The 61,977-nt window shown below is 36.5% G+C and overlaps 1 protein-coding gene across 6 annotated transcripts; it reads right to left on the reverse strand.

Annotated features, from left to right (window-relative positions):
- Window positions 1-32,480: 32,480 nt before the first annotated feature.
- On the reverse strand, window positions 32,481-55,418 carry Tmem19 (transmembrane protein 19). 6 transcript variants are annotated; one of them, XR_003580771.2, is made up of 8 exons: window positions 54,733-54,883; window positions 51,875-51,988; window positions 40,700-40,837; window positions 40,037-40,291; window positions 38,298-38,507; window positions 36,042-36,235; window positions 34,387-34,455; window positions 32,481-33,071 (listed from the first exon to the last, which is right to left on the reverse strand). XR_003580771.2 is itself a non-coding variant. In XM_071609679.1 (8 exons), the coding sequence occupies exons 2-7, from the start codon at window positions 54,824-54,826 to the stop codon at window positions 36,072-36,074; spliced, it is 975 nt and encodes a 324-aa protein (XP_071465780.1). In that variant the 5' UTR covers window positions 54,827-54,855; window positions 55,271-55,418; the 3' UTR covers window positions 32,481-33,283; window positions 36,042-36,071. The 6 variants fall into 6 exon arrangements, 4 of the variants coding, with proteins under 4 accessions (XP_071465780.1, XP_027778456.1, XP_027778514.1 ...); XR_011707056.1 differs by having other exon boundaries at window positions 32,481-33,283; XM_071609679.1 differs by lacking the exon at window positions 34,387-34,455 and adding an exon at window positions 55,271-55,418 and having other exon boundaries at window positions 32,481-33,283; window positions 54,733-54,855.
- Window positions 55,419-61,977: the final 6,559 nt, after the last annotated feature.

Here is a 61,977-nt window from a genome sequence, read left to right on the forward strand (position 1 = left end):
ATAAAAGGTCCATTGACAACTAAAAAATATATTTAAAAAATTTAAGATCAAACCTTGAAAAAATGAAGTTTATATAAAAGTAGTTTTATCTGCCAGGGGAAAAAAAAAGTTCATCAGTCTTTAAAGGAATACTGCAAAACACTTTTAAAAGAATATAACAAAAAAGTTATGACCAGGTGGAAATGGCATGTACCTGTAGTCCCAGCTAGTCAGGAGGCTGAGGCAAGAGGATATCTTGAGCCCAGGAGTTTGAGACCAGTCTGGGCAAGATCCCATCTCAAAAAAAAAAGTTATGGAGTCAAAAATCAGAACTCAGACTGAGGCTGCTAGAAATTATGACAGAGAACTAGTGAATAGGACATTGCACAGAGGGGGACTTCTGTAGAACTAACTCTAGAGGCATCCCTTAAAATTTGACTTAACATTGATTTGCTCATAAATGAGAGGAACCCTGGAAAGAGACACTGGAGAGGAGTAGGCAGAACATTTACTGATATTCATACAGGGAATAGATCGCGTCCCCACCAGTTAAAAGCGGCGAGATTTCACCATATGCAGGGTATTGGGTACATCCCTTACAAGAGTCACAGGTAAATACACCAGAGTAAAGTCACTTCAGAACCTGCCATAACAAGCCTCAAATAGATCAAGCTAATCTTCAAGAATATTTAACTGATCAGCATAACAAAACCCAATACTCTTTATTTTTATTTATTTATTTTTTGGGGGTTACCGGGGATTCAACTCAGGAGCACTCAACCACTGAGCCACATCCCCAGCCATATTTTGTATTTTATTTAGAGACAGGATCTCACTGAATTGTTTAGCGCCTCAACCTTTGCTAAGACTGACTGGCTTTGAACTCAGGATTCTCCTACCTCAGTCTCCTGAGCCACTCAGATTACAGGTGTGCACCGCCGTGCCCAGCCAACTCTATAAAAGATACGACAAAATTTTAACATTCCACCAGCATTTAATAGAAAATTATTAGGGTATGTAATGAAGCTGAAAATATGATTCATAATTAACAGAAAAATTAGCCAATAAACCAGAAATTACAGAGAGAATGGAATTGGCAAAGATATTAACAGTTATTATAAATTTTAAATATATGCTCACAGAATGAAGGAAAATATAAACACAAGGAGAAAAAAATTATATAAAGAGGATAATCTGGACCCCGGGGCGGTGCCTGATTGGGGCCGGCGATTCGGCCCAGCCTGGCTCAGCCGCCCTCAGAGCCAGTGTGAGCGCCCTGCAGCGCCTGGTGGAGCAGCTCAAGCTGGAGGCCAGCGTGGAGAGGATCAAGGTCTCTAAGGCTGCAGCCGAGCTTCAGCAGTACTGCATGCAGAATGCCTGTAAGGATGCTCTGCTGGTTGGAGTTCCAGCCGGAAGCAACCCCTTCCGAGAGCCCAGATCCTGCATTTTACTCTGAAGACTTGGAAGAAGTTTGTTGAGAAATGCCTTAGAGCACAAAGTAATGAATGACTGACTCCAAGTCTCAAGAAAACACTTTTCTTTAGCCAAATGACTGAGATATTTCAGACCTTTCCACTGTCCTGATCTTACAGCCAAAATTCTACAGAAATTAATGATTTTCTACTCAAATAAGGAAACTGAGTGAAGAAATAGAATTGTTTTAAGTAATAATGGCTTGGTTCTCTTGAAGAAGTGCTTTGTATTAAGATAAAAACCTTACCACCAATATACCAAAATACACCTCTTTAATAAGTGAATTACTGATGTTGCTATACCTAGAATATCATGTATGTTTTATTAACTGGATGTTTACATTTTAGGAAGGAAAACACTTTTGTTTATTAAAAAAAAATGGAGTATTTGTAATTTGTTGTTCCTAAGATTTTTATACTATAATAAAATTTGTTCTATCATAAATTTACAATTACTAAATGAAGATAAGAAAGTATAAAATTGTGGGGGAAGAATAGACTTTACTAACCAAATGATGCCTTGATTTTTTTTTCTAAATAAGAAGATTGTTTATTTAACACAAGAGGTGTTGTTTAGTAAACTTGTTTAGAAAGATTCATGTTATGATATATATTAGGTTGTCTCATTTTATGTAAGAAGCAGATTTGAACTCTTTTTAAGTTCCTTTACTTTATAGTTGTGGTTGCACTTTTAAAAAGATACTACATTATTTCATGCCTTTAAAAAAATGTCTAAAGTAGGACCTACATACAGAACATTGCAAATGATTAAAAACAAAGTAATGTGAAAATATTATGACCTAAAAGAATTCTTCATGTCACAAGTGTTTGACTTTGATGATGTGCCTTTGATTTAATTTGGGATACTTTTAGAAGGATACTTCGTGTTTGTAATAATCTTTGAAGATCTTGGAAATAAATTCTGTTTAATTAAAAAAAAAAAGAGGATAATCTGTTTTTAAGAGAAAAATATTAAATAAAAGTACACTGGATGGAATGAACAATCCATTAGACATTGAAGAAGAAACAATCAGTAAGCTTGAAGACTCAACAGTAAAAACAATCCAAAATGGAGCATAAGGAAGACAGAGAGAAAGAAAAGACAAAATATAAATGAATTAAGCCATAGGACAATGCCAAGTAGTCTAATATATATTTAGGCAGGGTCCCAGAAAGAGAGAGAAAGCTAAAATGTTTTTTAAATGGTAAAATATTTTCTAAATTTGATCAAAATTATCAATCCAGAGACCTAAGAAAGTCAAACCCAAAGCAGAAACAGCATATAGAAAACTGTATGAGGACAATAGATTCACATTGTTAAAAAAAAAAAAAAAAAGCAGAAAATCAATAGATGCAATGGATTAAGAAATTGTGAGGGGGCTGGGGATGTGGCTCAAGCGGTAGCGCGCTCGCCTGGCATGCGTATGGCCCGGGTTCGACCCTCAGCACCACATACAAACAAAGATGTTGTGTCCACCAAAAACTAAAATAAATAAATATTAAAATTTAAAAAAAAAAGAAATTGTGAGGGCTGGGGTTGTAGCTGTGGTAGAGCACTTGCCTAGCAGGCGAGAGGCACTTGGTTCAATCCTCAGCACCACATAAAAATATAAATAAATACAAAAAGTTATAAAAATATATAAAATAATTAAATAAAAAAATATATAAAACTTAAAACTCTCAGCAAACTATGAACAGCTGGGAACTTCTTCAGTCTGTTAAAGAACATCTATGAGAGGTGCATGTCTATAATTCCAGTGACTTGGGAGGCTGGGGCAGAAGGATCACAATTTATATATATTATTTCTTTATATATTATTTATAGATCTCAAAATTTTTTATATATATTTCTTCATAAGTTATATATATAGAAATTATATAGAGAGAAATTTATATATGTATATGTATATACACATATATACATATACAACTCCATTGTGAGATATAAAGATATATATTTCTCTATATACATATATGTATATAAAGAAATTATATAGAGAGAAATTTATTTATATATATGTATATGTATATATGTATATATATATATGAGGCGGCAGTCTACCAACTAAGCTATTTCCCCAGCCCTGCAACTAATTCTATTACTTTAACACCAAAACTAGGTAGATATTACAAGAGAAAAAAACAAAACAAAAAACCTATAAATCAATATCCCTCATAACCCTAGACACAAAAATAATTTTAAAATTGGCAAATAAAATCAAATAAGTAGATTAAGTACAGTTCATCCTAATAATGCAAAGTGAATTTAAAATTTAAAAAATCAGAGAATGAGGGCTGGGGCTGTAGTTCAGTGGTAGAGTGCCTGCCTTGAATGTATGAGGCACTGGGTTCAATCATCATCACCACATAAAAATAAGTAAATAAAGATATTGTGTCCATCTACAACTAAAAAAAAAAAAAATTAAAAATCAGAGAATGAAATTCACTATACCAACAAAGGAGAAAAACAATTTTATCAACTCAAAAGATTTGGAAAAGAAGCAAAGTTGAACACACATTCATGGGAGGCTGGGGCAGAAGGATCACAAATTTGAGGCCAGCCATGGTAACTTAGGGTGGCCCTGTTTCAAAAAAAGGTAGGTGGGCTGGGGCAGTGGTAGAGTACTTGCCTAGTGTGAGTGAGGCCTGGTTTAAATCCTTGGTTAGTGGGGGAAAAAAAAAAAAAAAATCAATGAACAGCTAATATGGTAATGGTGAATGGTGAAGAGTGAACATTTTCCTTCTAAGATCAGAAACAGGGTCGGGGCTGTGGCTCAGTGGTTGAGCACTTGCCTCGCATGCGTGAGGCACTGGGTTTGAGCCTCGGCACCACATACAATAAATAAATAAAATAAAGATGCTGTATCCATCTACAACTTAAAAAAAAATCAGAAACAAAGCAAGGATGTTTGCTCTCATCACTTCTACTCAACATTGTAGTGGAGGTAGTGGACATTATAGTGAAACAATAAGAAGAAATAAAAGGCAAGAAGTTTGGAAAGGAAGAAATAGAACTAGACACGATAGAAAATTCTAAGAAATCTCCTAGCTACTAGAAACTACTAGAACTACTAAGTGATTAGAACTACGAAGTGAATTTAGCAAGTCACAAACAAAAATTTTAAGGGCAAAAATGAATTACATTTCTTTATACTAACAAAATTTGGAAATTGAAATTAGAAAATAATGTAATTTATTACAGTATCAAAAATGAAATAAGGGCTGGGGATGTGGCTCAAGCTGTAGCGCACTCGCCTGGCATGCGTATGGCCCGGGTTCGACCCTCAGCACCACATACAAACAAAGATGTTGTTTCCGCCGAAAACTAAAAAATAAATAATAAAAAAATTATCTCTCTCTCTCTCTCTCTCTCTTTAAAAAAAAATGAAATAAAATATGTAGAACACTTAACAAAATATGATCAAGAACTGTTTGTTGAAAACTACAAAGTAGTTCTAAGAGGTCAAAAAACATGTAAACAGTGAAATACACAATGTCTATGGGTCAAAAAACTGAATATCATTAAGCTGTCAATGCTTTGCAAATTTCTTCAATGATTAAGTGCAACCTCAGTCAAAATTACAACAGACTTTTTGTAAATTGACAAGCTGACTCTGAAATTTCACTATACAAAAAGGTTTTGTTTTTGTTATTTAAAAATTCAAATGTTTACCATTTCTCTTATGTTTCAGTTTCCATTTGTAGTTAAGTCTTTCCCATCTCTACATTGTACATATAATCTCTTATTTTCTTGCAAAATTTAGAAAACAAAAATATTCCAAAGCTGGGAATGCTGCAGTCTGGCTGGGCACAAAATAACCAAGCCACCACACCGCCTTGTAGATTCAAACAGCAAGTCTTTATTCCCGACCTCTTACCGGCATTCTACATGCATGTTCTGGGGAAATTCCAACCCTCCACCGGGCTCTGCATACCAAATACTCTCTGAATCCCGCGAGAACTCAACTGGGAACTCAAGGAGCGGGCGCCCGAGGCAGCAGGATACGCCCTATTCCCAGCAGGATCCACCTTAAACCTGGAACCGCCCTAAACCTGGATCCGCCCTGGTCCTTGAGCAGGGTCACCTTTCTCAAACATTCATGCAATGTCACTGCAAATGACCTGGGTCCAAGGCAAGCCCATTTCCACAATGGAGAGTCCTCCCTCTAAGCAACATTGGGTAGGCTGACAAGGAGATTGCCATGCGTCATTCCTACTTGGCTATGAAAGGAAAGTGACCACAACACTCAGAGCAACCAAAAGATCTTTATTGCAGCAGTGCAACAAAGAGAAAAGAAAGAAGGAAAGAAAGAGAGAGAAAAGAGAAGAGATGAACAGGGAGAGAGCAAGAGCAAGAGAGAGACAGAGAGCGCGCGTAAGAAAGATAAAGAGCAAGAGAGAGAGAGCAAGAGAGAAAGAGCAAGAGAGAAAGAGCAAGAGAGAGGGGGGCCTGGCAGGAGGGAGTTTTTATAGCCCAAATCTAATGGGGCCTCTGGGTCTGCAAGCTGCCTTGTTGGCCAAAGGGGGGGTTAAGTGTTCAGCCTTAAGCAGGGTTGAATGTTCAGACTTGAGGCAAACAGGTGATAAAGGACCAGATAGAGGGGGGTTTGAGTGCGTGGGCTATCTTGCAGCCAACATCTGTTCAGCCTGCCCTGCAGACAACACAGTTCAGCCTGCTCTGCACCCAACAGGCTATGGCTCTCAGCATGGGAATAGAACCACCATTTGACCAGGCTATCCCACTCCTTGGTCTATACCCAAAGGACTTAAAAACAGCATACCTCAGGGACACAGCCACATCAACATTTATAGCAGCAAAATTCACAATAGCTAAACTGTGGAACCTACCTACATGTCCTTCAGTAGATGAATGGATAAAGAAAATGTGGTATATATACACAGTGGGATATTACTCAGCAATAAAAGAGAATAAAATCATGGCATTTGCAGGTAAATGGATGGAGTTGGAGAATATTATGCTAAGTGAAGTTAGCCAATCCCCAAAAAACAAATGTCGAATGTTTTCTCTGATATAAGGAGGCTGATTCATAGTGGGGTTTGGAGGAGGAGCATGAGAGGATTAGACAAACTCTAGATAGGGCAAAGGGATAGGAGGGGAAGGGAGGGGACATGGGGGTAAAAAAGATGGTGGAATGAGATGGATATCATTACCCTAAGTACATATATGAAGACTCGAATGGTGTGAAATACTTTGTATACAACCAGAGATATGAAAAATTGTGCTCTATATTTGTAATATGAATTGTAGTCCATTCCACTGTCATATATAACAAATTAGAATAAAAAATAAAAAAATTTCAATATTTATTCTATTGTGAATATTGTAAACAATTGGTTAAGATTTATTTTCTTTCGGATTGGTAACTATTTTGTCACACCATTTTAAAAGTAACTCTTCTTCTTCCTCTCCTCCATTAAACTATCATCCTTTTGAATTCCTATATATAGAGAAAAGGGTTTCCTCTATACTAGATCATTGCCCTTTTTATCTTTCTCTATTATAGTATCATATAAATTGATGGACTATTTGTATTCCAATTCTAATAGCACAAATTCCACATATTCACTCTTATTTTTCAACATTTTCTTGGCTATTCTTTAGCATTTAACCTTCCATACAAATGTTAGGGTTCTTATAACCAATTCTAAAAAAAAAACATAATTGGAATGATAATATATTATTTTTGGAAGAATTGCCATTTTTTAATATTTATTTTTTAGTTGCTGTTGGACACATACCTTTACTTTATTTATTTTTATGTGGTGCTGAGGATCGAACCCAGGTCCTCAAACATGCTAGGCGAGTGCTCTACTGCTGAGCCACAACCCCAACCCCAGAACTGCCATTTTTTAATGCTGTTTCTTCCCACTTCTCAGGTCTAATTCCTCCCCCCCCCCCCCCCCGCCCAGTACTGGGGATTGAACCCAGGGCACTGTACCACTGAGCTACTCCCCAGCCCTTTTCATTTTTTAAAAAATATTTTTTTAGTTGTAGATGGACACAATATATTTATTTATTTATTTTTATGGGGTGCCGAGGATCAAACCTAGTCCCTCACAAGTTAGAGGCAAGCGCTCTACCACTGAACTACTATAGTCCCAGCCCCACTTTTTCATTTTGAGATAGGGTCTCACTAAATTGCAGAGGCTGGTCTCGAACTTGCAAGCCTCCTGCCTCAGCCTCCCTAATAGCCAGGATTACAGGTGCATTACTGCATCTGGGTGCCTATTGCTTTCTGTTAAGACCTCTCTCACAAGCCTCTATGAAGGGCTCCATTCTGCATTTATATGCCAGCAGACATCTTTCATTTTATCACCTCTTCATCCCCTTCAGTTGGCAATGAACTGGTAGTGTTTCTGCTTTTTTTTTTTTTTTTTTTTTTGTGGTGCTAGAGATTGAACCCAGGGCCTTATGCATGCAAGGCAAGAACTCTACCAACTGAGCTATGTCCCAGCCCCAGTGTTTCCTGCTTATATTCTCCTACTAACTCATTATTGAGTGATAATATAGCCACATCATTGATGTTCTCTTTAAAGCACAGTTTCTCATTTTTTTTTCAATACAGACATGCTAAATTTTTTTTTCAACTCTAAGTTTTCCCCACTCTTTTTGCTTAAAAATTCCTTCCCTAATTCTTTCTTTTCCTATGTTTTACTATACAAGGAAATCAAGCCATTCCTTCAAGAATTTGCTTAGAAATCTCTCCAGCTAAATACTCCAATTTTCTCATTGGCAACTTGTATCTTCTACAAAACAATTGAACACAGCTCAGATAAGTCCTCTTTGCATTGCTGAAGATTAAATACAGGGCCTTGTGCATGCTAGGCAAGCATTGTACCACTAATCTACACCCCCAGCCCCTTGACCAAGTTCTTTGCCACTTTATGACAAGGATCGCCTTTCCTTCAGTTCCTAATAATATATTGTTATGGTTTGGGTCTAGGAAAGTCTCCTGCAAATGCAGTAATATTCAGAAGAAAAAAGATTGGATTATGAGAGTTGGAACATTGTCTATCAGTGGATTAATATATTTGATGGATTAATAACTTGAATGGACTCCCAGGTAGTAAGTGCAGGCAGTTGGGGCATAGCTGGAGGAAGATGATCACTGGAGTTGTGGCCTTAGACTATATTTAAGACAGATATAGATTTAGACCAAGATAAAGGCCTTAGACTATATCTTAGATAAAGTCATAGACTATATCTGTCCCTGTCATCTCACACTCTCGCACTCTGGCGCTCTCGCGCGTGAGGCACAAGTATTATGTATTCTCTAAAAGGATGAACACTTTTGCCAGGTATGGTGGTACATTCCTATAATCCCAGTGACTTGGGAGGTTGAGGTAGGATGATCACAAATTCAAAGTCAGATTCAGCAACTGAGCGAGGTCCTAAGCATTATAGTGAGATCCTGTCTCAAAAATACAAAATAAAAAAGGGCTGGGGATGTAGCTCAGTGGGTAAACACCCCTGGGTTCAATCTCTGGTATCAAAAAAAAAAAGGCACTTTCTCTCCAGCCCTCCCCCTCTTTTTCTTCTAGATCTGTCACCAGAATTTCCTTTACTGTCTTTAATCTACTCTGAAGCATGTTCACAAATAGCCAGTCCCAAGGGAGGCTTCCCACTGCACAGAGGATAGCAAAGACCATCACTATTCCAAGCACCAGAATAGGAATCTAAATACATCCAGTCACTGCACCCTGGCTGCAGTGTTACCAACTACTAATCTGGTGAGACAGAACACACTAACATGCAACAAGTTATAGTAAGTAGGTTTATTACTTAAAGACGGCATAGAGGGATAAAAGCAGCTTAGGATCCATTGTGTTCAGTATGCTGGCATAGTTGACCACTAGCAGGACAAGGAGGTTACTCTGGTCAGTAACAGAATGAGGTCCTGAATAAGAAATTCAAGGGCTGGGGATGTGGCTCAAGCGGTAGCGCGCTCGCCTGGCATGCGTGTGGCCCGGGTTCGATCCTCAGCACCACATACAAACAAAGATGTTGTGTCAGCCAAAAACTGAAAAATAAATATTAAAAAATTCTCTCTCTTTCTCTCCCTCTCCCCTCTCTCTCTCAAAAAAATATAAAAAAAAAAAAGAAATTCAACACAATGTCAAATTGTCAAATTTTCCAAGGTGGCCACAGCTTGAGAAAGTCTAACAAAGGTGTTATGCTTCCAGGCCTCTTCGACTGTCATTCTGAAAAAAGAACACATTGACAGATTAGTGCCCCCATAGCACTTATGGGTCTCAGATGTTCTCGGTTTGTTAGATAAGGATTGGAATGAGTTGATGTAGCTACCCAATCTGTTTCTGTCTTGAGGCTGCTACCTCTTCAGGCATGTTATCCTTGCTGCTTGATCCAGACCTCTGGCTTCAGTCATCCAATCCAGAAAGACAGGTCACAATCTATAGAAACCTCACATGTATAACAGCACCCATCCTTAGGGAATCCCACAGAAGGGTGATACCTTGGAAGCAGGTATCTGTCACCAGATTAGAGTTAGTATGTCAGAGCACCATGAACCAGTCCAACTCTCACTCTAAAGAGAAAATATTAGGAACATTGGAAGTGGGATTTCACAGGTGCCGCCTAATTAGGTGGCTGTCTGGTCCACCTCCATCCTCTCCCTGCAATCTCAGTGTTTCCCAGCATGCACTGTGGTGCTGTTCCCTTGTGTTGGAGTACAGTGTTCAGTGTCCATACCAGTGATACCATCTTTCTACCAAGACATCAAGACATCATTTCTTCAGTTGTTTTTTTTTTAATATTTATTTTTTTTAAGTTTTCGGCAGACACAACCTCTTTGTTTGTATGTGGTGCTGAGGATCGAACCCAGGCCGCACGCATAACAGGCGAGCGCGCTACCGCTTGAGCCATATCCCCAGCCCTCTTCAGTTGTTTTGTGAGTCAGTTTTTCCATTGTGCAATGGAAATGTCTGAGGATGATAGGGTGCCTGCAAAATCCATCATAATCCACAACAATGTGCTCATTGCTGCATTAGTGGGACAGTGAAGGATGTTCTTTGGTCAGACTAAAGTCCTACAGAGTATCTGAAATATGACCTGTGCTCTTCTCAAGGGCAGTCCTAGCATCCACATGAGTGACATATATTTGTCCTTTCCAGGTAACAAGCTATTACTATAGCCCCTGTCATCATACAGGGGGTCCTTTAAACAGTCCAGTTTATTCAGTTGCCATTCTTCTGACCAGATGGCTTAGACTGGTGTTAATTGTCCACATGTCAGTGAAAATGTATCAAGATATGGTGGAAGAGATGGACTGTATAGCCATTTTCACTGCACCTAGCTTTGCCCATTGGACAGAATATCCATGTTTAGTCTCAGTCAAAAGATGGTCAGACATTGGCCAGTTGGCATCTGCAGCCCAGAGGTTCCCCATCTGTTTGTTGTTTTTACAGTCGTAAGTAAAACCATATCACACTGTCAGTAGGCATTTCTGAGTCTTTGGTTCCAAGTGGCCACAGGAGGAGCCAAATCATCCCTGGAGGGTTGCTTGGTTCCTTCTGGGAAGCAAACCAGTTGTTCATGGAGCCTACAGGTCCCTGGTCCCCTTCACTCTTTTTTTTCCCCCTGTGCTTTGATTAATAATTATAGTTATACATAATAGTTGGTTCATTCTGACAAAATCATACATGATAATTTAATTTATTTCATTTCTCTATCTTGAATGTATCATTTCCACTTGATAACTGAGCTCTGTTGAGTCTGTACCATTTTATTGGTGGGGTTTGTGAACATCCAAATGAGAAGAGGCAGTTCAGGTTATAGTGTTATATTTGGCAGCCTGGTCATAAGGTGCTCGGTTTCAATAATAAGCAAGGAGTTGCCATTCAGAAGAAGTATATTTGATGGCTACCTCAAGCATCTTAGGTTTCTAAGATCTACTTGTTCAGTAACACTACTGACAGTATTCTGTTGCCACAGATCCCCGTCAGCATACACAAAGCTGGGGCCATGGGTAATTTCATCAGGCTGGCAGGCTCTCAAGGTTTTAAAGGCAATGGTGCCTGGATGGTGGCTTATTGAAAATCTCCAGTGCCTGCTATTGCAGAAGGTCCCATTCAAAATTGGCAGCTCTGCTGGTCACATTGACTAAGCGGGCCAAAGAAATGCCTGGGAAGGGTACATGCTGTCTCTAGTATTAGCACTGGGCCTCCTTTTTATTCCTATGTGCTTGCTGCCAAGGTCAAAAACTCTTGCTTGACTATATCTAAGACACTAATTTTTTTGGGAGGGGATGGTGGGACAAGGGGCAGTTCTGGTCCAAGTGGCCTTGGTATTCAGATTTTAACAGTCCACTTCAGTTTCTAAACCTCAAAACCTTGAAGGGTTTTATTTTGTGTGTGTGTGCTGGGGACTGAACCTAGGGCCTCCCACGTGCTAAGCATATGCTCTGCCTCTGAGCTTCTCTTACAACCCATTCAGAGTTCTTTCTGGCCAGCCAAACTGGCCTTTTACTTTGTGAGAGGGTAGATTGTAACATTTTTGTCTCTAATGTTTTGAATTAACTGAATAATTTCTAATTCTCCATTTAGCATGTAGCATTGCTTTTGTTGAAAAACAAATTGGAGTTTAAGTGGCTTAAGTGCTCAGGAGTGTATTTACACCACTGCTATGGCTTGAGTTCTTAGCTGTGAGAAGGCTATCCCTTTAGGTGGTGGTGATGTTCTGTGTCACAGGTAGCTAAAATGTCAATGCCTACAATGTGCTCAGTGATGGCAACCAGTCATCTGCAACACCTGATATAGTTCAAAGGGCCCTACCCACAGGCAGATAAACCTCACAGGAACGTAAGTATCATGAGTTACCACGTTTTCCCTGAAATTCCTAATATCATAGGTTTAATTTAATTTTCCTTATTTATTTATTTATTTTACTGGGAATTGAACCCAGGGGACTTAATCACTGAGCCACATCCTAGCCCTTTTCATTTTTTATTTTGAGACAGGGACTCACTAAGTTACTGAGGCTGGTCTTGAACTTGCCATACTCCTGCTTCAGCCTCTCAAGTCCCTAGGATAACAGAAAAGCACCACCACATCTGGCTTCCCCTATTATCTACAGAAGCGAAGGGCCACTGACCTCCTGTGGTGACCCGGAGACTTTGATCCCACTCCTAATAGTGCCATTACTTTCAGAACAGCCAAATGTTCTATCCTTACTCAAAAACTATCTGAAATAACCATAAAGCAAGTCCCTTCCCAGTTTTTTTTTTCCCATACCTGTCTCTAAAACTGTTAAGTCTCCCTTTCTATGAAGACCTGCATTGCACATGTTAGTTCCTTCTTAGGTGCCCAGGGACCATCTGAGGACATCTTTTTTGTTCCCTGTGCCGCAGGGCCCATCTGAGTAACCATCAGTCCAGAAAAGGTTTGATCACATAACTACCCAAACTACCCAACAAGACATGAATTCCCAACTGAACTGTGTACATACTCCTTTCTTCCTCTCTCATTGTCTTGTTCAGTGCAGCCAGAAAACACACCCAGTTCCTGGGCTTCCAGGCTGACTTCTCCACAAACATCCAGATACTGGGAGGTATTCTATGAGGTCAGACCTTGATTTCTGTGAGAATTCTGTGAAGCAGAAGGGAGGCTCCTATTGGGTGGAGGACAGCAAAGATCATTACTATACTAACCACCCAAAACAGGAGTCCAAATACTTCCTTCCAGTGCATTGAGCTGTAGTTTTACCAATTGCCTGAGTCTGGTGAGAGAAAAACACTAAAATGCAACAAGTTATGAAAAGCTGATGAATTACTTATAGATAGGCAGCAATGGACAAAAGAAGCCTAGGCTCTATTGTGAACTGGTTTTCCATGGCTCAGGAAGCTGCCTGAGGCAGATAGAGTCTCAACTTGTGTACCTCACTAGCACTGGAGCTTAGGGACCCTGAAGGGAAGCCACTGTATGTTATATACCTCAGGGGCAATATGACTTACTGTGTAAAGCCTTGAAGGACATCTTGCTTTCAGAGGAGAGAAAGAAGCCCAGGCTGTCTTAGGCAGTTCCTTCTAAGTCACTGTGGTGATCATATCTTTTCTAAATTTTCTGTAAACATATTTAGTTGGGGGATTAATGTATTTTATATTTCTAGTGATTTTTCTTTACGGTGCTTAAATTTCATTTATTTTTAAAGATATGTAATTCTCTTTTGGGAAGGATTATTTTATGACTTTTCTTTCTGCTCTTACTATATAAACAGTTTTTTTCCCTCCCTCCCTTCTTTTTTCCCTTATTAGGACATAAACTTAGTTTTTGGAGACCCTGAAATAACAAGAAATTCTTTACCTGTGTGCTGACAATGTTGAAAGCAGGCAGATTGTTACCTCCCTTGTGACTCAACAAACAAACAAGAGGTTTTGTAACAAAATAGAGGACTTTGGAGCCAAACCTCCTGAGTTTAAATGTCAGCTCTTCTGTTTACTAGCAATGTGGCCTTGGGCAAGTTATTCAAACCCTATGTCTTAATTTCCTTATCTTTCCAATGGTTAAAATAATAAGAAAATTCTTGTGGGGTTGTGAGAACTAGAAAAGTCTACTTTTGTGAAGCATGAACAGCAGTTCCTGGAAAGCATATTGGCTGTTTTTAAAAACTCCTTCTAAAAATGAATGCAACTGTGGTAGAATAAAAACTATTGAAACTTCAAGTTTTTTTAGCTGTTCTTTCTAATGATTTCAACCTTGGTTGCACATCTGAATCACTGAGGAGCATTCAGAAATCCTCCTTCTTTATGTTAGACCAGTTAGATGACTACTCAAAAAGGAGGAACCAAGATAATAGGAGTTTTCACAACTCTCCTAATGATTCTACTCTGCAGCCAACATCAAGAACCATTACTTTCATCCCCATCCCAAAGAAAATTGTTTTCCTGTTGATCTATTTTTACATTAGTCACTGCAATTAAATTTCCTCAGACAACTTCTTTTGCTTTGCTTTGCAGACCTTAAAGAGAGGACATCAGAGTGAAGCTAAATCTTAGAGTCAAGGTAATCTGGAAAAGCTTTCAGCTGCTGCCATAAAATAGAACTGGAAATTCAAACAAGACAAGGCTCTTTGGGAGTCCAGTCCCTGTCTGCCCTGGCTCCTGACTGTCTCTCCTGTCCCCTTCTCACTAAGCTCCATCCAAGACAGCCACCTTTGTCTTCCTTTAACTTGCCAAGCCCTTTCCTGTGTCATGGCTTTTTGAATGGATGTTTCTTTCAGGAATACTACCTTTGCTACCACCCTTCATCTGGCCATTGCCTACTATTACTTCCTTAGGAAAATACCCCTTAACCTTCTAGTAAAATCTGGTTCCTGTAGGGCCCTCTATTACATTCATTCACCAGCACTTTAGTTTCATTCACAATGGCTATCACAATGTGTAGTTATTTATTCACTTGTGTGATTATTGGCTAAATGCCTAACTCCTAGCTAGAATATAAGCTTTGTTTATTTTGTTCTACTTCCTTATCTTCATGCCTTATGTCCAATATTATGCAATATATCCAATAGCTCATGAATAAATATTTAATGAATAAGTGGAAAGTTGTTAGTTTGTCACTTCGATAACTTATTAATAGGTTTAAATTTTGTCTTGAAAAGGGTTTTTTGATTATCTGGCTCAGACTGTGGTATTGATGAAGAAACTGCCACCTGAGTATTTAAGTGCTCAAAATCATTCACCTAATTAATTATGGAATTAGATCTCAAGCTCATTTCTTCTATTTCTCAGTCTAGTGAACTTTCTAACACTAAATAATTTGCTACTACAGGTAATAAAACAAGAAGATTAAGAAATAACACAGATATATGAAATGAATGAAGGCTTAATACAGTCATCATTCAGAATTTTTTTTTTACTGTACAGTAATGTAAAGTGAATGTTAGATATAGTTGACTGTGTCCCCCAAAGCTTCACATATTGAAATTTAATCCCAATTTAAGATATTAAGAGGGTAGAAACTTAAATCTGATTATGGTGTATGGGGTGGGGTTGGACTTTGGGAGGTTATTAGGAGTAGATAAAGTCATCAGGGTAGAGCCTTCATGAATGAATCCTAATAGCTTAGAAGGAAAGACCTGAAGAGACCCACATATACACGTGTATGTCCTGCCTCTCTCCATGTGATACTCTGCACTGTCTTGGTACTCTGGAAGCTAGAAGGCCATCCCTAGATGTAGCTCCTGGGGAATACAATTCAGTGGTAGAGTACTTTTCTACCATGCACAAGGCCCTGGGCTCAAGGCCCAGCACTGCAAAAACAAACAAACAAATAAATAAACAAATAACAACAAAACCATACCTAGATGCATTCTCTTAACCTGGGACCTCCAGAACTGTGAGTCAAAATAAACCTCTTTTCTTTATAATTTACCCAGTTTGTGGCATTGTGTTGCTAGCAATATAAAATGGATGTATATAGAAAGAATTAAAAACTGAACTCAGTTTTGGTTTTCAAGTAAAACTATAAGTGAATAAAGGTCTTGATTAACTATCAGGAAAGACTGCTAATTCTCAGTCCAGATTAGATTATTGTTTGGAGCATGCCCAGTTCCTCAATAAAGTATGCCATCAATCAATAATAAAGCTACCTGTACTCATGGAATTATCATGTCATACCAAGAGATTTACATACACAAAACCTACATCTACTTGCAAGTTTGCAAAGTATGTATTACTATTCACAGATGAGAATATGAGGCCCACAGTTCATGAATAGTGGTATCAGGAATAAAAATCACCCTGGTGATATCCAGTATCCCATCTGACATGGAAAGAGCTTGGAGGTTGTCATTTCCAACCTCATAACATGGAAAAAGAACTGAAAATTAAGAGCTCTACTTATATCTGTTAGAGAACAAAGGTCAAAGGACAAACTGCTGTCCATAAAAACTATAGAGAAAGATGAGACAGAGACTCACAGCTCACATGGAGGAAAAGCACAGGACCAGAAGCTAGCAGATAGAATATCAGTTGGAACACTTGAAACTGTAACTGATAAATTACTGAAGGCTCAGTGTAGATTGGCTTGAGAATTAAAAAACTTTGAGAGGACCCAAAGTTAGGGGAGTAACAATAATTTCCCAAACTTGATGTCCACAATCCATATCATGTTCTCACTGTGAAGATCAGAGAAAAGTTTCTACATGGAGAAGGGAAATATAACCATTTGGAAATAGACCTAGAGCCTTCTGGTCTCCTTAACAAGGTTTTCCCTCCAGGAAAATGATTTTATCAGAGCCTACCCAACTGCGCTTTATCAAAGCCTAACTGAACAATGAGGGGAAATACCCAACTCCAGCCACAGCGCTAGCCTGTGGCATGTAGAAAGAGAAATATCCAACTTAGGTTCACAAAAACACTGAGACCTAATTGTAGGATTATAGAATACTTCTCTTCTTCCCATACCTTACCACCACATCAACAGAGATCCGCCTAAGAGGAGCACAGCTGAAAGAATTGCAAGCCTCAGCATTTACTCTTAAATTCTTACTGTAGGAAAACCCAAAGACAATAGGGGAGAAAAAAAAAAAAAACAAAAAACAAGACACTGGAGGAAATTTTAGCCTCCTTTGATCCACAGCAAAGCAGAGGAAACACACAGTTTGTCTTAACCAGATAAAACAGCACTAAAAGCTTATCTCTTCAGTTTTTATTACCTGAAACAGGGACTTTGGTTTTCAACAAAAAGTTATAAGGCAAAAACCAGTCTAAAGAGATAAAATAAGCATCAGAACCAGACTTAGATATGGCTGGGCTTGGTGATGCATACCTGTAGTCCCAGCTATTCAAGAGTCTGTGGAAGGATTATTTGAACTCAGGAATTTGGGGTCAGCTGGGGCAATGAAGCAAGACCCTGCCCTGAAAGAGAGAGAGGAGAGGAGAGGGGAGGACAGGGGAGGGAGGGAAAAGAGAGATATTTAGGTTCAGATATGGTAGAAATTTTGGAATTATGAAACCAAGAATTTAAAATAATAATGATTGATGAGCTAAGAGCTTTAATGGAAAAAGTGAACAACATGGAAGAACAGATGGGTAATATAAGCAGAAAGATGGAAAGGTAAAGAAAGAATCAAAAGAAAATGCTAGAAATGAAAAAAAAATGCAAAGTAAAACAAATGAAAAATACATTTGGTGGACTCATCAGTAGACAAAACATGGCTAAGAAAACAATCAATGAACTTGAAAGACTTGTGGGGTCAAAAGTGATAGGACTGCAAGGAAAAATAGATATATCCAATAATATAGTTGAATTTATTCTCTCTACCAGTAATTGACAGATCCAGCAGAGAGGACATCAATAAGGAGAAGGTTGAACTGAATAGTACCATCAATCAATGAACTTAATTGATGTTGATGTAACACTTCATCAAACAACAACAGAATGTAGATTCTTCTCAAGCTCACATGGAACATTCCCTAAGACCACAATCTGGGGAATAAAACACAGCTTAAATTTATAAGACTAGATTACATACAAAGCATGCTCTTAGACACAATGGAATTAAGCTAGAAATCAATAAGATATAGAGCTAGAAAATTTTCAAATACTTATAGATTAAATATACTTCTAAATAGCATATGGGTCAAAGGAGAAGTTGCAAAAGAACTTTAAAACATTTTAAGTGTAACAAAAACATAACCTGTCAAAACTTTGGGGGTTCAAGAGAAATCAGTACTTAGAGGGAAATTTATAGCATTGAATGCATACATTACCAAAAAAATGTATGATCTAAGAAAACTAGGGAAAAAAAGAACAATTATATTTAAAGTAAGAAATAGAAAATCAATAATAAAAATCAGCAGAAATCAGTGAAATTGAAAAGAGGAAAGAATAGAAGATCAGCAAAACCAAAACTTGATCCCAAGTTTTGGAATTAGCTAGGGAGCAAGTGCCAGACTAACTGAAAAATAAATAAAGCAAACACACAAATACTACTAATATCAGAAAGGAAAGAGGGGCTATCATTACCGATCCTACAGACATTAAAAGGACAATAAGGAAATATCAACAACTCTACCCCATCAATTTGATAACTTATATCAAATGGACCAATTCCTTGAAGATACAGTCTCCCCCAAATCACACAAAGTGATAATCTGAATAAAATCATCAAGTAAAAATTGAATCAATAATTAAAAACCTCCCAAAACAGAAACCAACAGAGTCAGATAGGTTCATTGGTGCATTCTACCAAGCATTTAAGAAACAGAAGATATAAATTCTCCATAATCTGTTACAAAATAGAAGCAGAGAGAACACTTCCTGAATCACTGTTTGAGCCAGCATTACCCTAATGCCAAATCAGACAAAGACATTAAGGAAAATCACAGACCTTACCTAGTTTCTGTTGGTCAGGAATTCAGGAGCAGCCTAGCTGGGTGATTCTGGCTTGGAATCAATCTCTCATGAATTTGTAGTAAAGATTTTTGCTAGGTTGAAGGCTTGACAGAGGCTTGAGGATCAAGACCCATGTTGCTGTTGGCATAAAGAAGTCTCCGTTTCTCCCCATGTGGGCCTTTTTGCTGTTAAATGCCCTGATGACATGATGTGTGTCATGTCCCAGAATGAATGATCCATGAGAAAGGAACATGAAAGCTGTAATTTTATTTATTTATTTATTTATTTATTTATTTTTATGGTATAGGATCAGAAGTCACTGTAATCTCCTCAATATCATACTGGTAACACAGGCCAGCCTTATTCAGTGCAGGAGGGGACTAAATCAAGATCCATCCTGGAGGTTGTTTATAGCATCATGCAATAGTATATTTTTTGGAGATAATAAGAAATGAATTATTTGTACATGCCATCATATGCACAAAGCTCAGATATAACAACAACAATAACAAAAAAGGAAGCCAGATACCCCTCCCCCCAAAAAAGAGTAGAGTATTTCCATTTATATGATATTCTAGAATAAGCAAAATTATAGTATTAACTCTGGAAAGGGAAGGAATTGATAGGAAATGACAAAAGGGAATTTCTATAGCTTGATAGGCCTATTTTCTGTCAAAGTTATTCAGTTAAAAATATTTGTGATTTAAATGTAGAAATATTTACCTCACAAAATATAAGATAAAATTAAGTGGGGATTGGGAACAAGTGGCAGTAAAGGTACAATATAATGGCAGAATGTCCATAATTGATGAAAATGGGTCATTATATTATTCTAATTATTTCGTATTTTTAAAATTCCAAATACAAAATAAAAATACAACATCACCAAAAGTCAACTAAAATTAAAAGCAGACTTTGTTTTCTGGAATTAGCTTCCATTCTTTTGTGTAAAAGTTTATTTCCTCTTTAATTTTACTATGCTAATTTTAAGAGCATTTATGTTTTGTGAAGTCTGCCATATAAATTGCACATAAGGGTAAGGCCACCTCAACAAACCTGGTTTTAACTGGAAAGACAAAAATCAGTTGTTGGTGGGTGGATGGTAAAAAAAAATCCAAGAGCCCATTCTAATCTGTCATATCAGTTATGTAAAAACTGGTGAAACCCATCCAGCTCAGGGTAAGTAGGACAGAAAGCCTGACACAAAGATGGCTCAATGACCATGTATTCTAGAAAACCAGTTGACTTTTTCCTTCTTCTACCAGAGGGAAGCCGAATAAGGACCAAAGTGATCTGCATATTCAGAGGGGATTTCCAACTTTTTGTATTACTTCCTGTTTCTTTCTTCAGGAGCTCTAAGGGTATTTGCAAGTGGGTTGGAAGTGAGAATTAAGTGAGGGAAAGGAAATTTGGAAATGGGGCATAGGAGTTATTTCACCATTTGCAAGTGGGCTGGGAGTGTGAATTAAGTGAAAGTAAGGAAATTTGAAAATTAGGCATAGGGGTTATTTTACCATACCACTATCACTCTAGGATCTAATTCTACATGTGGAATTTCTCTCTTTCTCTCTTCTCACTGACATCAGTGAGTTTTCTTCCAGAACAGAAGCAAGAACCATTTAATAGGAATGTGCAGAATAACATTGGAAAGTGCATAGTCTGGGACTGTTAATATTCCAAATAACCTGGATACATGAGGCATGTGTAGGGTAATAACTGTTCATAAGGCTAAAGAGGGATAAGAAGCCTTGTACCTAGTAGTAGGTACTCACTGTTTCATTAGGAAGAAAAGATCCCAAAAGTTTAAGAATGAGGTTTTCAGTAATACAGCTTGGTATAAAAAAATTATCTTTCTTACTTTTTGCAAAATGAAGTATGTGAACACAGTTGATTTCCATTTAATAGTGATCTTTTCACCCCCTATAGACTAGTGACAATAATAAATGTAAAAGGAGCAGAGGTACCCTGCAGCTTCAGGGCACTTTAACTCATGTCAAATAGTAACACTAACATTTACTGGCTTAAAACATACCAGAGACTATGTGAGGTACATTAGATGACTTAAGACATTTGATCCTGCATTAGGTAGGTGTTATTTAAAGGCCCCAATTTATGGATAAAGAATCGGAGATACAGAGAGGCTAGGTAAACAGAGTCATCATGAAGCTAGAGAATAGCAGTTCTAGAGGTCAGAAGTTCTAAAATCAAGGTAGCAGCAAGGCTGTGTTCCTTCCTTTCTGGAGGCCACACAGAAGAATGTCTGTTTGCTTGTCCCTGCTTCTTGAGGCCACTCATACTCCTTGGTTCATGGCCTCTTTCCTCCTCTTTAAAACCAGCATCTTGGAGCTGGGGTGTGGCTCCGTGGTAGAGTACTAGCCTAGCACGTGTGAGGCCCTGGATTCAATATTCAGCACCACATAAAAATAAATAAAAAATAAATAAAGGTATAATACCTTTGTGTCCAACTACAACTAAAAAATAAATATTAAAAAAAAAACAGTATCTTTTTGATTCCTCTTCTGTTGTTACACCCCCCCCCCTTTTTTTTTGACTATAGCAAGAGAAAGTTTTCTACTTCATTTGCTTATTTATGTGAATTGTGGTTAAAAACAAAAACCATAAAATTTACCACCTTTTCCTTTTATTTCTTTTTGGCAGTGCAGGAGATTTAACCTAGGAGTGTTTGTCACTGAGCTATATCTGAAGCTCTTATTTTGAGATAGGATCTTGTTAAATTGCTGAGGCTGGCCTCAAATGTGTGAACCTGCTTCAGTCTTCCAAGTTGCTGGAATTATAGGCATGTGCCACCATATCTAGTTAATGCAATTGATTTTTGTACTTGACAACTTTGATGAATTCGTTAATTTTAATAGTTTTTTTTGTGGGGGGGTAAACTCTCTATGGTTTTCTACATGTAAGACCTTGTTAATTGCAAACAGAGATAATTGCACATTTTCTTCTCTAATTTGGATACTTTTTTTTTTTTCCTTGCCCAATTGCTCTGGCTAGGACTTCTATATTATATTGAATAGAAATGACCTGAGTGGCCACCTTGGTCTCATTCCTTATTTGAGACGAAAAGTTTTCAGTTTTTCACTGCTGAATATAATGTAAGCTGTAGCCTTTTTAGCAATGGTCTTTGTTATGTTCAGGTGATTTTCTTCTATTCCCCATTTGTTGAGTGTCTCATTATGAAAGAGTGTTACATCTTTTTTTATATATATATTTATTTATTTTTTAGTTTTAGGTGGACACAATATCTTTATTTTACATTTACGTGGTGCTGAGGAACGAACCCAGTGCCTCATGGATGTTAGGTGAGCACTCTACCATTCAGCTACAAATCCCAGCCCCAGAGTGTTAAAATCTTGTCAAATGCTTTTCTGCAGATAATTATGTAGTTTTGTTCTTTGCTATGTTAAAGTGGTGCATGATATTGACTGGTTTTCATATATGAAATATCCTTGCATTTCAGGAATTAATGTGCTATTGAATTGTTTTATAGCATTTTGTTCAAGGTTTTTGCATATTTATTGGTCATTGTTGTGTAGTTTTCTTGTAGTGTCTTTGCCTTAATGGTATCAGGATAATAATGGCCTCACAGTTTGAGCTTGGAAGTATTGCCTCCTCTTATTTATTAATTTTTTGGTGTGGAACTGGGAATTTAACCCAGAGGCACTCTACCACTGAGGTTCACCCCCAAACCTTTTTAATTTTTATTTTGAGCTAGGGTCTCACTAAGTTGTCAAGGCTGACCTCGAACTTGCAAGCCTCCTTCCTTAGCTGCCTGAGTTGCTGGGATTGTAGGTATGTACTACCACACCTGGCCCTCTTCAATTTTTTGAGAGTTTGAGAATAATTAATATTAATCCTTCTTTAAATATTTGGTAGACACCACTAATGAGGCCATCTGGTCCTAGACTTTTTTTTTTTTTTTCTTTGCTGTGAGGTTTTTGATTCAATCTTCTTATTCATTGTTTGTCTATTCAGATTTTCTATTTCTTCATGATTTAACCTTGGTGAAGTGTTGGTTTCCAGAAGTTGATCCACTTCTTCTGTATTATCCAATTGGTAGGTGTATAATTGCTCATACTGTTTTTTTATAATTCTGTATATTTCTTTGACATTGGTTCTTTCATTTATGATTTTAGGAATCCTCTTTTTTTTTTTTCCTTAAGCTAGATAAGTAGTTTTTCAATTTTGTTGTTCTTAAAAAAAAAAAAAAAAAAAAAACAACTCTTGTTTTTGTTGACATTCTGTATTGTTTTTCTGGTCCCTATCTCTCTTCTAATCTTTATCATTCTCTTTTTTTCTGCTACCTTTGAATTTAGTTTGTTCTTTTTCTAGTTTCTTGGGGTGTGTAGTTAGGTTGGCAATTTGAGGTCTTTAAAATGTACCCATTTACAGCTAAGAACTTTTCCTTTAGAACTACTTCTGTTGAATCTCATGTTTTGGTACATTGTGTTTCCATTTTCTTTTGTCTCAAGGTATTTTCTAATTTCCCTTGTGACTTCTTTGACCTTGTAGTTGTTAGTGTTGCTTAATTTCCACATATTTCTGGATTTTCCATTTTTCTCTGTGCTCTTGATTCTAGTTTTATTCCATTATAATTAGTAAAGATACTTCATATTATTTCCGCTTTCGTTAGTTTGTCAAGACTTATCTTTTAGCCTAACATGTGGTTTATCCTGGTTAATGTTCTATGTGTACTGGGAAAAAAGGTACATTCTGCTCTTTTTGGGGTGGAGTGTTCTGTATACGTCTATTAGGTCTGATTGGTCGATAACATTATTCATCTTTTCCATTTCCTTATTGATTTTCTGTTTAGTTTTTCTATTATTGAAAACAGAGGACTGAATCTCCTACTATTGTGTTTTTGTTTCTACCTCCAATTCTGTCAAAGTTTGCTTCACTTTTTTTTTTTTGGTACAGGGAATTGAACCCAGGAGCACTTAACCACTGAGCCACAGTCCCAACTCTTCTTATTTTTTGAGACAGGGTTTCAATGAATGGCATAGGTTCTTGCTAAGTTGCTAAAGCTGGCCTCCAACTAGTGATTCTCTTGCTCTGCCTCCTGAGCTGCTAGGATTCCAGGCAAGGGCCGCCACATCTGGCTTGCTTCACCTATTTAGTAAATTTGATGTTTGGTGCATAAACTGTTTTATTTTTGGAGCATCTGCCCTTTTATCAGTATACGATGTCCATCTTTGTGTCTTATGTTTTTACTTAAAGTCTATTTTGACAAATGTTATCATTCCTCTCTTTGGTTACTATTTGTATGGATTATCTTGTACCATACTTTCAGCTTGTGTGTCCTTAGATATAAAAAGTTTTTTTAATAAAGAATATATAGTTGGATCCTATTTTGTTTTAATGTGATAAGCCAATATGTCTTTTAATTGTGTTTAATCCATTTAAATTCAAAGTTATTACTTACAAGGAAGGAGTTACTATTGTCATTTTGTTTTCTGTATTCTTCTACTAGCATTTTTGTCTCTCCTTTCCCATTTCCTTTTTTTCTTTTTTGCAGTGAATGATTTGATTCCCTTCATATTTCCTTTTGTGATTATTCTACAGACATTTTCTTTGTGGTTATCATTACAATTAAATAAAACATCTTAAAGAAATAGCATTGTTTTAAACTGAAAGCAATATCAATCTCAAAAGAAACTTGGTGAAGGGGAAAACCTTCACCAAACAGCACAAGAAGTTCTAGGACCTCTCAAATCTTATTTGATGTCTTTCTTTTCCTAGCACCTGTCTTCAAAACTGAAGTTTAACTGTGGTACTCGCCTCTATTTTTCATGGCTTCTAAACTCTAGTGCAAATTTGTCAATTCCAAGTCAGATGAGACAGAAACCAGTCACTCAAGCAGTTCCTAGACAATCCAGAATGTTGGACACATGGTCTACTTGTTTCCATTCCAAGAGATTTTCCTCCCAGTTACACACTATCTATGTGATGAGGGGGAGGGGTTTGAATTGCCATACCAAACCCTGAGAATCTTCCTATCCTTTCCACGGGCACTCCTTGAGTTTTTTTTTTTTTTAATGGTGCTGAGGATTGAAACCAGGGCCTTGTGCATGCAAGGCAAACTACCAATTGAAATATATTCTCAGCGCCACCCCACCCCCAGCTTAAAAAAAAAATTTTTTTTTTAATTGTAGATGGACATAATACCTTTATTTTGTTTATTTATTTTTATGTGGTACTGAGGATCGAACCCAGTGCCTCACATGTGTGAGACAAACGCTCTACCACTGAGCCACAACCCTGTGTCCCTCCCCTTGAGTTTTAAAATAAGCTGGTGCTATAGCTTCTCAACCAGTCTCTAGTATTCCCACAGAGGTATTATGGTCTGTATACGGGTATCTCCGTGGAAAGTGAATGTGTAGATTCCTAGATCACCATCTTGCTGACTGGGCCTCTGCTTTTAAGGACTCATGTAGTTAGTTTGGGCCCATCTGGGTAATTCAGGATAATCTCTCCATGTTAAGGTTCTTAACCTTTATCACATCTACAAGTCCCCTTTGCCATGTAAGGTAAATACTCTTTTTGAGATTTGGGATATGCAAGTCATTTGGGGACCGTTTTTATGTGTTCTATACACAGTTCCTTTGAAGAACTTCCACATTAATATCAACAATACGGTGGAAAAGAAAGTACTAGTTCTTTTTCATAGAAGGAGACATGGAGCATTTAGATAACCTGGGAAAGCCCTATCATGAGGTTGTTTTGAATCCTTCCTACAGCATTGCCTGAGAAGTGAGACTATCTAGCAGAAAGAGCTTAAATAGATGTTTAGGAGCCGAGAAGTAACAACATGGCAGAGCCTTAGAATGACACTCAATACATCATACCTCTGTCACCTTTCTCTGTGACAATGTAACTTTGCTACTCCTTCCATCAAGAGGTGGAATATATTTATTTCCCTATTATTTGAATCTCTCTGGGCTTGTGACTTTTAAAACCAATAATCATAGCAAAAAATGATATTATGAGACTTCTGAGGCATTTGATTTTTCCAATATGAGATTACTATGAAGAGAGCTGGTAATAAATATTCTTTTGAGTATATGTTCTTGGCATGCAATCAGTGGGTCAAAGAGTAGTATATGTTCAAGTTTAGTAGATACTGCTATTACCTGCAGAAGTGTAAGGGTTCTAGCTGTACATGTTCACCAACAATTTAGTATTTTCTGATTTCATTTTAGTCACTCTGGTAACCATCCAATGTGCTTTTTTTTTTTAAGAGAGAGTGAGAGAGAGGTAGAGAGAGAGAGAATTTCAACATTTATTTTTTAGTATTTGGCGGACACAACATCTTTGTTTGTACGTGGTGCTGAGAATCGAACCCGGGCCACACGCATGCCAGGCGAGCGCGCTACCGCTTGAGCCACATCCCCAGCCCCCAATGTGCTTTTGATTTATATTTTCCTGATGACCAAAAGCAGTTAAACATTTTCCAGTATTTATTGGCCATTTGGATAATCTCCTTACAAAATGGCTTTTCTGTTTTTTAATTTTTTTGTCCGGTTTTCTTTTGAGTTGATGGTTTTCTCTTATGGAGTTGCAGGCTTTAAAAACTTACTTATATTTGGAATATGAATCTTGTGTTGCATACACATGCTGCACATATTTTCTACTGCTCATTGGATTTTTTTTTTTTTAACCTTTTTTCTTTTTGTACTGGGGATTAAACCCAGGGGTGCTTAACCACTGAGGCACATCCCTAACCCCCACGTTTTTTGTTTGTATTTTATTTAGAGACATGGTCTCACTGAGTTGTTTAGCACCTCGCCATTGCTGAGGCTGGCTTTGAACTTCCAAGCCGCTGGGATTACAGGTAGGCACCACCTGTTCTTATTGAGTTTTTTTTTTTTAACTCTTAATAAGAGTTTTAATGAACAGAAATTACCAATCTTAACATAGTCCAACTTCTTTTCCTTCTGGTTAGCACTTTTGTGTCTCATTTAAGAAATCTTTCTCATACTCCAAGGTTACAAAGTTGTTCCATATTTTTCAACAAAACACTTTGTGTTGCTTAACCTTTCATATTTAAACCTGATATTCATCTGGAATTGATTTCCTGTGTGGTATGAAGTCATAAAAACTCAGTGTTACTTATTAAAAAGACCACTGTATCCCCTTTGTACTGCGCTGTGACAATCAAATGACCACTTTCCTTCCCCTGTCCCTTTTCTGAATAAGTAATGGCATTAAATTGCAACAAGAATATTCATTGTAGAAAATGTAAAAAATACAGTTATACAAAAAGAAAATGTTAAAACCCCAACAATCTCACCTCCTAGGTATAATTTTAACACTTAAGTGTATATATATATATATATATATATATCTCCTGATCCTTTTTCCTATGGCTATATGCCTACAAATATTTTTTTTAACTGAAATGGGATCACACTTGTCAATTCTGGTTTTGAATTACTTTTCATTTAATACATCATGAATATCTTTGATGTCAATAAATATGCATCTAAAATATATATTTTTCAATCTCACCTGGACCAATCCAAATAAAGTATCTTTAAGAGCTGAACATTATTCCTTCTTATATTGTATTCTCCCAACCTATAATTATTTTGACACTGACTGGTTTCTCTTGGCCCTTCTCCTCCTTAAAGATGTCTAACTAGATTTGCAAATTTCGAAAATGAAAAACTTGAGAATCTTGCAGACAATCACTTTAGATAAAAACAAAAATCTCAGTGAGCAATCAGTATACTAGGCTGTTGATTGGCAATGGCTCAATTTTCTTATTACTTCATAGGACAATTGCCTGTTTTTTTTTTTTTTTCCTTCTGTTGGAAAATCTCATTGAATTTTCTCAACAAGCTGTAGTTTTGCTATCACAGCACAAATAATAATTCCCCAAGTTCTAGAGTTCTATCTTTAGTTAATCTGAATGTTTATCATCTCCGTTTTATTATTCAAGTGTGTGTGTGTGTGTGTGTGTGTGTTTTGCAGCACCCTGTGAATGTTAGGCAAGGCTTCACCACTAAGCTATATCCCCTCCCATCATTTAACTTTTCAAGCTCAGTTCTCTACAAAGATGAATAATGTAAATACTTCATCGGATTGTAATGGGAATTAAATGAGTTGATGTTTGAAAATTGTTTAAAACAATACCTGGCACAGAGGACATTATTATTTCAAAATGCTTTTCCGGGCTGGGGATGTGGCTCAAGCGGTAGCGCGCTCGCCTGGCATGCGTGCGGCCCGGGTTCGATTCTCAGCACCACATACAAACAAAGATGTTGTGTCCGCCAAATACTAAAAAATAAGTGTTGAAATTCTCTCTCTCTCTACCTCTCTCTTTAAAAAAAAAAAAAAAAAAAAAAAAACAGAAAAACAAAATGCTTTTCCTCTGGAAGATTATATAGATGATATAGTTTTCTATGTCCTTCAAGATTCATATAAGTTAAAAAGATTACTTCCCCGCCCTGGCTTTTAAAAATCCAAATGGCAGAGATTAAGGAAACAATGATAATTCTGTGCTAGTGGGTTTGCAGTGAAACTAGTAACATCATATATAGGTGATGGTTCTGGAAACCTAAAAAATCTTTCCAAAGAGCAAGCAGGCAATACTCCTTAGTAGACTTTGATGCAACAATTCCATAAAATAGACTTTTCCAGATAGCAGATATCACTATACCACTTATGACACATTTGGAAAAAAAAAAAAAAAAAAACAAAACAAACTAAAGTCCCTCAAGGAAATTAAAGTATGATGATTTATTTTTTTATTTTGGTACCGGGGATTGAACTGAGGGACACTCAACCACTGAGCCACATCCCCAGCCCTATTTTGTATTTTATTTAGAGAGAGAGTCTCACTGAGTTGCTTAGTGCCTCGAGGTTACTGAGGTTATCTTTGAACTTGTGATCCTTCTGTCTCAGCTCCCAGGCCATTGGGATTACAGGTGTGCGCCACCACATCCAGCCAAGGGTGACAGTTTCTAAGCTGGACTTCCCAGTCATTAGTAAAGTATTCAAATAACTGTTTTTTCTTTTCTTCTTTTTTTTTTAATTTTTATTTTTTGGTACCAGGGATTAAACCCAGGGGCACTTAACCACTGAGCCACAACCCCAGACTTTTTTATATTTTATTTAGAGACAGGGTCTGCCTGAGTTGCTCGGGGCCTAAGTTGCTGAGGCTGGATTTGAACTCACCATCCTCCTGCCTCAGTGTCCCAAACCACAGGGATTATAGGTGTACTAGGTGTACGCCACCAGCCTGGCTCAAATAACTTTTTATTCTTTTAAATCTGAATGTTTCATTAAAAAATTTTGTTTTAGATATACATAGCAGTAGAGTGTATTTTTGACATATTATACATACATGGAATATCAATTAACTTTAATTATCTCTTCTTGTGGTTGTACATGATATGAAGTTTCACTGGTGGTATATTCACATATAAACATATGAAAGTTATGTCTGATTCATTCCACTGTCATTTCTATTCCCACCCCTCTCCCTTCTCTTCATTTTCCTTTGTCCAGTCTACTGAACTGATCTATTCTTCCGTCTTCCCCTTTTTTATGGGTTAGCATCCACATCAAAGAGAGCATTCAGCCTTTGGTTTTTTGGGACTGGCTTATTTCACTTAGGATGATAGTCTCCAGATCTATCGATTTACCATTATTTTTTAGGGCTAAGTAATATTTCACTGTGTATATAAACATTTTCTTTATCAAAAGGACTACATACTACAGTGATACAGCCATACTGTTTACAGCAGCTCAAATAACTTTTCATGGCAAGATAAAATGCTTATCCCATAGGGTTAAGTGATGAAAGCAAGATGTAAAACTAAATATAGTGTGATACTTTTTATTAAAAAAAAAAAAAAAACCTCATGTAAAAGATGGGAAAAATAATTGGGGTGGCTGGGGTTGTGGCTCAGTGGTACTGTGCTTGCCTCACACGTGCAGGGGCCCTGGGTTTGATCCTCAGCACCACATAAAAATAAACAAACAAAATAAAGGTATTTGCCCATCTACAAAAAATAAAATAATTGGGAATGGTGGTGCTCATCTGAAATCTCAGTCACTTGGGAGAAAAATTGCAAGTTCAAGGATAGCCTGGGCAATTTAGTGAGACCCTGTCTCAAAATAAAATTTAAAAAAGGCCAAGGATGTAGCTTGTGATAGAGTACTTGCCTAGCATGTGTGAGGCTCTGGGTTCAATCCCCAGTACTGAAAAAAAAGTGGGGGAATACATATACTAAAATATTAACGATGCCTGTCTCTGAGTAGTACAATTATGAAAATTGCCCTCTTCTTACCCTTATTTTCTAAATTTTATATAATCAAAATACTAATTAAAATATAAAAAATTATTTCAAAACATATTTTTATATATAACAGGGCACAGAGTATGTAACTGAAATAGAAACTGTTTGCCAATAGTTGAGCAAACATACTTGTGAGGTCCATATTTGGACACAATGTACCATAGCAATTTTTAAAAAAAAAAATTATTTTTTAGTTGTAGGTGGATACAATATGTTTATTTTATTTATTTATATGTGTTCTGAGAATCGAACCCAGGGCCTCACACTAGCTAGGGGAGTGCTCTACCACTGAGCCACAATCCCAGCCCTGTACTGTAGCACTTTTAAAGAAAAAAATTGATAAATTTTCCTCTGCTCTGGGGATTGAACCTGGAGCCTCGTGCATAAAAATTAATTTTGTTCAATAATATCTTATAATATAAAGACAACTTTAGAATTTTATTAGAACTATAAATTGAGTTACTATAAATAATACTCTATATGAGCACAATAGATATGTGAAAATCTGTACTGAAAATGCACATTTAAAAAAATATTTTTTTGGTTGTAGATGGACACAATACCTTTATTTATATATATATTTATTTATTTTTATGTGGTGCTGAAGATTGAACTCGGGGACTCACACGTGCTAGGTGAGAACTTATCACTGAGCCAAAACCCCAGCCCCTGAAAATGCACATTTCTAATAAGTTTATTTTCTGATACTCTTAGATGGTATCAACGTTTTAAAACCCTAGCTAGATGAGATTGAGAGGATATAATACAATTGCTATTATTATTCTAGCCCCATAATATATAAACTATATTTAGTTCTGAAGAAAGTTTTGAACCCTTTCTACACTGGCTACTGTCTACAATAGGGATGTTGGTAGTTTAAAGAAATAGGTTAAATATTAGTACACTGAAGGTATTTGTTTAAAAAATGCTCACTGTCTGATAACTGCTATAGTTAAAGTGTAGGATATATATAAAGGATAGCTAATTCTGCCTGAGGGAATCTGGAAAAGCTTCTTAGAGGAACAGCCACTGAACTGGTTTTTGTAGGATGGATAAGGGAGGAAAAGAACACCAGGCACAACAGACAGTGTATGCAAAAGAAAGCATGAAAATGTTAAAAAAGATTATACTCACTTATATGAGATATATATGTATTTTATAGCTTTGTGTCTGGGCAATGGCATGGGAAAGTTAACCTAAGATTCTTTGTTCTAGAATTCTATGACCCATATTAGGCTATCTGCCATGTAAAACTCCAAATGCAAATACCTAAGCAAGATATGAAGAATTAATCTGAGGGTGTTCATTACTTACATTAAAATTCCATTTTATTCTTTTAGTTCATTGTTAATAAGGTAGTTTACAAAGAAAGAGTAGCATTTAAAAATAATAATGGGAGGGGTATATGGGAAAGAGGGGTAATTACCAGATAATTTGTCTATTTTCAGCCTTTTTCTTAATTCAAAGAAAAAAACACATTTGATTGAAGACCTTTGGAAAGTACTTAAAATTAGTTTTGTATTTTCTTTCCCCCCACTACTGGGAACAGGTCCTCAAATATGATAGGTAAATGTTCTGCTGAGCTCCACCCCAGCCCTGTATATGCATTTTTAACATCTTTAAGGAGATACAATTTATATACTTATTTAAAATTTTTTAAGTAATATTTAATACATCTGTAATCTTACCAGATAACACACTGATGTTTTAGTGTATGTCTTTTATTTTTGCTAGATTTTTTTGGTGATATAAGCAACCTGGCTTCAAGCACCAAAAGACATTACTAATTATAAAATTGACTTTAAAAAAAAAACTCCTAAAACAAATATGTAAAAATTATCACAAATTTTTACCAGTGATTATTATCTTGGGGAAGACAGAAAGGGGCCAAAATTACTAAAGGGGTAGTAAAGGCCAAAGAATATTTTAGTTTTATCTTTAATGATTAAAAAAGAACAGATTCAAGGCTGGGGATGTGGCTCAATGGTAGAATGTTTGCCTAGCATGTGCAAGGCCCTAGGTTTAGTCTCTAGTACAGCAAAAACAAAAACACACACACATATTCATTTTATTACTACATTAAACATTAATAAAAAAGAAAAAATCTAAATATATAAGAAGACTTGCCACATTTATAAAATAAATTTTAAAGGGAGAGATTATGGTAAATGAAAGAGAACTGACATTTAATCTTGGCAGGGAGAATAATTTCAGGAGTCCTGTTCTGCCACTTTTTCACTTCCCCTACAATAATTTCCTGACTCATTAGTTTCAAAACCATTACCGGTTTCACATGATTGAGAAATGTTGGAATCATCACAGTCCTCAGAAATTCAATTAGCCAAACTGTTTTTTTTATTTTTTATTTCCCTCCAGGAATATGTTTCCAATTATTGACTTTCAGAGACTCTTAAGAGAAACACTGATTAGAGTCTAACAGCTTAATTCAACAAACACATTAAACACTCATATATTTTAAAAATATTCAGGACTTACTGGGAGTTAGAGCAACAAATACTCCATAAGGAGATTAAATAATTAAGCTGAATAATTGTTTTCTTCTTTTTTTGGAAGTACAGGGGATCGAACCCAGAACTTCACGCATGCTGAGCAAGTGCTCTACCACAACTATATTCTCAGTCTTGTGTTTTCACTTTTAAAGCGCATACAATTCATCTGGGATTTGGTGGCTTGCAGTTCATTCTCATTGTGGTGGTACTGGGGACATCAGATAAAATATCAGGAATATCAAATGATTGGGCCCTAGGGTATTCACTGTGCATTAATAGTCAGCAGCTGTTCATACCGCAGGCAGGTGCAACGTTTAAAACATCTCATTTCACAATTTTTCTCTTTAATAATTCTTTTTTCTAATTGAGGTGGAGTTAGAATTTCTGCAGCCAGTATTCTATATTTACAGCAGCTAGAAACAAGAAAGAGATATAAAGCATAGATAACTCAAGAAGGGAAAAATACTAAAGATGGAATGAACTTCTGTGACAAGTCTGTGCTTTCCTGGTAGTCCCATGTGATGTCTCTTCTTGAAGTCTTCTTCAAAAGCTGCCTTGGGCCACATACACTTTGCAGTCCTCTATTATGTTATAGTATAATAATAAATAATCACCTTTAAGCCACCTAGGCAGAAGCACATAATATTTTATTATATTGTTACATGGAGCTCTCTCCATGAAAGTGTTTTTAATATAACTGCCCACCTACCCAAGAAGAGTAGTTGAATTAAATATCCAATTAACAAAAGATGTTACAGAAAATATACGTAGGATTAAAAAAAGAAAAAAGGACAGAACCTCAATTCTTTATCTGTAGTTTTCATATCCAAGAACTATGGATTGTTTCTTCACAAGTTTGGTGACAAAACCTGACATGACTTAACCTGAGGCTCTTTACATTCTTTAGTCATCACCTTCAGTAGGGCTATTCATAACTCACCACAAAAGTAGGAGTGCATTTGATAATGGGTTTCTACCCTGGACTTTTTTAGTAGCTTTGAGTGAAATATTCTATGTAGATCCTATTAGTTTTTTAAATTCTGAAAAATTTTGATCCCAAAACACAACTAACCCTAAGTTTTCAAACAAAGGATTGTATAGTAATCTCTCTCCACACTGTTAATGACATGGTGATTGTACCAAACCTAAAGCTGGTCCCAGTAAGTACTTTTGTCCCTTAGTATGTCATGAGGATGAATTTCTAGGAAAAGAGGAAAGGCACGTTCAAATAACACATGGGCTGCATGAAAAACCGACAGCAATGACAAGAGATGCAGCTGCAAGACAGTGCACGATTACCAGAAGCTATCAACCCTAGTGCTCTGCTGATTGTTGTCTCCCTAAAAACAAGACATTCCATTCTTTTGATGCTTCCTTTAAATACAGTGCTTTAAATACAGATATTCTTAATTCTGGGGTTCTCAACCTGGCTAGATATTAAAATCTATCAGAGGGTTTTGTAAAAATACCCAATGCGGAGTAGGCAATGCGGAGTAGGCAAGGACATCATTTTAAGACATTCTGATTTACTTGGTTTAAAAAAGGGCCTTGGTAACAGAGTTAAAAAAAAAAAAAATCTCTACATGAATCTCATGTGCACCTAAAGCTTTATAAAATTTCAATTCCCAGGCTATATCCTATATCAGCTAAGTCAGAATTTGGGGGCATGGAGCTTAGACACAAGTTTTGATTTTTAAAAACACACAGGCCAGATGCGATGGCACATACCTATAATCCCCGGAAATTGAGGCAAGAAGACTGCAGGTTAGAGGCCAGTCTCAGCAACTTAGCAAGACCCTGTCTCAAAAAAAAAAAAAAAAAAAGACTGGGGTGTAGTGCCCCTGAGTATTGAACTCCGGTACTAAAAAAAATTTTTTTTTAATTTCCCAGGTGCTTCCAAAGTATACCTAATTTCAAAACCAATGTTGTGATCCACTGAGTTGATTGAATGACTTAAGAATTAAGGATGTAAACTATTTTGTTTTCCTTCCTAAACCAGTCAGTTCCAAATCATCACTATAGTTGGGTCACCAATGAAGAATTCTAAGCTGTCTCCACTCTCAGCTGGCTTACTCATGGAGTCCTTTCCCAACTTCTTTAAGGGGAAAGGGAAGAATGGTACAGAAATGACAGGAGAAACATCTTAAGATATATTTGGTAAAGTACTCTGTTCCTTGTTAAAACTTCTAGTACATGGTAGGTCACAGTGAAGAACAAATTTGAAAATTTTAAAGCTACAGTGTAAAGGAGGGCACAAATTAGAAGGTACGTAATAGGAAATCAAAGTATTTTTCCAGTCATTTATAAAAGAAAGCTAGAAAATGCATTAAAAAATCACCCTTTTGTATAAGTAAAAAGAACCAATTAAAAAAATAGGTAAGTGAAAGGAAGTCTAACAGGGTAGAGGAAGGAGAATGGGGGAGGAGAGGAAGGATTGAGACCTGAAATCAAACTCTATGCATAATTGGTCAGGATGAATCCAACTACTGTGTATAACTATAATGATCTAATAAAACAACAACAATAAAAACTAGTGTCTTGGGTCGGGGTGAAGGCAGAAAGGGAGAGAGGAAGTGCTGGAAAGTGATACTGGCCAAATTTTACTGTTATATTGTATGCATATAGGAATATGTAACAAATCTCATCATTATGTACAACCATAATACACCAATGAAAAAAATGTGAAAAGAGAAAAAAATTGAATTCAATATAGTTTATTTCAGTGCACAACTGAAATATATAATAAGGTGCACTTTTTTAGATAATTTTCTTTGATTTTAGTTAGAAATTATTTTCACACTTTCTAATTGTCATATGAAAAATAAATTTACCTTTTTTATTATTAACCTGGAGTGAGAGAATAATGTCACATAATTCACTAGGACCAATCTTTGCACTTTTCATAATTACTTGTGACTGGCAAGGTAATGAGAGAAGGTCAGGATAGTATGCTGAGGTTTCCACACAAAATAGCTTAAGCCATTAAAAATGAATATAACATTGGGGTAATTTGTACAGTGACATTTTTCTATTACAATTGGGAACCATTTTAAAATGTCATCACTCTCAATCCTGACACTGGTTTAAACAAAGCAAAATAAAATTTCCATTGACTACGTAGATCTTTCAGTTCGATATATAGCAATATGTAGAGAAAATGTAGCTCCCCTGATCAAGAAGCTACATTCAGCAGAAGGAAAATATGCATAAGTTCTATGCAATCTTCTCTTTTTCTAGAAAGATACTAGCTTTTAAAGTGAGTTGATGAAACCGTGGAATTCCATCATAATAGAATATGGAAATAGTTCACATTTTCACTTTAACATTACAATTATTATTATTGTTAGGATAAAACTTAGAATTGCAAATTTATTTGAACTCACCAGTTTCAACCAATGGAAATGAAATAAAGTTCACTCTCTGGGCCAAAACCCCCAAGCAGCTGTCGGGAGCAAGAGGGCAATAAGAACAGAAGAAAATAGATTCACTGCATTGTTATCAAGAATGGGTTTCCCTGCTACGTGCTTTGCATTATTTGTAGGGTTGTTGACTACCATGCCAGTGCTTTCATCCAAACCTGGAATAGAAAAGAAGCAAATAAGAAGATTCAGATACTAGATTAAAAAAAGAAAATTGGCTTTTTCTCCAAAAGAGACCACCTTTGAAAAACTCTCAGTGACTTGTACAATGACCTTAGTGAATAATTTAAATGGTGAGATACATGGAACCTTTGATTACAAAAGGCCTCTTTGAATAGGTAAGTTTCAGCACATCTCAATAATATTCTCTCAATACCTCTGGAGTTCCTTCGGAATTAGAATGGAGAACAATAAAAGGACAGGTGGCCCGAAACTGGCAGGCTAGGCCTGCCTTCCCAGTAGTTTCCCATCAAAGCCAACCTGTGAGGCTCCTCAGAATAGGGGTAAATGTATAGCCTCAGCACTGGACACACATGGCCTAGCATGGTGATGAAAAAAGAATGCTATGGTTTGAATGTTTGTCTCCCTCCAAGATTCATGTTGGAATCTAAGACCCAATGAGATAGAATTAAGAGTTGGGGGTGCTGGAGATGTGGCTCAAGCGGTAGCGCACTCGCCTGGCATGCGTGCGGCCCGGGTTCGATCCTCAGCACCACATACAAACAAAGATGTTGTGTCCGCCAAATACTAAAAAATAAATATTAAAAAATCCTCTCTCTCTCTCTCTCTCAAAAAAATCTTCTTCTTTAAAAAAAAAAAAAAAAAAAAGAGTTGGGGCCTTTGGGGAAGGGATCAAGTCATGAGGAATTAATTCTCAAGAATGGGATTAATGCCCTTATACAAGAGGCTCCTGAGAGCTGCCTTGTTCTTTTGCCTGTCTGCCTTTCACCATGGAAGGATGCAGAAACAAGTATCATCTTGGAAGCAGAAAGAGAATAGTGTCTTGTTCTTGAACTTCCCAGCCTCTGAAACTATGACAAGTAAATTACTTTATTGTTCTCTTTGCAAATTACCCATATAAGGCATTTTTCATAGCAGTATAGACTAAAACAGAAGCACACAAAGATTTAGGGAATAAACTAACCTCTTCCACTGCTCACATTTTATTTTTCAACTCACTCAGTGTAAGAAGTTTTCCCTGCTAGAACCCATTTCAAATAAAACCTAGGCTTCTTAAAAAAACAAAACAAAACAAAAAAACCCACATGTACTATTTGTGTAGATAGAGTCTCTGTCTCTTTAGTATAAATTAAAACCAGATTGCTTCTTCCTAAGCATCTGAATGAAATTAGTAAAACTGAGAGAACAAACATTCTGACAAGTGGAGAGGGGAATAAAAGGATAAGTAGATTATCTTGGGTTTGAAGAGCATGGGATGGACTGAACTCAGGAAACCTTCTCTAGCCTTCAGTCTCTTCATGATGTCAATCAAAGGAGAAAATATAGTTGGTGAGCATGTGCAGGAAATACACACCTAACAGGAAATATCTGTAGAATGAAAGGGCCAGACAGCACCAGAAGCAAGACACAGAATTTTGAGGAAAACTGATTCTACCATTTACCTTGAGTGGGACTTAAAACTCAATGGTGGCATGCAACTGTAGCCCTAGCTCCTTGGGAGGCTGAGGCAGGGGCATCACTTGAGCCCAGGAGTTGAGACTAGCCTGGGATATCTAGTTAAATACTACCTCAAATAAAACAAACTACTCCAAAACTCAATGGTGAAGACAGCAAGCATGATATCACAGTAGGAAAGTAGGTAATGTGTATGTAGTCATATTAGTATAATAACTATCTATCAAATGGACTTGAAGAAAACAAATGGAAGGAGGTGCATTAAAATGAGCTGATCCTAAATGTCCTACTTTCCTGGGATTAGATGGCTCATAATCAAAAGTGTCTATTCCTTGCACTAATGTATCTTCCCTTCTAATCACTGCTCTGCAGAACTCATTCTTTTTCAATGAATTTAACACAAAAGAATTAAAAAAAAAAAAAAAAAAAACTGTGGAAGAGATTCTTCCCTGTCATTTCTGGTCCTTCAACAATCCTGTATCTTTGGGTTTCTTTTCCTTTTTACATCTTTAAAATAAAAATTCCATATTTTCCCCCATTTCTTTGAAAAACCAATAAATTACAATAATAATGTAATGGTCTTACCAGTAAATTGCATTGTTGCCCCTAAATATGAGTCCACAATTGATCCTAGCAATCCGGCTAGACCTCCAAATGCAATAATGGGCCACTGTGGAGCAGAAATGTCTAAATCACTCACAAAAACCAACTGTGTGAGGAAGTATGCAATGCCCACAAAGGTACCACCAAGAAGACTTGAGGCAAGTCCCACCATTGTAACACCTCCATTGGTTCCTAAGAAGAAACATAAATAAAATCATCTGGTTAATAATCAGTACATAGTCAAACAAAACTACGTAAAGTCAATTACATAGCTTTGTAACATTATGGTAGCTATGTAATTAACATTAACTTGAAAGAGTTCTCTTTTTAATTAAAAAAATTTAAGTGAATCACAAAATTGTATATATTTATGGTATACCATGTAATATTCTGATACATGCATATATTGTGCAGTGTTCACATCAGGGTATAGATATCTCCTCAAAAATTTACCATCTTATAATGTTTAAGGGTAAAAAATTGAAAATCCTTTCTTATAACTTTCTAAACATATACAATACATTACTGTTAACTCTAGTTACCCTACTATGCAATAAAACAGCAGAAGTTCTTGCTCCTATATAACTTAGTCCCCAGTAATTAAACTTTTCCCCTCACTCTCTCTCCCCTATTCTCCCTAGCCTCTGGTAATCACCATTATAAACTCAACTTCTATACAGTCTACTATTTTGGATTACAAATATAAGCGAGATCATGTGGTACTTGTTAGAAAGAGTTCTCTTTAATGCAATCTCTAGACTATAGCCTATTTAGAAAATAGTCCTTTTTCTTCAGTAACTTTCCAACATTCTAGCAGTGAACCAGAATGGTTCAGTGGAGCTAGAATGCTATTTCTCTGTGCCTTAGTTTCCTTTTTTTTTTTAACGATGAAAACAATACAAGAACAAATTCATATGATTATTATGAGTACTAAGTGATATTCTATGTAAAGCAGCCAGGATAGTGCTTTGAGCATAGTAGGTCTTCAAAATGTTAGCTATTGTAAGAATGATGATAATGAAGAAGAGGAATAAAAAACGAAGATGAGAAGAAGGTGGAAAAGAAAGGAAAGAAGAGAGAAGATTTTAAAAAGGAAGTAGAAGCAGTTGCTAATGGTAATAGGGGACAGAGATATACCTATATAAATCCTTTACTATCCACACGGGATTGGTTATACCAAAATCCTCGAATGCTCAAGTCCCTCACATAAAATGGTGTAGTACCTGCACATAACCTATGCACATCCCACCTTCCACATAATTTAAATGTTCTCTAGATTACTTATAATAAATACTAACACTACACAAATGCTGTTTAAATATTATTATACTGTATTATTTAGGAATAATTGTAAGAAAAAAATCTAAGTGTTCAGTATAGACAATATTATTTTTCTTTAGACATTTTTAATCCACTGTTGGTCGAAACAATAGATTTGAAAGACTATGTTAAAAGCACTTATTACATAATAGGATCTCAAGAAAAACTCTATTCCTTATATTTTCCTTTCCCACTGATTAAGTCTGTGGGTCGGTTTCTATATTCTTGTACTGTATATCCAGGTCTTGTTAATGTTTCCATCAAATATTAGTTAATATCAGCAATTTAATATCCTGTAGCAATTTTCCGATTAAGAAAACCAAATAAAATTCTTAAAAGGCACTTAAATACATTAACAGGGGTGTTTTTGTTTTTGTTTTGAAACTCAAATCAAGACTCACCCACTGGAACTTTCTCCCAGGTTGTTATTAGCCTTGGTGGGCTTTTACTCAGTACTGTGCCAACTTCTGAAGCCCAGGTGTCTCCAGCAGAGCAGGCCAGTGCAGCCAAGAGAGATAAACACATCCAGGAAGCAGTGTACTGCTTAGAAAAATCGATTGGTATTTCCCCGGGGCCATTTTCTATCATGTACAGTAGGGCCAGCTCAGTAGGCACAGCTCCATTACAGAACACCTGGATCCAATTCCTCTGCCCTCCTAGAAACAAAGAAGTAGATAAAAAACATAAGAAATGTTTTCTTCTCAAAAGGAAATGCATGCAGTTATAAGAACTTTATCTTAAAGTGTAGAAAAATAAAAAAGACTAATTTTTTTTTAAAGTTTTAAAAGTAGTATGGCCCATTCACCCTCATTTTATGCTGGTATTAATAATCTAAAATAATTAACGATAGACTCTAGAGCTTCTAAAATGTTGCTGTTATTTCCTATTGCAGTAAAGTAAATGATAAATAAAGCTACTAAAGTAACTCTCAAAAATGATCTGCTGACAGTCTAAATATGTTCTGATTAAAAGCTTATGTTATTAAATTGCATTTAAAAAAAAAAGCTTATGTTAGGATAAAACAGTTTACCATTTTGAGTAATGTTGAATGTAATTAATTTTACCTTCCTTATATTCTGAATCTAAACGCTTCTTTGCTTCTCCTTTCCATTTTGTGAGTTTTGAAGAAGAAAGGAAAAACATCAGCAAAGAGGTAAAAAAGCTGAAATTTGCAATCGTTAGGATAAATCCAACCACTAGCCCTGAAAGAAACATATAGACACAGAATTATACTTAATCCATATATTAGTGCTGAAAAACATTGGTGTTTTTCAGTAATTTTCATATTACAACATGAATGTACACTTCTAATACATTTGCAATTTACTAAACTATTACTAAACAGTAAACTGAATGTCATTTTAATTCACTGATAAAATTTTTTTTGCCATATTTTGATCTCCTTTCAAACAATGTTTTATTATTTGAGACAACTGTTTTATAATCAAATTGTAAAACAGAATAAATGGCAGTGATTTTATTATTAAACAATACATATTACACACATACACTCAAATACATAGTTTGAATAGAAGGCTAATATAGAGAATTTTCAAATTACTATGGCCCTCTCTGAGGTTGTAAAGATTACGGTTTTCCAAGTTTCTTTTACGATTTTCCCCTATAGCCTGGATTTTTTTCCCCCTAGTTTACAGAGGAAAGTCAAAGTTAATCTTTTTATACTTTTCTAAAAAAAACTTTCATATATTCTCTTGCTGAATCTCATAAACTATGGTGAGGGGAGTTTTTCTTAGCTAAACTGTCCTATGTAAATCCATAAAATGTTACATGCAACTAAAAATGGAATATGTTCTGTGAATGTTATTTTATACTTTTAGACTTTTCTGTCTCTTTAGATATTTTCCCCCACTTCAGTGCTGAGCCCAGGGATGCTGAGCTATATCCCCAGCCATTTTTATTTTATTTTGAAACAGGGTTTCAAACTTGCAATCTTCCTGTCTCAGCCTCCTAAATCGCTGGGATTACAGGTGTGTGCCACTATGCACAGCTGTCTCTAGATTTTGTGAAGGTAAACAAAGAAGAAAGACTGCATTTATTCATTTTTCAAAGGGTGACTGATTGCAAGGAAGTCTTATACAATCTGTAGTTCAGCCAGGAAAACAAAGAAGGAAACTTATACTTCATGACACAGGAGGAGGGGGTAAAGCAAAGAAAAGATTGTAATCTCTCAGTGATGTGGGAGACTAAGGCAGGGGGATCACAAGTTCAAGACTAGCTTCAACAGCTTAGTGGGGCCCTGTGTCAAAATAAAAAATAAAAAAGAACTGGGGATGGAGCTCAGTGGTAGCATGCTCCTGGGTTCAATTCCTAGTACTTGCTGTGGGTTATACAGGAAAGCGGTTATAAAGCCTCTCTCTAGGTAATTCCATAGGGAAGAGTAAACATATTCTGGAATGGGTTAGCCTTAAAGGCCTTTTATTACAAAATTTGAAATTATTCTTGTGAATAAAATTTGGTGGTAGAGGGAGTAAAGTACCTTCATATTTATTATAATGGTTACTTAACCCTATAAAAATGAGTCAAAATATAATGAGTGAAATTAGCCATCTATAAAGATGATAAAAACGTAAAAGAGACAAGTATGTGAATCTTAAGGATACACCAAATTCAATCAAGGTGACCCCAGGAAGTCATATGGGGATGTGACTGCCCTGAGAACATCTTAACCCAATGAATACCACTTTCCATTTGAAGAGTATGCTAATAGCTGGGCCCAGTGGCACAAACCTGTAATCCCAGTAGCTCAGGAGGCTGAGGCAGGAGGATCTTAAGCAGACTTAGCAACTCAGTGAGATGCTGTCTCAAAACAAACAAAACAAAACAAACAAACAAACAAAATACACCCCCCCCACACACACATAAAGGGTTGGGGATGTGGTTCAGTGGTTAGCATCCTTGGGTTCAATCCCTGGTATTTATTTTTTTTTTTAATTTTTTTTATATTTTCTTTTTTTTTATTTTTTATTGTGGGTTGTTCAAAACATTACAAATTTCTTGACATATCATATTCCACACTTTGATTCAAGTGGGTTATGAACTCCCACCTTCACCCCATACACAGATTGCAGAATCACATCAGTTACACATCCATTGATTTACAAATTGCCATACTAGTGTCTGTTGTGCTCCACTGCCTTTCCCATCCTCCACCCTCCCCCCTCCCCACCTCTCCCCTCCCCTCCCCTCCTCTATCTCTACCTCCTCCACTGTATAACCCTGAGGGTCTCCTTCCATTACCATGCAATTTTCCTTCTCTCTCCCTTTCCCTCCCACCTCTCATCCCTGTTAAATGTTAATCTTCTTCTCCTGTTCTTCGTCCCTACACTGTTCTTAGTTACTCTCCTTATATCAAAGAAGACATTTGGCATTTGTTTTTTAGGGATTGGCTAGCTTCACTTAGCATAATCTGCTCTAATGCCATCCATTTCCCTGTAAATTCTATGATTTTGTCATTTTTTAATGCAGAGTAATACTCCATTGTGTATAAATGCCACATTTTTTTTATCCATTCGTCTATTGAAGGGCATCTAGGTTGGTTCCACAGTCTTGCTATTGTGAACTGTGCTGCTATGAACATCGATGTAGCAGTGTCCCTGTAGCATGCTCTTTTTAGGTCTTTAGGGAATAGACCAAGAAGGGGAATAGCTGGGTCAAATGGTGGCTCCATTCCCAGCTTTCCAAGAAATCTCCATACTGCTTTCCAAATTGGCTGCACCAATCTGCAGTCCCACCAGCAATGTACAAGTGTACCCTTTTCCCCACATCCTCGCCAGCACTTGTTGTTGTTTGACTTGTTAATGGCTGCCAATCTTACTGGAGTGAGATGGTATCTTAGGGTGGTTTTGATTTGCATTTCTCTGACAGCTAGAGATGTTGAGCATTTTTTCATGTACTTGTTGATTGACTGTATGTCCTCCTCTGAGAAGTGTCTGTTCAGGTCCTTGGCCCATTTGTTGATTGGGTTGTTTGTTTTCTTATTGTCTAATTTTTTGAGTTCTTTGTATACTCTGGATATTAGGGCTCTATCTGAAGTGTGAGGAGTAAAGATTTGTTCCCAGGGTGTAGGCTCCCTATTTACCTCTCTTATTGTTTCTTTTGCTGAGAAAAAACTTTTTAGTTTGAGTAAGTCCCATTTGTTGATTCTAGTTATTAACTTTTGTGCTATGGGTGTCCTATTGAGGAATTTGGAGCCCGACCCCACCGACTGTAGATCGTAGCCAACTTTTTCTTCTATCAGACGGCGCGTCTCTGATTTGATATCAAGCTCCTTGATCCATTTTGAATTCACTTTTGTGAATGGCGAGAGAAAGGGATTCAGTTTCATTTTGTTGCATATGGATTTCCAGTTTTCCCAGCACCATTTGTTGAAGATGCTATCCTTCCTCCATTGCATGCTTTTAGCCCCTTTATCAAATATAAGATAGTTGTAGTTTTGTGGATTGGTTTCTGTGTCCTCTATTCTGTACCATTGGTCCACCCGCCTGTTTTGGTACCAGTACCATGCTGTTTTTGTTACTATTGCTCTGTAATATAGTTTGAAATCTGGTATCGCTATACCGCCTGATTCACACTTCCTGCTTAGAATTGTATTTAAAAAAAAAAAAAATGTGCTAATAGATGGATGTAGTCTCTTTTACTGTGGATCATTTTTATAAAACACTTTTTTTCTTTAATGACATTGTCACTTTTGATAATGTAGTTGCCTCATTCAAATAAAAAATATCATAGCACATTATTGTACTTACTCTTGGTGCTCCAAGTGTCCCAGATTTGTCCAGCAGGAGTCCCTTTAACCTGGCTGCTAGGCTCTTTTGACATGACCCCATCCTCCCCCCCCCCCCGCCCAATATAAAAAGATATTTTAGGTTCATCCCAAACCTAACTTGCCCCATCTCTGGAGGCAGCCATTTCTCTGAGAAGTTGATTAATTTTAGTAGGTATTGAAACCAAGATCTAGGCTCTCAATGTACTCTCATGGTTACTGGGGTATTTTTGTCATATGTGAAGAGGGCAAGTGAATGCACATGCACATATAAATATACAGACAACTACATACATAAGTATATACACACATACATACATATTTTAGAGATGACAAGATCACACCAATTCTAATCTATCGCTATAGATTCTCTTCCCCACTCCTTTCTCCTCCTTCCCCCACCCCTGATGGGGATGGAACCCAGGGCCTCCAGCATGTTAAACATATGCTCTACCACTGAGCTATACCCAACTCCTGGCCCCATATTTTGTCAATTTTATTTTTTACTACAAAATGTTCTAACCCTGCTTACTCTATGGCTGACAATTTCTGTTCTCTGTAATTCTCAAGATAAATATATTCAGTTAGTAACTGAAAATTTTATTATTAAATAATATCCAATTAAATAAAAATACAATAGATATTAAATAATTTAATATTAATATTTATTTAATAAATCTATTCATTTACTAAATAAGTACTAAATAAATAATATTCTATTAAATAATATAATAGGAGACCTGGTTGTTATTCCCATTATAACCCATTTTACCACTGCTCAGCTCAAGGTTAAGGTACTATAATCAGGTAGTTATTAATTGATTTAGCCAGAGATGCTTAATTACTGGCATTTTATTTAAGGTTAGTGTATTTTAATTGTGAGTTAAAGAAACAGGGTAACTTGGTATAAAGCAATAATAAATAGCTTCATCTCTGGAACTGAACAGTCTAGAGTTGAGGCTTTGGCTGCTCCACCTGCCTCTGTGTGACTAGGAAAAGGGTCCCAACCTCCTCAAGCCTCAACTTCACATTGGTGGAATGAGAATATTTCCTAACTCAATGGCTTGCTGTGAACTGTTAAGAGGTAATTTTTGGAATATGCTTATTATTCTACCTAGGATGTAGGAAGCCCTCAATAAATGTTAGCTAATATCAGTGTTAATAACAGCAACTATAGTTCCAGTGGCTCAACAGTGATAATGATAAATACTGTGTCATTGTATTCAACCTTTAATTTTCTTCCACTGATTTTTAAAACATTACAAGAGTAGTACATGGCTATTTGAATGGAAAGCCAAAACATATGAAGTATAAGCAAAAGACAAAGTGTTTTCCCTCTCCCCTTTATAAATAGTCACTGTCAAGAATCTGTTCGTCTGTCTTTAAACAATTCCAAAGTGGAATGGCTCTAAAATAATTTATGTGCATTATAACAATGCTACAAAAGGTATTCATATCCCTTTTACTTTGATCATCCTAAAATACTACATGAAGTGACTCATGTTCATGATGATGTCAGGTTTAGATTTAAGAAATAAATTTAAGACACTCTTTGAAGGAACGATTTCATTCATGTAGCATTAAAATATCTTGGCTTTTTGGCCACTCCCAGCTATATCTGAATTTTTAGATGAGTAGCTGCTATCTTTTGTTCATGTCTAGGCCACCTGCCCACTCTACCCCAGGAATCTCTAATTCTCATTAATAAGAGATTCATATATACAACAATAGGGTGCTATAAAGAATTTGAAAAATTAAGATTATTGCTGCTGTCTTTTTGAGCTTAAAACAGGTAACTTCTGTACCCAACAGATGCCATCTGGGAGGGAGGGGAACAACACTGTTTACATGTGTCTGATAGTGGAAGTTATGCAACATCCCAAATTGCAATCAAGGTAATCTGAGTAATCTCTGGGAAGCAAAAATGAGAAAGGCAGGACTGTAATTTTGCAGGAATTTAATAAAATGAATTCTATTGTTTAATACATAATCTGTCTAGAGTAAAACTGTGGGGATAAAAAGATGGCTAGTTAACCCTGAATGTGGAAAGTGAAGGCCAAAAGAGACAGGTTAGCAGACTTATTGAACCCTGCCCAAGGGAAAGGGCCCTTGACCTGTGGACTTGCATTACTGTTTCTCAGACTTCGCACTCACCAAAGCAACCTTCTAATTATAATCTGACTTCTCACATGGTTTGCCTACAAGAATAGGGCATGCCTGAACAGTGATTTTTATATTCCAGTTTGCCTGGTAGTTCGACATTCTATGAGATTAATAAAATGGCATTCTGGCTCATATAGCAATCTCTTATGACAATGAGCAGCACCTACCTAGTTTTCTTAGTTATATCAAATCTAGGAACCTAATGTTGTGAGGTTTCTACTTAAGAGAGACTGAACACCAGACATGAACTATAGTGACTAAAAACAGGTAACACACCCTTGTGAGACAACACAGAGTATCACCATGGGCCTTTACCAGTAACACCTCACCTTTGCTGTGCACTTTCCTTATGCTTATAGCAACTCCTCCTGAGGGGATCAGATAGAATCAAACCTATCATTTACTGACTTCCCTCAAGAGAAATGTAAGTCATATGATAGTAAGATTTTAATCCATATTATTCACTGTTAAAATTCTAAGTGCTCAGAATAGTGACTGGCATACATGGAACCATCACTAAATATTTGTTGAAAATTAATGAAAAATGGTAAACCATTAAGCCTAATTTCTTGGCAAATGAAACTGAAACTCGCCATGCCAAAAGCCTAATAATAAACTGTCCGTGTTTACATGTTCAAAGAAAAGCTTCCAATAATCTGTCAGAACCATGTCAACAACAAGCAGACAACACTTCCCTTGGAGTAAATTGCCTGCCCAGTACCCAGGGCTTTGTAGCTCACGAATACTTTTCCACTCACCCCCTTCATTTCATCCTCTCTCTCCAGGAGACCAGGGCCTTCACCTCAGTGTCTGAATTAAGCAGTGCCTCATCCCTTTCCCATCCTATCAATACTAAGGTATGTGTACCTGTATCATGAAGGACTGACTCTAAGTACTTAGATCTTCAAGAAAGTTCTGTAACTCCCATTTATTAATTCTAAGCACACCAAAAGCTAAAAGCATGACACAGCAAAGCTTAGCAAACATTCCTTAAAACTGAAGAGTAGTAGTGGAGGGAGAACAATAATATCTGTTATTAAGAAAACACATATTATATCTGTCAGGTGTCAGGCTAAGCATTTTACATCATGCATAACTTCTCATGGTAAACTCAATGCTACAGATGAATACCATCACTTCTTCAGGAAAGTATTACCAACTACTATGATATACACTGACTTTTTTTTAATATGTATTTTTTAGTTGTAGGTGGACACAATATCTATTTCATCTTTATGTTGTGCTGAGGATGGTGCCTCATGCTTGCTAGGTGAGCACTCTACCACTGAGCTACAATGCCAGTCCCGAGTTGACATTTTTTTTTGCTGGAAATTGAACCTAGAACCTCATGCATGACAGGCAAACACTCTACCACTGAAATACATCCCAAACCTTTCTAATATACTTTGAATAAACATTACATTTTTTTACCCTTAAGGCAAGGAAAGTCCTAAACAGAACATGTCATAGAATAAAAGGATTCAGAAAAAGGGAAAAAGTTTTTAAGTCAATGTATATCTATTTTTCTAAGCACCTATTTTGTGTCTAGCACTAGTCAAAGAAACATAGGACACGGAGGCTTAAGACACATTCTTGGTCTTCAAGGAGTTTATAATCCAGTCAGTAGGTGTCCTTTGATCTCAAGCAGATCAAGTTGCTTATTATAATACCAAGATAAGTTTTAGAAACATACATATTATATTTTTGCTACCTGACTTTTCAAACATCAGTTACTACTCAAAAAGAAGTTAAAAACATTTTTCCCTCCATTTTATTTGACAATTTCCATCTAATAGTGCTGGCAGCAAAGTAATGACTTTATCAGATTTGAATCCTATTCAATGTGAATAACTCATTAAATCCTACGAAGCCTCAAACCACATAATCTTCCAAATTGGAATACTTCATTTACTCTTCCTCTAGGAGAATTAATTTCAGTTTTCTGAAACTTTCCTTGTTTTCCCTCTAGAACTCTGAATCTCTCTCTACACTAATAAGAAGAAGTATATAATAAGAAGTATATATACTCAGCGGCTTGGGAGACTGAGGCAGGAGGATTGCGAGTTCAAAGGCAGCCTCAGCAAAAGTGAGGCACTAAGCAACTCAGTGAGACCCTGTTTCTAAATAAAATACAAAATAGGGCTGGGGATGTGGCTTAGTGGCTGAATGACCCTGAGTTCAATCCCTGGTATGCCCCCACAAGTATATATAATGAGGTAGGAGAGAAGTTGGGGGAATGAGTAGAGATAAGGAGAAAGAAACTAATGTTTGTGGTAATGCTAAATTAATAGTCATCCACATAAAAACCATTGTTGAAAACAGATAATCATTAACACTCAATGTTTATATGTTTTATAGATTATAAAGGCATGCTGTCTCACACATTATCTTCTTTGAGTCTCGCCAAAGGCGTGACCTATTTCATAAGAGATAAAGAAAGTAAGGATCTTAGGAGTTAGATGACTTGCCAAAATTCACATCAAGTACAGGTGTCAGAATTAGTTTTCAAATATATATCTTTTAATTCAGAATCAAGGTAGGTAGGAGAGGAGTAGAGGCCCAAGGGCTAAAAGAGAACATATGGTAGTAGGAAAGAGACAAAGGAGAGGAGAAAAGTAAGAGAAGGAAACCAGGACAATACATAGTATGGAAGTCAAAGACAGAACTTCAAGAATTTGGGGGCTGGGGATGTGGCTCAAGCGGTAATGCGCTTGACTGGCATGCACGGGGCACTGGGTTCGAACCTCAGCACCACATAAAAATAAAATAAAGATGTTGTGTCCACCGAAAACTGAAAAAAACTTGACCCTTCTTAGTATCAAGGCAAGGATACCTGAGAATTTTTTTTTTTTTTTTTTTTGGGGTGGGGGTACCGGGGATTGAACTCAGGGACACTCAACCACTGAGCCACATCCCCAGCCCTATTTTGTATTTTATTTAGAGACAGGGTTTCACTGAGTTGCTTAATGCCTTGCTGTTGCTGAGGCTGGCTTTGAATTTGTGATCCTCCTGCCTCAGCTTCCTGAGCTACTGGGATTACAGGCGTGTGCGACCATGCCTGGCTGAGAGAGAACATTTTTTAGTAAAACATAATTCTATGTTTTTATACTCAAACAGAGCTTTTTCAAATTATTTGTTACAATGAATTAATATTGCCAAAGTGCTAAGAGGAATGCCCAGAACATGCTTAAGTGTGACATAAGCATTTGTTAAATAAATAATACATAGCCATTCCTAATACTCGTTGATTATATTATGACACAATTTATATAAAAAATACCAGTGTGTCTAGCTAACTTTAATTCTCAACTATCCCATGGGGTGGAGAGTGGAAATAAACAGAATTTTAGCAATATTTCTCAATTCTGAAGAAAGGGAATTAGCATAATTCTGAAGAAATCTGCCTACCTTACAATACATGTTGGCTCATGTGTCCAGTGAACAAAAAACTTTATGGTAATTGTTTCACTTAATCCTACGACCCTAAGAATAAAATCAGGGATAGATTTAGGCCTTGTGGGGCGCTATACTTTTAAAACTTAGAGGACGCTCTTGAAGAAAAAAAGAGTAAAAAATACCTTTTACTTATGCAAAATTTACAAAACCATAGGACCATAAGAGCACATTCGTAGGGCTCTCCCCAAAGGCCTTGGAAGGTACCATTGCAAGTGAGATGACCTCAAGTTTAAGCTCCATGGACTGCATGATATATACTTTTCTATTAGATATTGAAAACAGAGAGAGAGAGAGATTAATAACATGAGACTCTCCTGAAGCCATCACTACCATTCAGATTAATTCTGCCTGATTCTAGTGCTTGTTCTTTTACCATCACATTATCTTGCTTCCATGAAAGTTTAGTCTAGTTTATAAAACTTTACGAGGAATGCCTTCTGTACATAAATATGGAGGGGGAAGAATGTACTTACAGGGCAACAGAGGCTAAAGATTAATAGTATTTTAAAGGTTGGCTTAGTAAATGACTTCAAGAGCTGCCAGTTCTACATAATCCTCATCCTATAGTAATAGCATCCCATAGGAAATATTTAGGGGTAACCTTCAAGGCTTGGTTCTTTCAACAATGGAAGGATACTAAAGTTATCTTGTCAAATCAGATCATGCCACTCCTCTGATTTGAAGCAGAGAGATTCCACCTACTTTAGAATAAAAGCCTTTCTGTGGTCTACCAGCTCCAATATAACCTGGTCTTTGCCTACTTTTTCAATGTTATCTCTCATTACTTTTCTTTTTCTTACTATTCCTAGTCAAATGAGCCTTCTTCTCATTCTTAAATAAGCCAGTCCTGTAGATGTCAGGCCTAGCTTGTTATTCAGCCCAGAATATGCTTCTCTTAGACTTTCTCATTGTTGGCTTCTCTGGGTTTCAGCACCAAATTACCTCCTTATGAGAAAAACATCTGATGCTCTCCTCTCTACAGAAGAATGTTTTAGATCTTCCACCATATATACTTTGTTATATTTTTTTTTTTTTCATAAAATTCATCATTTGAAAAGTTTTACAGATTTACTTATTATTTATTGCTCCTAAAGAATAAAAATTCTAGGAGAAGTGAAACTTTGTCCTTGTTCATAGCTATACCCCCAGTTTCTAAGAACAGCAGTACACAGTAGTAAGTGGTAAGTATTTGCTAAAAGAATAACAAATGAGTTCCACATGGTGACTCACATCTATAATCCTAGCTACTCAGGAGGCTGAGGCAGGAGGATTACAAGTTCAAGGCCAGTGAGGCCCTGCCTCAAAATAAAAATAAAAAGGACTAGGGAGGTAATTCAGTGGTAGAGGGCCCAAGTTCAAACCCTAGTAATAGAATGAATAAATAAACAAACAAACAAACAAACAGCCTGTCACAACTCAGTTCTGAAAAATTAATCTAGACTACGAAGAACACCAGGTTTGAACTGATCTGCTTGAAATTACTCAAGCAATTTTCAATAGTTATTCTTTCTAAATCCTCCATTTACATCTATGAAGAGTGTCAAAAGACTAACTAATCTAACAAAAGGAGCATAATAGTTAAGGTCCTTGTAATTCTATCCTAATTAATCTACTTTATGTCAATTATGAAGTTAAATTTGTATGTTACACTAAAAGTATGTTTGTTCCTGAATTCTGACAGAATAGGAATGTTGAGCAATGCATAATTTATTATTGTCTAAAATATGTAACATTAAAATTCATAATCTTATATTCAGAATTTAAAAAACACAAGTTTATATTATATAAACAAATACTTATTATATAGTTACTTTAAGCATTGTAAATAAATACATACCTCCCAAAGCTCCACTGTAATCTAGGCTTTTCTTTTTAAAGCCATTAGAGACAATCAAAACAGGAACAACAACCGAAAATAGCCAACGCCAGGGAGAAATAGGCCGTAAGTTACCTGAAAAGTTATAAATATACAGCATGAGTCATGTGAAGTCTGCATAGTTTAGTTTTGTGAATCAGCTTTGATAACAGCATTCTGGATCAAATACTGTCCTAAGTAGAGGAACTGAGATAAGTCATCAAAGTAGAACATTTATGCTGAGACTTATGTATTTTCAGAGGGGTAGTCTTCCGGGGGAATAGTCACTATTACAAAGTTTTCAGAACTTTTTATAGCTATTTATGATGAAGAGTATCTCAAACATTTTTCTAAAGGTTACATCCAGCTCACAGATATTTTGTTTAGTTCATGGATATTTTAGCTAGCATAGTATTTTCAAATAATTGAGTTAATATTTAAAGATGAGGAAATTTCATATAAAAATTCCTATTCTTAACGTCTGTTTAAAAGAGAAACTGACCAACATGGCAGAACAACTGAAGAAGAAAGGCCACCTCCTTTAGAGGGGCCACAACCTTTCCATTTAAAATTTTCACCACTGGTACTAAAACTGAATGATTTCTTTATGGTAAAGAAAAACATGAATAACTGTTTGTGCCCATCTTTTTATAAAAAATGGGAAAATAAAAGACAAAGAAGGTCAAGTTAACAACACAAAATAGAAAAAATCCTATTTCTGGATGTGAAAACTATTGATCCATGTCTAATATGCAAAAATCTGCACAGCTTCCTTCATTTGCATCAGGCACTTGGGCCTAGGGGGACACTTCAGTTTAGACATTCTAGTTCTTTCTATTTAGTTACACAAGAAGTTTCTTCTCATCTCCTTTCCCTCAAACCCTCTCCCCTACTATGCATCATTATCAATAATCAGTCCCAAAAGCTCTGTACAACACCTGATTATTTATATGTCTTTTTGCACAAGGACTAAGTTCTGAAAGAGCAATCATAATCACATAACCATACATGAGTTCAACTATACATGAGTTCACTTTCTCATTCTCCTTACCACTTTTTCCTTTGTTATGAACTGACCACTGCTGTTTTTATAGAGGTATCAAGGAACTTTGTATACAGGCACGCTTATGCTCTAAAGCAGGATCTGAATCCAAAGTGCCTAATATTTATACAAAGTGGCTTCAGGCTTTAAATGGAGACCTTCTTTTTTTTTTTTTTGGCAGTGCTGGGGATCAAACCCAGGGCTTTTGCTTACTAGGCGAACATTCTAAGATTGAGCGATACCCTCAATCCTAGAGTTCTTTTGAAGTTATCAAACAGCAGACAAATTCTTCAAATCCTTTAAATTTCCAAATGTAAAGATTATACTGCTTTTAATTTTTACTACAGAATACATAAAATTGATCAATTGTATTACAAATATTCTTATCAAAATTAAAATATCACTGAAATTGCTTCACAAATGTTTTATGGTGCTTATTTTTCACCAAAGTGGACAAAATAATTATATGAAATAAAGACATTTTGAGTTAGGTATAAAGAGTATTACCATAAAGAGCATTTACTAAAATTTTTAAAATGTTCATGGAACTGTTTATATTATCAGGTTAGTAAACTAAATTCAGGCTATCAAAGGTAAGACACACAAACATTCACAACCATTCAGAGGATGTGTGTGGAGAGCAGGTATGTTCTGCTCTGAGTTGCTTCATGCTGTATAGACCTGCAGTGCCTAGCCCTGAGTTACTCCATTTTATAAAGCAGCAGTTTGCCATTAGCTGCTCCATTTTGAGTACAAGTGTTTAGGCGAAAGATTCGGTAATTCGTCTGGGTAAATAGATAACCACAGATATTGTACATACCGAACATAATGACGAATAACCCTCAGATGCACAAAACAATGTGCAAACTGATACATTAATTGTGCTAATTAAAAATGACCACTAGTGAACTTATTAATTTAAATCAGCACATGGTGCACAGGTGTTTCAAACCCACATCACAGAAACCAGGCATGCCTGTGAGTTTATCAAGTTTCACTAGATGCCACACCTTTATATGAAACACACAAAAAGGAAGAGAACCTAGAGGCATGGGACACACTGAGCCCCTCACCACATCATCTCAACACATCAAGAGGTTGAGAGGTAACCAAATTCCTGTCTCCAAGGCTTCAGCTCAATTTGATCTCCCTCCTTGACACAGCCCATTTGAAATTGCCTAGAATAAGTACCCAGCCTTGACAGCTCCTTCCCCTGAATAAATTCTTTGGTAGGTTTATAATTTTATCTGACCACCTACATGACTCTTTTTCGCTTGAATCTGCTCTCTGCTTTGCACTGAGTGCAGCCTCCAGAAACCCCTGGATCACTGTTAACCATTCCTGAAAATTATCTATCTTTGCATAAAGTGTTACAGATATTAATAAATATTGGAATGGAATAAAAGAATTTGTGATTGTCTCAGTTATGACACCAAGTAAACCATAACTATTTTTGCTGAATTAACACTGATAAAAGTTACATAGCTTGTGAATTTGTTATTCAATAAATTCTGATATTGTGGGCTGGGGATGTGGCTCAAGCGGTAGCGCGCTCGCCTGGCATGCGTGTGGCCCGGGTTCGATCCTCAGCACCACATACAAAGATGTTGTGTCCGCCGAAAACTAAAAAAAAATAAATAAATATTTAAAAAAAAATTCTGATATTGTGAAAAGAGACAAACATGTCTGGTCCATGCTAACAGCGTAGCTTGCTCACGGCGTCAGTTTTGGATTTTATAAAGGTACAGTCTCAAATTCCACCAACTACAGAAAAACAATTTAGAACATTCCTACTTACCATAATAGGTGCTAGCAGTCATTGACATAATCCAGAAAGCTAAGGAAATGCATATGATCAGGCTCAATATTACTATGTTTGTAATCATCTTCATGTATCTTTTGCATACAGTGTCATCAAGATCTGTCATGGAAAATAAGGATATGAACACCTGAGGGAGAAAACAGAACGTTTCTAAGAGAAAGTCATTTAAGTTGCCTCCAAAACACTCATTTAGAGGCAAATATAGATTCCAACATCTTCCACCAACACAAAAAGAAATATAAACTCAAACTCCTTCCAGAAATGTGCTGATGGAGAGCTCCAACTCGTCTGGGCGAGAAGGCTCACTGTTATAAGCAGGGGTGCACCCTCTAGGGCTGGGTCTCCACACACTTGGACTGCGCTGGGACTCCACGGGAAAGGCGGAAGGGAAAGCAAGGCAGCCAATAGGCAGTCAGATCTGGAGAGCTCCGCCCACCGCCCGTCGCAGCCTCCCCGCATGCCTTCCACCCGAGCAGGTCCTCAGTTGCAAACAGGCAAAATGAGGCACCCGAACCTGGGCGAGTCGGGGAGCCGAGCCCCAGGCGGCCGAACGCTGACACGTCCCGACAGCTGCCTGCGCTGGCCCAGGTCCCAGTCCAGCTTGCCAGGGCCGACAGCCCTGGACCCAGCTCGTGCTTCACAGCTCTTTTCCCCCTTGCGGCTTGCGTCTGTGCGCATGCGCTGTAGTCCGTCACGTAGCGCTTCGCCCACTTGAGCATTTAAAGGGGAAGCGTCGGGGAGGTGCTGGAAATCTGGCCCGACGCGTTTGCTCTGCGGTGTTCCTAAGCCCTTAGGTTTGGTGACGTCCTAGACCGGGTAAAGTGAAACTGCAAGCAGCGCAGTAATGGAAAAGCGAGAAGTAACTGATTTTAGAATCAGTAAATGCATTTCAAGCATAATATTCTTATGTTCTGTGAGGGCATGCCAAATAACGTTATGACTATTTGGGGGGGGAGGAGAATGTTATGTTGTAGAAACGGAATTTTGTGGTTTAGGAAATCATTTAAAACACACAGTTTAGGTGGGAGCGGTTGACACAGCCTGTAATCCCAGACTTTCGGGAAGCAGAATGATTGCACGTTGGATGTCAGCTTTGACCCTGTCTCAAAATCCAAAATAAAAAAGGCTGTGGATGGAACTCAATGGTGAAGTGCCCCTGGGTTTAATCTCAATACCGCAAATAAATAAACGAAATTAAAGTAATAATTGAAACACGCTGTTTAGTCCCTATATGGGCCAGACTCTAAAGATAAAGCTAAACTTCCTGATATTAGATTCTCATATAATGATTTTCATAACACCACTTAACATTGTGAAAACGTCTGCCCTCGCACTCATATTTAAAGTATGTGCCTTCGATTCAATTTATTTAAAAAGCGAAAGTCTTCTTAGCATTAATAATATATCTTAGCTGATTTTGTGTTTTATTTGCAATTAATGTTTTGTTTGCCTTAGTTAATAGTAACTGATAATTATATTTCTGAATTTTTTTTCAGTTAATTTCTGATAGTATAGGAAGAGTGAAGACCGGTTCAGATGGTTCACAATGGTAACCCAGTAGTTATTTTTAAAAAACTCATTATTTCCACTAACAGTAATTACTTTTTAAAAACGCACATTATTTTGAATCTCTAAATACAATTTACATGCCTTTTCTTTGGTAAAACATCTAATTAGCTAGTCAACAAGACCCAAATCTGTTTAGTAGTTCTAAATATAATAGGCTTGTTTTTATTGGACTGTATATGTTCCTCCAAATGTAATTTTAAATTCCTTTGACTTAAAGACAGAATTTTAGACCTTTTTGTGGACACAGAAATTTATTATGTACCCACTTTATTTTTGTCTGTTTTGCATAGACAATCAGAATTACCCATCTAGTATTAGTGTTACCAGACTACAGACTATTGTGTAGTTACAGTTAATAATAAAAGCAGATGTTTTTATGGATTGCAGTGACCTTGTTGTTTTTGGTCTCTCCTTAAACAAAATTATGAATTGGTCTTGTTTGTTTTGCTTCATCACAGTCATAGGGAGACCTTGTCCATCAGTTGGTGTTCCGAGAAGACCACCATCTACAATCATCAGGCCATTCCCTTAAAAACATTGAGGTCTATCTGTGTCAAGTCAGTTCCTATTGTTTCTTGTAATTGTTGGATCTGGTTAAAATTGCATATTAAATCATAGTACCAGTGAACTGACCCGTTGTTACCGCTGTTTACCAGTCCTTGCTTCCCTGAATGCTGAAGTATAACACCAGAGAAGCATGCGGAGGCAAGTGTAGAGTGGAAAGTGGAAGGCTTTATTAAAGGACAGCAGAAAAGACTTCTCCTGGGAGGAAGGGGACCCAAAAGGTGGAATCGTGGAAGGGCGAGGTCTTCCCTTTTTTATAGCTAAGGTCTTCTTTTAGTTTTCCCACATTCATGTCCTTTGTTTCCCTTTATCTTGCAGTGATAGAATGTGCTTGTGGGAAGACCATAAGGTGGGAGATAGGTGGGTTGGAGGAGTAATCTGGGCAGGAAGGGCCTGGGGTAGCTGTTTGCTGGGAGCTACTTCATTAACATTTCCTTAGGATGGGTTCCGGGACTTGGGGACATTAACATTTCAATTTCCCCAAGTGCTGCTCTGGTTTCCTGGACTCCATTCTCAATAATGGTCTCCATTTTCTTTATCTTACTCTATATTAGACCTGATTTACCTAACTACACTACCAACCTACCTTTAAATCTGGCTTCACCTTCAAATGAATATTTCTCCTCCAGGGCACAAGTATTGGTGGTGTTCTCCATAAAACAAGCTATTCTAGCTTAAGACTGAAACCATTTGGGGGAATTGAAGTAGCCAATATTAAGATAGTATTTTGTGAATTATTTTTATAATCAGAAAAATAAATTTTAAGATCATAATCTTTTTGTTGTTAAAACAATGCTTTGATAATCATCTACAATTAAATCTTTGTGAGGGCCTCATATTCTCAGAATAGACTCCTAGAAAGAGCACTTTTATAGCCCTTAATATATCTAGCGTAAGTTGCATAAGCAGCATTTAAAATAGTGCAAATAAACTATAATGTATATTTATATATAACTTCAGCAACAAATGGGAAACTAATTCCTCTTCGGTGATTTAAAGATCATTGTTTTACAATTTGCTTCAATTTAGGAAGAAGGAATTCTGCAGAATCTGGCGGGGGAGGGGGTCAAATTGGGGAAGGACTTAACTCAGGAATGTTTGTAGTTTATAGAAATAACAGACATGACAGCAATTTCCTTGGAAAAAAGTATTTAATATTAACAAACTTCAAATACATTTTTGTGAATACAATATGCAGTTGTTGAATATACAGTACAAAATCCTTAATTTTAGAAAGTTTCCAACTGTCCAAATATCAAAAGAATCCTATTTCTTGTATAAAGATGAGCCATTTTCCATATCATACCAAAATTAAAATTGACCCGTATTCTAACACTGAAAAATGAGATAAAACAAACATTATTAAGTCTACCCAGAAAAGAACAATGACCTCACAGATTATCTGTATATACACATAAAATTTTATATTATTTTTTTGAGATGATTTTTATTATTTTAATAACTAGATTTATGTTAAAGGGTTAGAATGTGGAGGGCAGAGGGAATCTGAAGGCAGAAGACCTGTGTTCATTCTAGAATTTTTTTAGACCACAGTCATTTATATTTCTTCTTTTTTAAAAATTTGTTTTTTAGTTGTAGATGGACACAATACCTTTATTTTACTTGTTTTTATGTGGTGCTGTGGATTGAACCCAGGGCCTCGCAGGAGCTAGGTGAGCTAGGCGAGCGCTCTGCCACTGAGCCACAATCCCAGCCCAAGGCATTTCTATTTCTAGTGCAAGTTGGCACAGTAAATGTCTGAATAAATAAGTTGAATCAACAGAGGATTCTTATGAAAATCAGATACTACCACCTACCACACTTAAGTTTTTAAAGAAAAAGTAAGAGAACAAATGGATGCCAACTGTTTTGTAAAGATTGAGTTACTTTATTTTAGAAATCTATAATAGGGTTTGCTATTTTGTATAAAATATCAAATTTCAAATAAACTCCAGTACTTAGCTTTGATGTAATATTTTCTTTATAGCTGTTTTCCTTTTAGCAAAGATTCTATTACAGATTAGATCAGTGTTCATTTTAAAGGGTAAAAATGCTCAGATAACACTGTAATTCAGTTCAAACACCAATGTCCTTCTACCTCCTTTGGTAAGTCTATAAGAAATCTGAGCTGGGTGTGGTGGCCTGTAGTCTCTGCCCTTAGAGGATCCCTTGAGTTCAGGAGATTTAAGACCAGCCTGGGCAACACAGTAAGACCCCAATCTCAAAAAAAAAAAAAAAAAAAAGAAAAAGAAAAAGAAAAAAAAAAAAAAGTTTCATTTCAAAAGAAAATTATTTGATTATATGTTCTCATTGACTTCTACTTCCAGTGTTTTTCAAAGTACTTTATACCTTTTGTAGCATTTTCATATGGTATTATGAATATTTCTTTCAGGAAACTTTGAGCAACATAGGGGCAGAATATCACATTACATTCATCTTTTTTTTTTTTTTTTGGATTTAACATAGGCCCTTCTGTGAGCTAAGAACACTCTACTATCACAAAGGTACACCTCCAGCTCAATATTCACTTTTATATCATATCCTTTAGCTGTTTGGTTAACTGCCAGTAGACACAATAAATGAACACAGGATCTGTGTTGTGTTCAGCCAAAGAAAGTTATTTGGATTAGTTTTATGATGTTCAGTCAAGTGCTAAAATCTATCAGTAAACTGAATATAGGATTTATACATTCTTTCTTACATTTTTCTCTGTGAATGAAGTTTGTCTTAAGGTGGACAGATATCCGTTAATAAAATAATTTACTGCAGGAAGGATTTTGAGCATGTTACCAGTATAGTAATATGAAAATTATAAGGTGAAAACAAAAAGAAATTACTCTAAAATTGCTGAGTGGTAGTTGATTTCAATGGTGTCAAATAATAGTGAATTATGATTACATTTGCTAAAAGCTTATTGTATTTTACCTAATTTTTATGATTTTTAAAATGTTATCAAGATACTGTGTATAGAAACAGGTTGCATTAATGCTTTGTTTTGTATTTGGAGTGGGAGGGGTGCACTGCATGAGATTCTATACTTGGAAAATTTATGTTAAAATGATTATTTGCCCAACTTACTTTTTTTTTTCTTTTCCATTCACATATGATTTCTTTTTTTTTTTTAAATTTTTGTTGTTGGTTGTTCAAAACATTACATAGTTCTTGATATATCGTATTTCACACTTTGATTCAAGTGGGTTATGAACTCCCATTTTTACCCTGTATACAGATTGCAGAACCACATCAGTTACACATCCATTGATTTACATATTGCCATACTAGTGTCTGTTGTATTCTGCTGCCTTTCCTATCCTCTACTATCCCCCCTCCCCTCCCCTCCCCTCTCTCTACCCCCTCTACTGTAATTCATTTCTCCCCCTTGTATTTTTTTCCCTTTCCCCTCACTTCCTCTTGTATGTAATTTTGTATAACTCTGAGGGTCTCCTTCCATTTCCATGCAATTTCCCTTCTCTCTCCCTTTCCCTCCCACCTCTCATCCCTGTTTAATGTTAATCTTCTTCTCATGCTCTTCGTTCCTACTCTGTTCTTAGTTACTCTCCTTATATCAAAGAAGACACTTGGCATTTGTTTTTTAGGGATTGGCTAGCTTCACTTAGCATAATCTGTTCTAATGCCATCCATTTCCCTGCAAATTCTATGATTTTGTCATTTTTTAATGCAGAGTAATACTCCATTGTGTATAAATGCCACATTTTTTTTATCCATTCGTCTATTGAAGGGCATCTAGGTTGGTTCCACAGTCTTGCTATTGTGAATTGTGCTGCTATGAACATCGATGTAGCAGTGTCCCTGTAGCATGCTCTTTTTAGGTCTTTAGGGAATAGACCGAGAAGGGGAATAGCTGGGTCAAATGGTGGTTCCATTCCCAGCTTTCCAAGAAATCTCCATACTGCTTTCCAAATTGGCTGCACCAATTTGCAGTCCCACCAGCAATGTACAAGTGTACCCTTTTCCCCACATCCTCGCCAGCACTTGTTGTTGTTTGACTTCCTAATGGCTGCCAATCTTACTGGAGTGAGATGGTATCTTAGGGTGGTTTTGATTTGCATTTCTCTGACTGCTAGAGATGGTGAGCATTTTTTCATGTACTTGTGCCCAACTTACTTTGAGTTAAAAGTAAATATTATCAGAGTGTTTGTTGATTATATACTGATACTTGAGATTATATACTGGCACTTGGGATTATATAAAGGAATTTGAAACTATATTAGGAAAAAACATGCAGTAATAATTCTAAAGAATTATGTCCAATAGTTATAAAATAACTAACAAGGTTCATACCGTCTTCAAAAGGATTTTCATAAATGCTTCTTATAAGTACCACATGAGAACTAAGAGACTTTTTTTTTAGTACGGGGATTGAACTCAGAGGCACAGCTACATTCCCAGCCCTTTTATTTATTTATTTATTCATTCATTTAATTTGTTCTAATTAGTTATACATGACAGTAGAATGCATTTTGTTTCATTGCACACAAATGGAGCACAACTTTTCTTTGATTGTACGTGATGTTGAGTCACACCATTTGTGCAATCAATACACAATGGAATATTACTCAGCATTAAAAGAGTAAAAATAAAATTATGGCATTTGCAGGTAAATGGATGGAGTTGGAGAATATCATGCTAAGCAAAGTAAACCAATCCCCAAAAGCCAAAGGCTGAATATTTTCTCTGATAAGTTTATGCTGATCCATAACGGGGGGGGGGGGGGGGGGGAGGGCATGGGAAAAATGAAGGAGCTTTTAATTTTGAAACAGGATCTTGCTAAATTGCTAAGGCTGTTCTTGAACTTCTGATCTTCTTGCCTCAGCCTCCTGAATTTCTGGGATTACAAGAGTAAGCTACCACTCCTGGCTGGAACTAAGAGACTTTTTAAATGACTAGTGTCATTAAAAAATAAAAAAGTAATCTAAACAGTTGGCAAAAGAAAAAATGTCATTTCTTTACAGGAAACATTTGTAATAATTTATGCATGTATATGCTACTTTCTTACAGTAGTATCAGAAGCTTGAAGTAGGATTAAATAACTTTATAATATATTAATAAATTTTACATGAGTTGACA

The sequence above is a fragment of the Marmota flaviventris genome, chromosome 3 (genome assembly GCF_047511675.1).
Source record: "Marmota flaviventris isolate mMarFla1 chromosome 3, mMarFla1.hap1, whole genome shotgun sequence".
Taxonomy (NCBI): Eukaryota; Metazoa; Chordata; class Mammalia; order Rodentia; family Sciuridae; genus Marmota; species Marmota flaviventris.

Bases quoted from the DNA above. Each gene is read 5' to 3' on its own strand.
- Tmem19 (XM_027922655.2), bottom strand. From the start codon at position 54,862: ATGACAGATCTTGATGACACTGTATGCAAAAGATACATGAAGATGATT. The intron at 40,838-51,874 runs GTATGTATTTAT...TGTTTCTTTCAG, and splicing joins TTACAGTGGAGCTTTGGGAG to GGCTAGTGGTTGGATTTATC. The intron at 38,508-40,036 runs GTGAGTCTTGAT...GTTTCTTCTTAG, and splicing joins CTGGGAGAAAGTTCCAGTGG to GAACCAATGGAGGTGTTACA.